This window comes from Garra rufa, chromosome 14, assembly GCF_049309525.1.
Source record: "Garra rufa chromosome 14, GarRuf1.0, whole genome shotgun sequence".
In the NCBI taxonomy this organism is placed as follows: Eukaryota; Metazoa; Chordata; class Actinopteri; order Cypriniformes; family Cyprinidae; genus Garra; species Garra rufa.
The window spans coordinates 9392565-9464653 of NC_133374.1; the positions used below are offsets into that span (position 1 = coordinate 9392565).

At 36.7% G+C, this 72089-nt stretch overlaps 4 protein-coding genes and 1 pseudogene across 4 annotated transcripts; 3 read left to right on the top strand and 2 right to left on the bottom strand.

The window, feature by feature from the left end:
- Positions 1-20161: 20161 nt before the first annotated feature.
- On the top strand, positions 20162-22167 carry LOC141285309 (heat shock cognate 71 kDa protein-like; annotated as a pseudogene).
- Positions 22168-23040: 873 nt separating this feature from the next.
- Positions 23041-27623, top strand: LOC141285310 (chymotrypsin-like protease CTRL-1). Its single transcript, XM_073818336.1, has 8 exons — positions 23041-23086; positions 26009-26116; positions 26177-26211; positions 26333-26412; positions 26560-26641; positions 26842-27022; positions 27165-27295; positions 27462-27623. Exons 1-8 carry the CDS (start codon positions 23041-23043, stop codon positions 27621-27623), a joined length of 825 nt encoding a protein of 274 aa, XP_073674437.1.
- Positions 27624-33311: 5688 nt separating this feature from the next.
- LOC141285461 (sialic acid-binding Ig-like lectin 14) lies at positions 33312-37020 on the bottom strand. The gene is made up of 7 exons (XM_073818471.1): positions 36939-37020; positions 35780-35839; positions 35244-35624; positions 34846-35142; positions 34659-34758; positions 34494-34532; positions 33312-33883 (listed from the first exon to the last, which is right to left on the bottom strand). The coding sequence occupies exons 2-6, from the start codon at positions 35817-35819 to the stop codon at positions 34511-34513; spliced, it is 840 nt and encodes a 279-aa protein (XP_073674572.1). The 5' UTR covers positions 35820-35839; positions 36939-37020; the 3' UTR covers positions 33312-33883; positions 34494-34510.
- Positions 37021-42219: 5199 nt separating this feature from the next.
- On the top strand, positions 42220-45988 carry LOC141285346 (sialic acid-binding Ig-like lectin 14). The gene is made up of 7 exons (XM_073818366.1): positions 42220-42305; positions 43023-43075; positions 43231-43611; positions 43774-44070; positions 44157-44256; positions 44473-44511; positions 44741-45988. Exons 2-7 carry the CDS (start codon positions 43036-43038, stop codon positions 44850-44852), a joined length of 969 nt encoding a protein of 322 aa, XP_073674467.1. The 5' UTR covers positions 42220-42305; positions 43023-43035; the 3' UTR covers positions 44853-45988.
- Positions 45989-69512: 23524 nt separating this feature from the next.
- LOC141285313 (sialoadhesin-like) lies at positions 69513-72052 on the bottom strand. The gene is made up of 9 exons (XM_073818338.1): positions 72019-72052; positions 71560-71943; positions 71191-71478; positions 70828-71121; positions 70445-70738; positions 70235-70343; positions 69976-70038; positions 69834-69852; positions 69513-69707 (listed from the first exon to the last, which is right to left on the bottom strand). The coding sequence occupies exons 1-9, from the start codon at positions 72050-72052 to the stop codon at positions 69645-69647; spliced, it is 1548 nt and encodes a 515-aa protein (XP_073674439.1). The 3' UTR covers positions 69513-69644.
- Between the last annotated feature and the right edge of the window lie 37 nt (positions 72053-72089).

The window sequence follows — 72089 nt, forward strand, 5'->3', positions numbered from 1 at the left end:
AGATGAGGATATCGTCAATGTAGACAATTACTGACCGATGGAGAAACTCCCGGAGGACTTCATGCATGAAGTTTTGGAATACGGAAGGGGCGTTGACCAGGCCATAGGGCATGACGCAATACTCATAGTGGCCTGTAGGGGTCACGAAGGCCGTCTTCCACTCATCCCCCTTCCGTATTCTCACCAGATTGTAAGCGCTGCGGAGGTCCAATTTCGTGAAGATGGTGGCTGACCGGAGTTGTTCGAGGGCCGCTGGGACGAGAGGAAGGGGATATTTGAACTTGACTGTGGCTTGATTCAGGATGCGGTAGTCAATACACGGCCGCAGCCCTCCATCCTTTTTCGCCACGAAAAAGAAGCTGGATGCAGCGGGAGAAGTGGAGGGACGAATGTATCCTTGCTGGAGAGCCTCGTGAATATACTCCTCCATGGCCTTAGTCTCCGGAAGTGACAACGGGTAGATCCTTCCTCTGGGCAAAGGAGCATCAGGAATCAGGTCTATGGCGCAGTCCCATGGCCGATGGGGAGGTAGCTGGGAAGCTCTCTTGGGGCAGAAGACGTCCTGGAAAGAGGAGTAGGTATCCGGAACCTCGGTGGATCGTTGCTCCAAAGGGCTCTCGATGGATGTGGCGCAGACAGGAATGGGTCTTGGTATAGGGCGTGGAGCTTCTGGAAAGCACTCTGGAAAACAGTCATGACCCCACCGGATTACCTCTCCATTGCCCCAAGAGATGATGGGATTGTGCTTCACCAGCCACGGGCGCCCCAAGATGATGTCCATGGTGGCCCCCTCCAGAACCAGAAGTTGGATGAGTTCTTGGTGAAGAGCTCCTATCTGAAGGTGGATGGGTTGGCATTTACGATGGATACGGGGTCGTGCTGTGATGGAACGTGTTATGGGCTGAATCTGGTAGACGCTCGACGAAGCTTCGGTTCGGAGCTGTAACTGGCGACAGAGGCTCCCCGAGATGAAGTTCCCCGCTGACCCGGAGTCGATGAGAGCGTGGGCTATGACAGAAGATGTGGAGGTGGTTAACTGAACACATGTAGACAGAGGATACATCTTTTCAACTTCGGATTGGATGACACTCACCGCGGTAGGAACAGGACGAAGGGGGCATTTCATCCGAACATGCCCACTGGCTCCACAATAGAGACACAGACCCCGGGTCAGCCTTCTCTGTCGCTCAGCGGATGATAGTCTACCAGATTCAAGTATCATCGGCTCTGGTTCTGGAGGGCTGGCGGTCTCCACTGGGCGGAGGAGTGCATTAGGAGAGACATCGGAGAGAGTATGATATGATTGCATGCGGTCAGAACATCTGATGGATTGCTGTATGAAACGCTCCAGACCCATAGCGTCATCCAACGCAGCTAGTTGGAGGCGAAGACGGGGTTCGAGCCCGAGACGATAGGTGGTCAGCAACGACCGCTCGTTCCATCCACTGGCAGCGGCTAGGGTTCGAAACCGTAAAGCATACTCATGAGTGGACATCGATCCTTGTGATAAGTGATAGAGCTGCTCACCCGCTGATACTTCCCCGTCTGTACGGTTGAACACCTCTTTGAAGTGATTGATGAATGCCTGGATGGAACGAGTGGTCGGCCCGCTTTGCTGCCACATCGATTCGGCCCACTTCAAAGCTGGTCCTGTGAGAAGAGAGGTGATAAACGCTATTTTAGACTGGTCTGTAGGATAGAGCGCTGGTTGCATAGTAAAGACAAGAGAACATTGCAGTAGAAATCCATTGCACTCCTCCGCCCCGCCAGCGTAGGGCGCTGGTCGGGCCATGGGACTGGATGGTGGTTCCGAAGAAGTGCATGGAGGTATGGGTGCCGGTGGTGCGGAAGGGGTGACAGATGGGGATGACAACAAAACCTTCCGCAGATTATCCACCAGTTCCTGGAATGGATCCTGAGCACTCATGCTGCTTACTGTTATGGGTCCGGGCTTCTGTTATGAAGCAGACGGGACAAGAAGGTAAGTGTTATACAAATGGTGTTTTATTTATACAAGCAGCAGTGCCGGAGGTGAATGGTGAGTTCGTGAAGGTGAGCAAGACTTGAAGTGATGAATACTGAGCTGGATGGTAACGTGAAGAGAGTAACAGGTCCTTTCCGTTTTAGGTGGCGAGACTGGAGGATTCCAAGAACGAAAGCCAGAGGGGTTCAGAGAGTTCGTGGATCCACCACCCTCCGCTGACGCGGAAGTCAGCTTACGGCCACACACCGCTAATGACAGGATACTGAGAAGACACAGAGGACTGGCGCTTGGAAGACTGGAACGAGACAGAGATAAGGTAAGTACAATTGGGTAAGTAATCTCGATAGTGATACTCGCCAAGAGTTACTGGAAGTCCGCTTTCTCTGGAACGAGCCCGGACAATGAGTGGTGTGTGGAGAGTGTCTTTTATGTGTTGGTGATGATTACGTGCAGGTGTTCATTAATCAATACTCAGGTGACGGTGATCTGGGAGTGATTGTGGGTGCAGAACCTGACCAATCCGTGACACTTCCTGTTGGTCGTAGCTAATGGGTATAAATTTTTTGCAAAAAAAATCTGGTGATCAAAAATGATTAGGCTGTAGTTAAGAACTGTTAGTTTTATGGACAGTTAGAATGTTTTGTATATGCAGACAAGGGCTTTATGATGGGCCTGATTTGAATTTAGAAAAATGTTTTATTTCTTAAACATGTTTGAAGTTCTTAATAGATTTCACTGTTGCACATTTAGTCTTTTTATTTTTTTACAGTAATGTACATTTTGCAGTTTGTTTACATGGTGTACATTGGATGCACATATTTATGACTTCTTGTTACAGTATTCATTTAAAATAAAAGTTGTTTAAAATAAACAACTGTGTGCACCCTATTATTAATGTAGATGTGTATTTCAGTAATACACTTAAGTAGGGGAGTTTTAAGTTACCAGCATTTATATCAAAATATGGATCCCATGTCTGCAAAACTAACATTTTAAATGAAATATTGATAGCTAATCGATATCGAATCGAATTGAATCGAAACCATAAAAATAAGAATCGAATCGAATTGCTAAATTGGTCACAATACCCAGCCCTAATTCACATCCTAATGAATAAACAACCAAGAGTTTAAATATTCCCTTCTATCTCCTCCTCTCTGACTCTCTCTTTCCACCCATCCCCCCTCCCCACTCTCACCCTAACACTCAACAAACACACACCCACTTACCACGCACACACATAAGTGCAGAGCAGAGAGGGATCAGATTTGTTTTTTAATTTTCATTAATTCATAGATCTTTGTATAATTATGAAATGAACGGTGTCTGATCAGAATGACTAGTAGTCTGTATGAAAAAAGTTTCAAAGACTTTGGATGCTGCACTTTAAAGATATAATAAAATTACGGCTATCTTTTTTTACTCCGATTTCAATCAATCACCACATCAACACCGTTCAAGATATCCTAAATCTGCTCGCAATTTAGCATCTTCAGAATGTTGGCATCATGTCAAAAAAGTTTGGTGTGAATTGGTTGGTTTTCCCGAGAGAAGTATATAAAATTCCACAGCCTGATTTTTCCAAATATCCACATTCAAATCAAAATAGCTGACTTCCTGTCGATCGTAGCTAATGGGTGTAAATTAGAAATGTTTCTGGCTTGATGAGATCAATATATGTACCGAGTTTGGTGACTGTAGGACAAACTAAACCCCCAACTTTTGTCAAAAGGTGGCGCTATGGAGCGCCTGCTCCACACCCATTTATGGGCTTTTATCAGTGTCTAAATATCATTAATACAGATGTGTGTGTGAAGTTTCATGAAATTCTGAGTATTTTAAGTGGCTCCAAAACACAAAAAGCTAAAGTTAAAGTTTGATACGTTGCCATGGCAACATGATAAAAGTTATCGATAATGCAATTCACAGATTCTCATTGGCCATGTTTCAACATTATTGAGATGAAGTTTGAAGCAAATTGAGTAAAATTAAGAGGTTGATTTAAAAGCATTTAGAAAATGTTGCGCTTTGTGCTGCCAGTTGGTGGCGCTATAACTTTGACTCCTAATAGTCACATCTCTGTGATCGGCATCATAAGATGAACAAACTGCTGAAGTTTGGTCAAAATCAGACAAAGTGTGTTAAAGTTATTAGACACTTCCTGTTTCTCATTTCTCGCCATAACTTTGTCGCCCCGCCACGGCCAAACCGTTCGAGATATCAAAAATCCCCTGGCAATTTTGCGTCCCCAATGTCTTGAGATCATGCTGACCGAGTTTGGTGGCCATCGGTGGAAAGGTCTAGGAGGAGTATTTCAAATTCCATTGCATGCGCTTTTTAGACATCCCTGAATAGCTGACTTCCTGTAGGGTGAAGCACTGACTTTGAGCATGAAAGTTTTTCAGCCCGATGAGGTCTATATGTGTATGAATTTTGATAACTGTAGGTCAACCGGTGTGCGCTCCAGAGTCCCTCAAATGTATTTTTTTTTCATGCTGTGCCACGCCCCCCCCAGGTGACCCCCCCATGTCAAAGTTGGTCCGGCCCTGATGGCCGCAGGTTCCAATGTGTGTGCAAAGTTTCAAGAGTTTTCGTGTATGTTAAGGGCCCCGAAATTACCCAAAACATTGATGAAATAATAATAATAATTAAAGCTGCAAGCAGCGTTGACCGGGCCCTCGCCGTCTGGCAGTCGCCATCCCGATAGCATCAGGAAAACGGTGCCCAGTTGGCACATGCATTCACAGTAACCCTTTGGACTAACCCTAACTGTCTCTCCTCCTGTCTGACTCTTTCTCTTGCCACCCATCCCCCCTCCTTACACTCAGCCACTTACCACACAAACACACACATAGAGTGCAGAGCAGAGTGAGATCAGATATTTTTTTTAATTTTCTTTCAATCGTGGAGTTTTGTATAATTATGAAATGAACTGTGTTTGATCAGAATGAATAGTTATTTGTATGAAAAAAGTTTCAAAGAGTTAGGATGCTGCACTTTAAATATATAATAAATCATTGAAAACTGAAAATGGAAAATGAAATTCTAGGCACGCTATCTGCCTCAAAAACACAGGAAACAAATATTTGAATTTTTTATTTTTATTTATTTGCCATGGAAACAGCATTTGATGCATCAGGGACGCCTTTACAGACTCTCATCGGCCGTGTTATTACATCATTCTGATGAAGTTTGAAGAAAATCGAGTACAAATATATTGTCCGTTGTTCGTTCGTGTTTGTTAGTTCATTAACCATTGTTAACAAAAGAGACCCTATTTTAAATAGTTACCATGTTTTATGATCTACAACCATTTTTAAATATTATTTTAATGATCTATAAGCATCTGTGAAATAATTATAAACAAATATATTAAAAATAAATACATATTAACTTAGTTGATGTATTTGTTTCTCATTCTAATTAAGTGAACTGAGCAGTATAGTGTCATACTTATAAGATTTTTCATTCTATCAGTGAGATTGTGTATCTGTATATAAATCATATAATTTTTCCTTAAAAGATTAAAAAAAGATTTTAATGCTCTTTAAGCACCTATACAAAATAATTATGTAAAAGTACACTGACAGTACAGTATATATCAACTGATTCTATGGATTATTTTCATTCTTATACACTGAGAATGAGCCAAATAGCATTATAGTTCAAACGATTCCTTATCTTATGAGGACCTCTAGTGTTCATCCCTGGTACTAGAGCTTTAATCTGACAAATTTATATGACACTTTTAATGTTTTTGGGGCCTCTGAGCATGATAACATTTTGAAACTACACATATTTCCTAAGAATTTCTTGTTCTTTATATGTAAAAAGTTTTGATGAGTTAGAATAATGCAATTTAAAGATATATGGAAATAACTCTCCATCTTTTTTACTGTTACTTTCATAAATCACCACATCAACACCGTTCAAGATATCCCAAAGCCGTTCACATTTTAACATCCTCAGTATCTTGGCATCATGTTGACAAAGTTTGGTGTGCACTGTCTGATTCTGCTATGAGTGATATGAATTTATTCACAGCTATATTTTTCCAAAAATCCACATTCAAATCAAAATAGCTGACTTCCTGTTGGTCGTAGCTAATGGGTGTAAATTTTTTGCAAAAAAAATCTGGCGATCAAAAATGATTAGGCTGTAGTTAAGAACTGTTAGTTTTATGGACAGTTAGAATGTTATGTATATGCAGACAAGGGCTTTATGATGGGCCTGATTTGAATTTAGAAAAATGTTTTATTTCTTAAACATGTTTGAAGTTCTTAATAGATTTCACTGTTGCACATTTAGTCTTTTTATTTTTTTTACAGTAATGTGCATTTTGCAGTTTGTTTACATGGTGTACATTGGATGCACATATTTATGACTTCTTGTTACAGTATTCATTTAAAATAAAAGTTGTTGTCGAATTGCCAAATTGGTCACAATACCCAACCCTAATTCACATCCTAATGAATAAACAACACAGAGTTTAAATATTCCCTTCTATCTCCTCCTCTCTGACTCTCTCTTTCCACCCATCCCCCCTCCCCACTCTCACCCTAACACTCAAAAAACACACACCCACTTACCACGCACACACATAAGTGCAGAGCAGAGAGGGATCAGATTTGTTTTTTAATTTTCATTAATTCATAGATCTTTGTATAATTATGAAATGAACGGTGTCTGATCAGAATGACTAGTAGTCTGTATGAAAAAAGTTTCAAAGACTTTGGATGGTGCACTTTAAAGATATAATAAAATTACGGCTATCTTTTTTTACTCCGATTTCAATCAATTACCACATCAACACCGTTCAAGATATCCTAAATCTGCTCGCAATTTAGCATCTTCAGAATGTTGGCATCATGTCAAACAAGTTTGGTGTGAATTGGTTGGTTTTCCCGAGAGAAGTATATAAAATTCCACAGCCTGATTTTTCCAAATATCCACATTCAAATCAAAATAGCCGACTTCCTGTCGACCGTAGCTAATGGGTGTAAATTAGAAATGTTTCTGGCTTGATGAGATCAATATATGTACCGAGTTTGGTGACTGTAGGACAAACTAAACCCCCAACTTTTGTCAAAAGGTGGCGCTATGGAGCGCCTGCTCCACGCCCATATATGGGCTTTTATCAGTGTCTAAATATCATTAATACAGATGTGTGTGTGAAGTTTCATGAAATTCTGAGTATTTTAAGTGGCTCCAAAACACAAAAAGCTAAAGTTAAAGTTTGACACGTTGCCATGGCAACATGATAAAAGTTGTCGATAATGCAATTCACAGATTCTCATTGGCCATGTTTCAACATTATTGAGATGAAGTTTGAAGCAAATTGAGTAAAATTAAGAGGTTGATTTAAAAGCATTTAGAAAACGTTGCGCTTTGTGCTGCCAGTTGGTGGCGCTATAACTTTGACTCATAATAGTCACATATCTGTGATCGGCATCATAAGATGAACAAACTGCTGAAGTTTGGTCAAAATCAGACAAAGTGTGTTAAAGTTATTAGACACTTCCTGTTTCTCATTTCTCGCCATAAATTTGTCGCCCCGCCACGGCCAAACCGTTCGAGATATCAAAAATCCCCTGGCAATTTTGCGTCCCCAATGTCTTGAGGTCATGCTGACCGAGTTTGGTGGCAATCGGTGGAAAGGCTTAGGAGGAGTATTTCAAATTCCATTGTATGCGCTTTTTAGACATCCCTGAATAGCTGACTTCCTGTTGGGCGAAGCACTGACTTTGAGCATGAAAGTTGTTCGGCCCGATGAGGTCTATATGTGTATGAATTTTGATAAATGTAGGTCAACCGGTGTGTGCTCCACAGTCCCTCAAAAGTAAATTTTTTTAACGCTGTGCCACGCCCCCCCCAGGTGACCCCCCCATGTCAAAGTCTGTCCGGCCCTGATGGCCGCAGGTTCCAATGTGTGTGCAAAGTTTCAAGAGTTTTCGTGTATGTTAAGGGCCCCAAAATCCCCCAAAACATTGAAAGAATAATAAAAAGAATTAAAGCTGCAAGCAGCGATGAACGGGCCCTCGCACCCGGGCTCACCGCCGACCGGTGGCTTTAGGAAAACAGCAAACGGTGGGCATTATGCTTTTAAAACAGTAAATGTAGGAAAAATAGATCAAAGTCACTTAAATGTGCCAAACCTCCTGCTGCCAGCTGGTGGCGCTATGCCTGTAACTGATTATTGACATGTAGATGTGTTCAGGCCAGCACTTTCATCAAACATATGAAGTTTGGTGCAGATTGACCTTGGTATGTTTAAGTTAGTGCAAGATATGATATATCCTGCTGTCAATAGGTGGCGCTATGATAATATCTGAATATTGGCCTTAAGATGTCTTCAGGCCAGGACTCTTATCAAACATGTGAAGTTTGAGGCAGATTGGACATTTTATGGCTGAGTTATAACAACTTCTATGTCCATGACCAAACATCAAACTTTGTCAGGCCACCACGGACATGCCCTTCAACGAAAACTCAAGATCTTCGCAATTTAACATCACTAAAGCCTTTTTATTAGACTGACCGATTTTAGTGTTGATCTGTATAAATCTCTTGGAGGAGTTTGTTGTAGAGTACAGCATGACACTTCCTGTTGCCAGCAGGTGGCGCTATGACTATAACTGAATATGGGCATGTAGATGTCTTCAGGTCAGGAGTGTTATCACACATGTGAAGTTTGGGACAGATCGGACATTGTATGCCTGAGTTATAGAAACTTCCTTTTTCATGGCGAAACATCGAAATTTGCGAGACCGCTATGGACACGCCCTCCAATGAAAACTCTAGATCTTTGCAATTTAACGTCACAAAGTGCTTTAGATTACACTCAGCAAATTTGGCGTTAATCCGGATAAATCTCTAGGAGGAGTTCGTTCAAGTACGAGGCCTGAAAATGGCAAAAATGACAAAATTTGCTGAGAAAATTAAAAATAACCGACTTCCTGTTGGGTGTCAAATTTTGCTCCAAGAGGCTTTTTTGTAGGTATTGGACCCTATTTTAAATAGTTACCATGTTTTATGGTCTACAAGCATTTTTAAATATTATTTTAATAGTCTATAAGCATCTGTGAAATAATTATAAACAAATATATTGAAAATAAATACATATTAACTTAGTTGACTTTTTGGCCTTTTTGTATTTGTTTCTCATTCTAATTAAGTGAACTGAGCAGTATAGTGTCATACTTATAAGATACTTTGTTCTATCAGTCAGAGTGTATATATGTATTTAAATCACATAATTTTTCCTTAAAAGATAAAAAAAAATATTTTAATGCTCTTTAAGCACCTATACAAAATAATTATGTAAAATTACACTGACAGTACAGTACATATCAACTGATTCTATGGATTATTGTCATTCTTATACACTGACAATGAGCTAAATAGCATTAGAGGTCAAACGATTCCTTATCTTATGAGGACCTCTAGTGTTCATCCCTGGTATTAGAGCTTTAATCTGACGAATTTATTTGACACTTTTAATGTTTTTGGGGCCTCTGAGCATGATAACATTTTGAAACTACACGTATTTCCTAAGAATTTCTTGTTCTTTATATGTAAAAAGTTTTGATGAGTAAGAATAATGCAATTTAAAGATATATGAAAATAACTCTTCATCTTTTTTATTGTTACTTTCATAAATCACCACATCAACACCGTTCAAGATATCCCAAAGCCGTTCACAATATAGGGAACATTTTCCCTATATTCTGATGATGATGATGATAAGAACATGTAATTCATGATGATAACAAAATGTTATTATTGCTTGTTTTACGTCCACCACTTCTGTTTAAATGTCATTGTTACCTATCTGTTCCATTTGTGTGTGGATATTGTTTTGCAGGTGACTCCTGTTATAAGACATCACTCTTAAGCGCTACATAACTAAGAATCAATTAGGAAAACGGTGCCCAGTTGGCACATGCATTCACAGTAACCCTCTGCCAGTTTGGATTTAAAGTTTACAGAAATGAAAGGGTTACATTTTTAAATCAACACACAGACAAATACACACTAAACATACAACTTTACCATCCAGTTTCATTTGTTAACATTGTTAACATGAACAATAATAAATAGCATTTATTAATGTTAATTAATATTAACCTAAAAAAGTACTCATATATTGTTTAAAGGTAAATTAGTATCTTTTAACATAGTGTATGTACTGTGAATTAACATGAACATGAACACAGTTCATGTGGGTATACAACAATAAACAATAAAGTGCTCAATAAACGCTTCATTCTTTCAAAATATCTTTAAAAATCAAGTTGGGTATTGTAATGGGGCGATATATAAATATAACTCATCTTAAAATGGTACAATTTTCAGATGTTTTGAACAGATAACAGCAAAGTTTGTTTTGTTGTCAAAGTTTGTCTTGAAATTGTTAGTGTTTTTTTTTTTTTTATTGAATCAAAAATTTTAATTATGAAAATAAATGTCTATCAATGAAGATAAATCGCTCATGCTAAAAAGCTGTATTTTTCTTAATCTTTTGCTATGTGACTGAATAGGACAAGTTCATGGTACAGTTCAGTAAAAAATTAATAAAAAACAACAACTGCAATATACAAAGAATGAAAGAGTTCGTGACCCTTTATATTTTCTCAAAGATCAGACTCTCAAAGTTCAGACTTATTTATGCAGATTAAACTACAGCAATGTGCAATGTGCAAATTGCATCTTCCTCAAAGATGGTCTTAAGCAAAACAACATGTTCCACTGGTCTCTCTCCCTTTCACCCCTCCCCCCTTCAGTCACTCTTAGTGTCAACACAGACTGTCAGCCCAGTGACAACAGTTTACTGATTTCTTTTTTTAATTTTCTTTAATTCATAGAAGCTTGAATAACTATGATATTACCAGCACTTGCTCATAATGATTAGATCTCTGTGTGAAAAAAGTTTTAAAGAGTTTGGATGCTGCACTTTAAAGATATAAAAAATTAGGGTTATGTTTTTTAAAAAATCACCACGTCAACACCGTTCAAGATATCCCAAATCCGCTCGCAATTTAACATCTTCAGAATCTTCTCTTCATGTTAAAAAAGTTTGGTGTGAATACCTTGTTATTCTTAGAAGGAGTGTGAATTTGTTTACAGCCTGATTTTTCCAAAAATCCACATTCAAATCAAAATAGCCGGCTTCCTGTTGGTCTTAGCTAATGAGTTTGATTTAGAAAGTTGTCCAGATTGATGAGAACAATATATGTACAGAGTTTGGTGACTGTAGGAAAAACTAACCCCCCAACTTTTGTCAAAAGATGGCGCTATAGAGTGCCTGCTCCACGCCCATTTATGACCTTTTGCCAGTGTCTAACTATCATTAATATTGATGTGTGTGTTGAGTTTCATGAAATTCTAAACATGTTATCTGCTTCGAAAAGACAGGAATCTAATTTTAAAGTTTAACACGTTGCCATGGCAACAGCATTTGATTTATCATCGTACCCTTTACATATTCTTATCGGCCGTGTTTTGACATTATTTTGATGAAGTTTGAAGAAAATCAAGTAAAATTAAGAGGCTGATTTCAACGCATTTTGAAAATGACACGCTTCCTGCTACCAGTTGGTGGCGCTATAACTTTGACTCATAATAGTCACATTTATGGAATCGCCATCATACAACGAACAATCTGGTGAAGTTTCATCAGAATCAGGCAATGTGTGCAACAGTTATTAGACACTTCCTGTTTCTCATTTCTCGCCATAACTTTGTCGCCTTGCCACGGCCAAACCGTTCGAGATATCAAAAATCCCCTCGCAATTTAGCGTCCCCAATGTCTTGAGATCATGCTGACCGAGTTTGGTGACAATCGTATGGAAATCCTGGGAGGAGTACGTTAAATTCCAGAGCATGCGCTTTTTAAACAGCCCTAAATATCTCACTTCCTGTTGCGTTAAGAAAATGACATAGAGTACAAAAGTTGTTCAGCTCAATGAGTTCTATATGTGTACCGAGTTTCATATGTGTACGTTCAAGTATGTGTGCTATATGGCCCTAAAAATTCCAGGGGGCGCTGTAGAGTCCCCTTGCCACGCCCCGGTACCAGCCTCTGTGACGTCCTGATGGCCGCAGATTCCGACATGTGTGCAAATTTTCAAGAGTTTTTGAGCATGTTAAGACCCCCTTAAGTGCCCGGAAGGTTAACAAAAAAAAAAAAAAAAAAAATAAGAATCCTTAGGAAAACAAGAGGGCCTTCGCCCATTCTGGGCTCGGGCCCTAATAATCCTTAGAAAAACAATAGGGCCTTCGCCCTTTTGGGCTCGGGCCCTAATAATCCTTAGAAAAACAATAGGGCCTTCGCCCATTCTGGGCTCGGGCCCTAAATATGTGATGATAATATTGATCGAGCAATTGATGTAAGGTAAATGAAAATATATGAGCAGAATTGAGAAAATAGTATTAATGGAGATAAATTGTAGCCTATCACATCTAGGCAAACGTGTGAAATTCACGGTGCATTTTATGCAAACAACTCTAATCGTAGTTGTATATCTATATTTACAGTAGGCATAATTGTCATTGCGTATGCAGCATGAGTCACAATCTTCTGTTCGTGAACAGTTGTATTTCATTCATTATCTGACTATGCATCCGTGCATTTAATTGCCATTGGCTCGTGTGATAGTAATATGGATCTTAGTAGCATTTTTAGTGATACTAGACAATAATAATTGATACCCGCTAGACGGTGTAATTTACTTCCGGGTAAAGATATGATCAGTCAAATGAAATACAATAAATGTACAAATAAATATTACAAATTAAAAAACGATCGGAAATGCGTCCAATTTTCTATTACTATTATTTGATGACAAAAATACATTTGGAAAACAAAATACAGCCATTTCTGCTTTTTTTCTTTTAAACAAAAAACCAAGCTGCACCCTTTTTTAAATTTCATCTTTCATTCCGAAATTGAATAATGAATGAACGAAAAAGTACACGGACCGAACATGGTGGTGCTCACTGATATACTGTTCCCCTATTCATATCTAATCAAAAGTAGCATTGCCATTAAAATGTGATTTTATCCATAATACAAATACCATTCACATATATGACTAATCAACATTATATTACTAGCATTAATGTTGTTATTGTTACAACTTAAAAGATCACAGCTGACCTTGCTAGCTAGCTAACCTATTGCAATTTTGTACATTCCACTATTGCGCAGTGTTGCCATTTGGCAACACATACATTTGATCGATTTACAAAAAACTAATTTCATAAAAACTTTTTTGAGTGGTGAATGTCATCATTACTTCCTGGAGGTGATGTCTCTGATTTTTTTGTGAATGTGACACGAGTTGATCCTTTGTTTTTATTGACGTTTTCGTTTGCATTCAGCAACTACTCACAATAGACGTCAGTCTGTCAGAAATCGCGCTACACTGTTGCCAGATCGGGTTGACGATTTCCAGCCCAAAAGCTCACCAAAACCTGCCCACTTCGACAAAAATCAGCCCAAATTTTAACTGCCAAAATAATGAGAATTTTATTGCCATGTCAAGGTTGATAAGGACAATTTTTATCTCTTTGAAAAAAGAATAATGACAGAATAAAATAAAGATTTCACAGGAATCAATTTCACAGGAATATGGATCAAAACAGTCCAAAAATATGCGTAAAATGTCCAAAAATCTTTTCAAAGTGGAAATTAACCGATGACTTTAACCCTTGGAAAAACACATGCATCATTTTCAATGTCCACAGTAAAAATATGCTAATTTCTGTGCAAAAAGTGCACAATAAAGTGATGAGAAACAAATGTAATGTAGCTGGCATTTACGTTCATGCACACACCCACGTTTTCTTATTTCAGTTACAATTATATTTTGAAGTCTTCTATTCATCTCTCACCATGTGTAATCCACGTTGTGAGATTTGAGTCACTTAGACTTTTTATTGTGTAACTTATATTTAGGCCAATTTGCCATCGCAATTACTTAAAATGAATAAATGAATAAGCTGCTTGTTCAAAATCTTGCCCGTTATAGCGCCAAAACCCGTCACTCACAAGTCATCACATCTCACTAACGTTAAAGACGTAAATTGATTGACAGGTCTCTGTTAAACTAAACCAGTAAAGGTTGCATTAAGCAAAAATGAGTTGATGACTGCACTACACATTATATTACTGTGATACTTTGAGCTCGAAGGTATTAAAATAACGATGACTAATGATAAAAGCGAAGAAAAAAGCAGCTGATTGGGCGGCTTTTATTTTTTTAAAGCAGCCCAAATTTTGTCTACCCGCCCAATGCGTTATTCTCCGGTCCAAGCCGATCAAAAGAAGCCCAATTGGGCGGAAACCCGCCCAATCTGGCAACACTGGCTACAGAAAAACACTGCAGTCATGTGACTTAACCAAAGCACATCATTGGCTAAACTAAGGTCTTCTCTTTCCAGCAAAAAAAAAATAAAACGTTTGTCTTAAAGAGACAGTGGCAGGGAAATGAACATAAAGAGCATGTTGCCATATGGCAACACCGTGCGGTAGAGGGTTAAATAAAATTGGGCTAAACACGCTTCCTTATGGGGTCCCATTCAGGATACCATATGATGCTGATGTTTCTTCACCTATTCTTACCTGTAATGTACAATTAAACAAAAAATCTAATATCCAGTTATACATTCTCCCTCCTACACCAATTCTATTTAACTTAATTAACAGTCCTTCCCTCCATAGAGTGTCATACGCTTTTTCAATATCAAAGAAAACTGCAACAAGAAACTCCTTCATTATTAGTGCCTTCCTAGTCTCACGTAGGTCTGGAATTCATGGCAGCTTTGATTGGCCAAGGCCCGCCCATAAGGCCTTTGACCGACATGTCAAACAACCAATCACAGTTCGTTTCGTTCAGCGTCACGTTTTTGGTGCGTGGAAATGCCCCCACAACAACAGACGGGCATGCAACAGTCAGTCACTGAAATAACCAGCATTGAAAATTAAACAAGAAGAGGGAGAACAAACAGTAAGTCAGTAATTTGTTCGCGAACGTCGTAAATGTGTATAACAACAATGGCATCTGCATAAGCACATTTTAGCAAAACACAGAGTAAATCAGTCGGCGCTTTGTTTCCCGGCGGACCGCAAATAAATGCAACACTCGCATCTCCCGGACATCCGATCAAATTCAACTAATCAGATGACGACTTCGACATTCCTGAAGTGTTTCCAGTTAAGTGTACCATATGCATCAGACGTTTAGCCAACGTTCTGTGGGCGTGACGTCTGAGGCTGAGACTAGTGCCTTCCTAACCTCATTTTCAAACAATAAAAGAGCATCCACTGTTTATCTCTTCTTCCTAAAACCACACTGAACTGGTATTAATATTTCTTTCTTTTCCAGAAAATAATTTAACCTTCTTACTAACATTTTCTCCATTACTTTGCATAATGTAGATGTAAGAGCGATTGGCCCGTAGCTATTAGATTTTGTTGCATCCTTACCTGGTTTCACTACTGGTATTACTATTGCACTTTTCCAATCTTTGGGTAAATAACCTTCATTCCATATATGATTATATAAATCCAACATTGTTTTAATTGCTACCTCTGGTAAGTTTTTTTACATACTATAAGTAATCATGTCTTTCCCTGGTGTTGTATTCTTTTAGTTGTTAATAGCTATTTTTTAACTCAAAAACATTAAAATCCTCATCCATACTATTATCAGCTCCTTGTTTTTTCACACGAACATTCTCATATATTCTGCTTAATTCCTGTCTTCTATTTAAAAATTTGTCACTTAAATTGTCAATACTATGGACTTTAGAAAAAGTTTTAGCTAAGACTTCTGTCTTCTCTTTATTTGTTATGGCCACTTTCCCTTCCTCTTCAATTACAGGAATCTGCTTACAACTATTAACACCATTCATTTTCCTAATCATTCTCCAAACCACATTCATTCCAGTTTCTCTCCCAATTGTATTACAAAATTCCTGCCAAGCCTTTCTCTTTGCGCTTTTAATTACCTTCCTTGCAGTAGCCCTTTTTTCTGATATTCTATTACGGTATCTTGAGTTATTACTCTTTTTAAAATCCTGAATAGCTTATTCCTCTCTCTCACTGCCACTGAGCACTCTTCAGACCACCATGGCACATTTTTCTTTTTCTTTCCATTACCTCTTATTAATAGTATAGTCTGATTTGCTGCAGAAATTATTCCTCTTACTACCTTATTGTATTTCTCTTCAATATTTCCTTCCAGCTTAATATTTTTGAAATTTTCTTCACACAACATATTAAATTCCTCCCAATTTGCATGCCTAAATCCCCATCTTGCAGATTGACCCATATTTTCCTTTTGAACGGTACTCTGGATCTCACATATTACAGGCCAATGATCGCTGCCCAAGTTATCTTCAAGTACACTCCAGGTACACTTACCAGCTAAAGCTGCTGACATTATTGTAAGATCCAAACATGACATGCCACCTTTTACTATATCCATTCTTGTTGGTTTCCCATCATTCAAGCACACAAGTGAGTTTTCTTCCATAAATTCTTCTATGATTACCCGTTATCTGTATTTACTACCCCACAGACCATTATGTGCATTAAAATCCCCACATACGATAAATTTGCCCTGTATATTACCCATCATTTCTTTTAATATAGCATTACTTATTTCTTTACATGGATTGTAGGAATTTGTAATTCTGATTCCTTCATGTTTTCCCAATACTTCTATGGTTACACATTCTAAACTATGTGTGAATGTTCTTTTATATGCTATGCTCTCTTTAATAAATGTTGCACACCCTCCACCTCTTCCAGCTTCTCTGTCTTTCCTTTCCACTACATATCCATCGATCTTAAAATCCAAGGAGCTATTTAACCATGTCTCCTGAATACACATGATGTCTGGCAATTTTTCCATTTCTATGATATGTTTTTTTAAAACCTTGCCCATTTGATATTAAGCTCCTGGCGTTCCAATGTAGTAGTAGGAAAGACATTATATACCTAAGTATTATTCTGAGTCATATCCAAAGCAGCATTTCCTTCCTTAGCTTTCAAAATCTCATGGACCTCCTCTGCTGTAACACCTGTTAACTTCAGAAATTTATTGGCACACCCAACAATAATCTTTAACTTGTCTGATTTCCTTTCCACTTGCGAGGTACCATTAACCACCGCACAAATAAAAGCCACAAAATAAATTTTGTTCATCACAATATGTTGATCTGGTTTATTTCTCACAGAATTTACATCTTTCTGAGGAAAGGATTCTGCCATAATTCCTTGCACATTAGTTATTTTTGTTTCAGCTGCCCCTTTCACCTTACGAGTTGCTTCGGCATATGTTAAATGTTGTACTGTTCTTATTTTTTGTACTTCACGGGCTTCTTGTTGTACCGGGCATCCTGCATATGCTGCACTGTGTCTTCCTCCGCAATTGCAACATTTTATCTCTGCACCCTCCTCACACTTGCCATAATCGTGTTCTCCTCCGCATTTTGCACAACGCATTTTGCCTTTACAGATACTAGCAGTATGTCCCATGCGTTGGCATTTGAAACACCTTAAAGGCAGAGGTACGTACTCTCGCACTGAGAAGCTTACGAATCCTAGCTTTACTCTTATCGGCAGATTATTCCCTTCAAACTGTATCATCACGCTCATGCTTTCACATTTTTTTATTTTTTAGCAAAAATGACTGTGCCTCCACTCAGACTACCTTTGATATCATCCATACTTACATTAAGAGGTACTCCCGAAATGACACCTCGAACTTTATTGCCTATTTCTGTGCACGTTATCCGTGCCCCTGCTAGCATTTTCATTGTCATTATTTTTTCCTTCTGCTTCTGATCCATGCATTTAATCATTATTCTTCCATTGCTAAGACAAGATACAGCTTTCACTACTCCTATCTCTTTCTCGATTATTTTCGAAAGTTTGACAGGGTGGGCTTGCTGTTCTGTCTGCTTAGTAAACGTAATAATCACTTTGATTTCTTTTCCTGACATCTTTTTAATAGCTTCATTTCTCGTGTGTCTTGTTTGTTCACAATCAGATCCATCACCCAAACTGCTCTTTTTTTTCCTTTTATTGTATCTTACTTCCTGATACTCCATATCTTGACCATTATCGTCATCCGAGGTGTCTCCCCACGCCGCTCCTCCTTCCGCCATCTTTTTCCACCAGTCCCACACCTGCTGTTCTAACTCTTTGCCTACCTATGTACTCCTCCAAACCCACACTCCACCCAGTGGTCAAAAAACAGCATTACAGCAAACATAATGGCTCTTACATCAGTTAATAAGCTTAAATAGTAATAGGAATATAAGTCATCATTATATAAATAATTGATTCATATTGTGTATGGAAAGAAAGCATTAAAATCATACTGTGAAGCCAGTAGAGAAGAACTCCTGCCCTTACAGCCATGCTGGACTGGACTCTAGAAACTGAAGAGGCAAAAACACAGCAAATGATAAAGAAAATGTGTTTTATGCTTTTGCACATACAACAATGTAAAGGGCACTGCATAGGCTTCAATAGGGTTCATATATTAAAATGAGAGTTCTCAGAAGATGAAAATTGGAAGCAAAACCTAATAGGCTAATTTACTAATCACACTGATGTAAGTGAAATCAACAGATCAATGAGAAACAAGATTGTGAAACTTTCACAAATCAGGCTCCATATCTGGACTACAAAACCAGTCTTAAGTACATGAAGCAAGGGTATATTTGTAGCACAAACCAAAAATACATTGTATGGGTCAAATTTATAGATTTTTCTTTTATGCCAAAAATCATTAGGATATTAAAGATCATGTTCCATGTAGATGTTTTGTAAATTTTATACCGTAAATTTATCAAAACCTAACTTTTGATTAGTAACATGCATTGCTAAGAACTTTATTGGGACAAATTTAAAGGTGATTTTCTCAATATTTTGATTTTTTGGCACCCTCTTATTCCTGATTTAAAATAGTTGTATCTCGGCCAAATATAGGCCTATCCTAACAAACCATACATCAACGGAAATCTTATTTACTCAGCTTACAGATGGTGTATACATCTCATATAAACACACATAATATAATCACATATAATGTATTATAAGGTATTACTAGCATTTGAAACCACTGCATCTAAATAGGCTTGTTTTCCACTGTTTAATAAAGTACAGCTAGAAATAAATAATGCATTCACTTTTGGTTTGCCGAAGTGCATGGTGAAAAAACATAGATATGTGGATTTATTATGGCAACTGTTAAGTTAAAGGAATCAGGAAGTAGCACAGAAACTTTTATTAAGACACTCTGCTCATAGATTGAATAGTATTACATGGTGTGTAACAGAGGGTTTGCACTTATGTCACAATTTGGTCAGTTACCCGGATGCGCCGCCATACTAGCGATACTCAAATGCATGCATGGATTGCATGTTTAATGTACTACTGAATATGTTGTTCTGCTAATTTATGCTGTCTAAACCACATGGGGGAAAAATGCGTGGAAGCTGCTGAATCATATAGAGAAGGACTTAGTAAGCAGGAAAGGGCTTACTAAGAAAATATTTTGACAAACTAAGTTAGGTGGTAAATATACCTAAGCAGTATTACCCTAATATTTACCTACCTGACCAGAAATGATAAGAGCAAAAACAAATGTTGTCAAGATTCTTGCTCTGGAAATCCTGGTTCAGTTTGGCCAACCACAAACTCATTATATTCCTTAGCTTTTTGCACTCTTCTCCTTGATTTGTTGTAACGTTTGGCAGTCTGTAATACTTCAAATGATTTTCCCGGGCTGACCGATTAATACAGCCCAAAACATGACAATGATTGACCATTTTCAGCAATGATTATCAGCAAAACATAGTTTTGTTCGGTTCAAAGGTATTGTTTAATTTCAGTGCCATCAATATGGCTGATGCATCGTGAAAACACTCAGTGAATATAGAAAAGTCATCAGTAAGTGGTGCAAATGTCACCTCTCCGTACTCCTATATCTCACTTCATGTGGAATTCGTACTGCCATTTCCAGCATGGCAGGCAGGCGCACTAACAAGGATACTAAAGACTACAGCCTCTAGCTAGCATCAGTCGCTAGTGTGAGTCTTCAGATCAGGGGAGTGAGGTTTAACACCAGCTAGCCTCCATTACACATAGAAGCTAGAATGTGTGATGCTGTGAATTTAATTACGCTTTTTTTCTCTGGTTAATATGCAAATGTGTTGAGTTTAATAGTTTTTTTGTAAATATTTAATTTTTTGTAATGTTTTCTAACATTTGTCAAAACAATATCAAATTGCAGTTGCAATGCAGCTTTAAAGGGCTCTACACAATCCCAGCCAAGGAATAAGTGTCTTATCTAGCCAATGTTGTCCTCAAAAACCTTAATTTCTTTTCGACTGAAGAAAGAAAGACATGAACATCTTGGATGACATGGGGGGGAGTAAATTATCAGGAAATTTTTATTCTCAAAGTGAACTAATCCTTTTAATGATCCTGTTTTTCTTATCTTTAGGTATACGAGGGTGAGAGAGCCATGACAAAGGACAACAACCTTCTAGGCAAATTGAGTTGACTGGCATCCCTCCTGCTCCTCGTGGAGTGCCACAAATTGAAGTTAGCTTTGACATTGATGCCATTGGTATTCTCAATATGTCTGCAGTGGACAAAAGTACTGGCAAAGAGAACAAGATCACTATCAATAATGACAAAGGTAAAATATCTTGCCCTTGACCTTGAGTTGACTTTATACGTATTGACTTTTTGATTCTGGAGTTCAAAAATGGTGTCTGGTTTTCACAGTGAGTTTCTCACTAATCTTTTCTTTCAGGTCGTTTGAGCAAGCAAGAAACTGAACGTATGGTACAAGAAGCCGACCAATAATCTGGCCTTTAACATGAAAAGCACTGTGGAGGATGACAAGCTGAAGGACAAAATCAGTGCAGTAGACAAAAAAAACTATTATTGACAAATGCAATGAGGTCATAGCCTGGTTGGACAGGAACCAGATAGGTAACACCCGAAAAACTGCACAACTTGCATGCTAATTTACAGGTTAGCTTACACTTGTTTCACGAGTTCGCTTTTGCATATAATAAACAGCGTAAAAGTTAAGCGTGTTTGGCATGCTGTCCGGGAGAGGGCTCCGAGCTCGGTAGTCATTCCCGAGCCCGGGGCACTCCCCCTGCCCAGGGAGAGGGGTCCGAGCTCGGCATTTGGCCCTAACCCAATAGCGCTCCCCCTAGCTGGAGGTGAAGAGAAAATAAAAAGGGGGGGTGGGGGGGTGGGAGGGATGCTGAAATCAGAGATAACTTAAGGTAGGACTGCTTGGTTATTTAAAGGAACTGTAGTAATTGGACAGGGAGAGTGATTGGATAGGGAGTGATTGCTGATGATGAATTGGCCGTGTTAATTATCTGCGCGAGCTCCTCCTGAAACTTGTTAATGAAACATCACTTATGGAATTAAGGCTATGCCTTTCAGTTATGATTATGTCACTGAAGGAACTTTATTCAATATTCTTACCTTGAGGAAGTCAAACCTGTTTAAGTAGCCACCCAGATTGTTTTACCCAATAACAAAGAGATAATTAAGCCAGTGTTTTCCAACCCTGTTCCTGGAGGAACACCAACAGTACAAATTTGGCCTATCTCTTTCATCTGACACATCTATTTCTCTACTAATAAGCCGAGTTGAATCAGATGTTTAATTAGGAAAAGTTTGAAAATATGTACTGTTAGTGTGCCTCCATCACTGTAAAAAAATTTTTTTTCAAAAAGTTGTTTCAGCTTAAAATTATTTGTTATCTCGCTGACTTAGAATGTTTAGTTCAGTCAACTTGAAATGTTAAGTTACTAAATGTTAATTTAAGTAACAACTGGAATATTTTAGTTGACTAAACTAAAAATTTTAAGTCGGCGGTGTAACAAATTATTTTGAGTTAAAACAACAAAAAAAATTTTTACAGTGCAGGAAAAGGTTTGGAACACACTTTATTAAGCAACGAGCCACGTCACAGAATAAAGAGCATCTTCTGAATCACCTTTTCTTATGTCTTGTGCCACAGACCACAGAAAGGGATGAGTATGAGCACCAACAGAAGGAGCTGGAAAAGGGGTGCTGGGCAAGAAGTACTTTTTCCTCTTGTCCTACCATTGAGGAAGTGGACTAAACTTGACGCAAGAACATCTAGGTTCACACACTGATAAAAATCAACACAACATTTGATTTACGTCAATTTGCTGCATCTCAAACAGGCTTCTTATCAACTCACATCGATTAGGTTTGCCAGATGAGACCAACTTATAACTTGTGACCAAAGCCATATGGCAGCATTAGCATATTAACTTATCTTAGCATCATGTTTCCAAATCTGTAATTCTGTCGGTAAGCTATTATTTAATAGTTAGGTTGCTATAATTGCATGCTATAATTAAAAACAAAATGTGTTGAAATTATGTGTTGTAAGAAACAGGTGTTGTAAACTGAAAGGAGGCCTTGTAACTTGTTCAGTTAGCTGTTATACTCATTATTCATAATTATTCCACAGGGAGGCTTTTTATTACACCTTTGCTTTACAGTTCATTCATTCAAATTTTTCTGTATGACTCATGTAAATATCTTCTCTAATGTTTTCTCATGTCTCATCTCATTCTAGAAGGAATTTAAAGGTCTATTAGAAGGAATTTAAAGGTCTATTAGACGTTTTCAAAACATTTTTAGAAAGGCCTGCTTTATATGCAACACTCTCATTTCTAATTGAATGCATTCATAGAGAAAGAAATGTAATTAGAATATAAGTTTGTTTTCCACCTTTGTTTTTGTTTGGCTGATCCACCTATTACAGTTAGTGGCATGAGGAAAATAATAATTAAAATTTTTATTGTTCTTTTCCTCATGTGACAAATACAAACATTTCTGAGCTCCTCCTAACTGCATGGAACACCTATATGCATTGCGAAATTTAACAGATGCTAAAGAGAATATAAAGCAGGGGAGAGACCTTATGGGAACAACAGCTACACATTAAGTGCTTGACTACAACATGATCTGGATCATTGGCTTCTTGGCTTTGGTGGCTTCCACTCTGGGTGAGTGTTTTTTGAGCATAAAAGATGACATACATACACACACACACACACACACACACACACACACACACACACATTGACCGGAACATGTTTTTTTACCTTTCTATCAAAGACATTATCAATATGATTTTGTTCTGACAGTTTAACTTTGGTTGTCTTGAGTTCTTGTAATATTTAAATTTTTGTATATATATATATATATATATATATATATATATATATATATATATATATATATATTAGTGGTGGGCCGTTATCGGCGTTAACATGCTGCGTTAACGTGAGACTCTTATCGGGCGACAAAAAAAATATCGACGTTAATCTATTCTCAAATTTGGGTTGGGAGCTGGGTCTATACTACGCAAGCTATATGATGACTTTCACCTTGATAGTTTAGCGTGGATGTATACCTAGCCGAATTGCACTGTAGCTGGTGAGAACAAGTCTTCAACCTGTGTGTATGGCTACTGTGAAATTACCACATCAAACGTGACGTGCAAACATGGATGCAGCTATGAAGCCGCCGGGTTTATTTTAGGGCAGGGGCTTTGCTAGACCCTTTTTACTGGGGCACATGCCCAATTTAATTTACTTTGATAAACCCGAAATAAACACATTAAACTATATGCAACAACTAAATTGACGTTTCTAAAAGCAACGCAGTTTAACCGAAGACTATGCACGCAGATATCCATGCCCGTGCGCGTCTGTGTATTCAACTGCAACCGTGCAACGCGCACGACGCGCAGCCTTTTATGCAGAAGTACATGCAGTGTAGGAATAGTTGGTTACACAAGTTTGTATAGTTAATTGTGTTGTAAATGCAATTGTCAAGCAGTTTGTGATACATTTTGGAAACAGGAGATGAGCCCCTGGTCTAATGCAAAACCTGGCTTGAGAAACCGATCTCAAAGACTTACTTTTAGTCATTATTATTTGGGTAGCACACATATTCTGAATGCCTTCGGCAGAATTCAAATTAGCCATTTTAATCTAGATTAAAAAAAGATTACAGTGAGATTAATCTGGATTAAAAACAAAAATCTATGCCCATCACTAATATATATATATATATATATATATATATATATATATGTATATATATATATATATATATATATATATATATATACAGGTCAGGCATAACATTATGACCACTGAGGCCAAGGCTCATTGATGCACATCTGGCCTGTGTGGTACAATCTAACAGACAAGCTACGATAGCTCAGATTGCTCATGAAGTTAATGCTGGTTCTGATGGAAAGGTGTATTTGATGCGTATGGGGCTACATAGCCAAAGATTAGTCAGGGTGCCCATGCTGACCCATGTCCACTGCCGAAAGCACCAAAAATGGGCACATGAGTGTCGGAAGTGGTCCACGGAGCAATGGGAGATGGATCATGATGGATCATGGATCTGATGAATCATGTTTTCTTTTACATCACGTGGATGGCTGGATGTGTCTGTGTCGCTTATCTGCGGAACACATGGCACCAGAAGCAGCGTGATGCTTTGGGCAATGTTCTTCTGGAAAACCTTGGGTCCTTAGCCTAGAATCTAGACGCGCCCCTAGCGGCAGCAAATTACATTTGCTTCCAAGGGCAGTCTAGTTACTCTCCGTTCACTTGAGATTTCTAAAAATCCAAAATCGACCGGGCCAATCACGAGTCGGTGGGCGGGTTTAACATGACGACGACTGACGTGAGACCATAAATTCCGTCAGATATTCTCTGGTTCTGTGAATTATGCGTGAGAAATAGAGCGATGGCTCTATTGAGGATGAATGGATGAATAATACGTTGTTTATATTTATTGAGTTTAAACGTGAAAATGTCTAGTATTATTGTATTAGTGTACTGTGATTAAAGAGGATCACAATGCTGAAAAAGCATGTTTGGATTTTAAATCAAAGTAACGGATAAATGTTGTGTTTGTGGTAAAGAGCCGCGGATCAGTTACGGACGCTGTGTGAAAGCAAAACGAGTCCGTGCTGCTTTTGCACCACATACATAACGCACACGGACTGCAGACGCACTGTAGACGGAGTATGTGTGAAACAGGCGTCAGACATTCTCTGGTTCCGTGAATTACGCGTGAGAGATAGAGCGATGGCTGCCGCTAGCGAACAACTTTCTTTCGAATCGACTTTGGCCGCCACTCTGAAAGACTTCAAGTTAAGCTTTTCCACAACACACATGCAAGGAACTCGCTTTTCCGTCGCTCTGACTACGTAGTACGTCACCTTCTTCGTTGCTCTGATTGGTTGTAGCGCTATCCTATTGCGTGGAGAGGGAGTTTGAAAGACAACCGTTTATCCCACCCCTCTGGTTGAGCTCTGTCTATGGAGAGTGCCCAGACCCTACATTTATGTGGGTCTGGCTTGTCAGGCTATTGGGTCCTGCCATCCACGTGGCTTTTACTTTGACATGTACCACCTACCTAAGCATTGTTGCAGACCATGTACACCCTTTCATGGAAACGGTATGTCCTGGTGGCTGTGGTTTCTTTCATATGCACCCTGCCACAAGGCAAAAATGGTTCAGGAATGATTTAAGGAGTACAACAATGTGTTTGAGGTGTTGACTTGGCCTCCAAATTCCCCAGATCTCAATCCATTCAAGCATCTGTGGGATGTGCTGAATAAACGAGTCCATTTAATTGAGGCTCCACCTCACAACTTACAGGACTTAAAAGATCTGCTGCTGACATCTTGGTGCCAGATACCACAGCACACTTTCAGGAGTCTAGTGGTGTCCATGCCTTGAGGGTCTGGGCTGTTTTTGCAGCAAAAGTGGGACCAACACAAGGAAGGTTAGAAAGGTGGTCATAATGTTATGCCTGATTGGTGTATAGTCTTTATAGGTCTACAACCATGACATGTTATTGTGATACTTTTCTCATTTGTTTCTTTATGGTAATAGGATGCGGGGTACGTCAAGCTATTGTGCATTACCCAGAACATTCAATTGCCAAAAGATATATAAGTCTTGATGAGAAAGATCTGTCAGAAGATCTACTAGAACATCTGGGAAAAAAAATCAAACCAATAGAGAATCATCCATCTATTGTTGGAGGACATCCTGTACATTATAGTTATGTATGGCCCTGGCAGGTCTCCATCCAGGTAATGTTATAAGTTTAAAGACACAAACTTTGTTTATACAAGTGGATTAATTTCTCAGAATATCCTAGTGGTGGTGGGCCTCATTCTCGCCAAATTGATATACTCTTTATATTTGATCTAGACATCAAGTGGTGAGCTCATCTGTGGGGGTTCCCTGATCGACAAAAACTGGGTCCTCACTGCTGCCCACTGTTTAGTAGAGTAAGACTATCTATCTATCTATCTATCTATCTATCTATCTATCTATCTATCTATCTATCTATCTATCTATCTATCTATCTATCTATCTATCTATCTATCTATCTAGGAATTTTTGACAAATGCTTTTCTCTGTTGCTGTCTTTCTAGGCCTACACATCACTATGTTGTCCTTGGACAGAATGACCGTGCCTCTAATAATGGATTTGTTCAAGTCAAAAACATTTCAAAGGTATCATCTTTAATGCGATTATTACAATGTGCATTTAAAACATAGATTTTAGGCTTTAAATTACATGAACATTCAAGGCTGCATTTATGCTTAGCTTTTTATGATTCTTTTACAATTAAAAGTATAAGTATCTTTTCACTTTTGATCAGTTTAATGTGTCTTAGCTGAACGAATGTATTAATTTCTTTCTATACTTTCAGGTCATCACCCATCCTGACTTCAACGAACAGACCATGCGTAACGATATTGCACTACTGAAATTGTCCAGTCCAGTACAGATGACGTCCCGTATCTCTCCTATATGTCTGCCTAGCTTCTTCACTGTCATCTACCCTTGGAAATCCTGTGTCATCACTGGCTGGGGCGTAACTAAAACTGAATGTAAGTCAATTCTTATCACCTATGTACAACAGAACATTTTCAATAGTACCTTTAACTCTTGTGTATATACTAGATGAACAGTAATTGGTCCTTTCTCAACCATTTAGACACTCATTGTCTCACATTACTATTTTGCTTTTAGGGATTTCTCAAATCCTGCAGGAGGCCACTGTGCCAATAGTGAGTCAAACTCGGTGTAGGCGGGTTTGGGGTATGAACAATATCACAGATGCCATGATCTGTGCTGGAGCCTCTGGAGCCTCATCTTGTCAGGTATAAATACAGATGCATGAACATACATTACACGCAAGCTAATAATAATAATAATTTTAAAAAATCATACTAAATTATTTAAAAAATGTGAAATAGCAGCTCACATTCCGTATAAAATGGTCCTGAATTACAATGTTAATCACTGATTTCTGTGTGTTGACTGTAGGGTGATTCTGGTGGTCCTCTGATGTGTGAAAGGTCAGGTGTTTGGTACCAAGTCGGCATCGTTTCTTGGGGTGATGCAGACTGCGTCAAGGACAGACCAGTCATCTACACCCGTGTCTCTTACTTTCAAAATTGGATCAGTGAAATTATTACATCTGAATAGAGCACAAGCTTGAGTCTCATGCCTCACAGTTTTGGTTCTTCTGTGTCTGAATATTTATTCATTAGTCCAGTGATTACACTGATATGCTACTGCAGTGATAAATACCTTATGACATAATGGCAGTAGATTTTTTTAAACTTATGTATCAATGTATCTCTTTTAATTTTAATTAACTTGCTTATGCTGAACTAATGTATGCATACATACTTATGTCTCAATAAATATTAAATAAAGCATTTTGGGTTTTCCTGGGATGCCTTGACTATTTGTTAGCACAAGCACACTAATTTGGGTGCAGTGGAAGTAATCCAACTAAGTGGCATCTGCAACAATTGGTGCTGGAACTTCCACCATTTTGGAAAGCTTTAATTTTTTTTTTAACTACACTTATAACATCAGTTCCCTAATCATGTGCTAGGTTTGATATTAAAATTATATAGTGCCTTAAATGAATGAAAAGGGAGAAGAGGGAAAAGTGAATAAATAAATGGGAAGACTTAAAATAATAACTCTAAATATAAATGGTTTAAACAATCCAATAAAAAGAAAGAGGATACCCCAGAAACTTAAGAGAGATAAGGGGGAAATCATTTTCTTGCAAGAAACACACTTAAATAAAGAAGAACATGAAAAATTAGAGAAGTTGGTTGGGGCTCAAGTATTTGCATCATCATTTACATCAGTAAAAAGAGGAGTAGCAATATTGATTAAGGAATACTTGAATTTTAAAAGTGATTTTATAAAAAATAGATAAGGAGGGGAGATATGTATTAGTGAGAGGAGAATTAGAAGGACAAAAAATAACTTTAATTAATGTATATAATCCTCCAGGTGAAAATGTAAATTTTCTAAAAAATATGTTAATGCTATTAATCATGGAAGTTAAAGGAATAATGATTATGGCAGGAGATTTTAACTTAGTTATGGATGAACAATTAGATACTCAGAGTACAAGAAAGCACAAGTCAGTAAAAGGGGCCACACTCTTGAACCAAGCAGGTGTGGAGCTGGGATTGATAGATGTGTGGCGCTTTATGCATCCACAGAGTAAAGAGTTCACTCATTATTCAGAGGTTCATCATATCTATTCAAGATTAGATTATATATTCATGTTTAAAAATGATGTGTCAATGATAAAGAGATGTGAAATTTCACCAATAACTGTAGTAGATCATGCAGTTGTGATAATGGAAATGGATCTGGGGAATGTACAAGGAACTTCAATATGGAGGTTTAATAATTCTCTTCTTAGAGATACAACTTTTAAGGATAAAATAATAAACTGTTTTAGAAATTATATACAGAGTAACTATAACGGAGAAGTGACACCAGTCATATTGTGGGAAGCTGCTAAAGCCACAATGAGAGGGGAAATAATAGCATATGCATCATGGAAAAAGAAACTAAGTCAGATAGAGAAGTTTCACCTACAAAATAAATTAAAGACTTTGCAAGAAAAGCATAAAAAATACAAATAAGGACGTTTATGAAGAGTTAAAGAATGTAAAGAAGGAATTAGATAAAATAGCATTTGAGGAAATTGAGAAGAATTTAATGTATACTAGACGGAAATATCATGATAATAGTGCAAAGTCTTTAAGAATGTTAGCATTTAAAGTAAAAAAACAAAAAGAAAAATCTACAATAATGTGTATACGGGATGAGGGGTCAATTGAAAGAAAGGAAAAGTTGGAAATAGTTTCGTGTTTTAGAAATTATTATCAGTCTCTCTATAAACCAGAACTTGAATACTTGGAAACAAGTCAAGTTAAAAAACTATTTGAATTCTTTAAATCTTCCTACAATAACAAGTCAACAAAATAAAATGTTATCCTCTCCGATAACGGAAGAAGAGATTTTAAGAGCCATCATGAAAACTAAAACAGAAAAATGTCGTGGTAGTGATGGATTTACAAATGAATTTTATAAAGAATTTAATATATTGTTGTCACCAATATTGTGTGAGGTTTTTAATTGGATTTTTGAACAAGAAGAGTGGCCACAGACATGGAATTCATCTATTATAACGGTAATTCTAAAGGAAGGGAAAGACCCTACACATTACTGATTTTGTAACCAAAACAGAGAAGCAAATGTTAGTGATGACATTAGACGCTGAAAAAGCCTTCGATAGGGTTCTGTGGCAATTAATTTTTGAAACTTGTGAAGTTTATGGTTTTAACTCAAAGTTTACTAAACTAGTTAAACAAATATATAATCAACCAAATGCAAGAGTTAGAGCCAATGGAGTTCTTTCAGAGAAATTTGCACTAATGAGGTGGACAAGACAAGGGGATCCTTTTTTCACCTCAGATATTTGCACAGAGTATACGAGGAAAATCTTCAATAAAAGGCATTAGAATTAAAGATGAGGAACATAAACTTGCATTATATGCAGACAATGTGATTTTGTTTTTAACAGATGTAGAAACATCGTTACCCTCAGTGTTAAATGAGATAGAGTTGTATGGAGCTATGTCAGGATACAAATTAAATTTTAATAAGACAGAAGTTATGGAAATTGGGGGTAAATTACAAGAAAGTTTTAAAGAGAAATATGATTTTAAATGGAATCAAATAGAGATAATGTACTTGGGTGTGAAAGTTCCAATCAAAGTAGAGAATTTATATAAGTGTAACTATGATCATCTAGAAACTAGTATAAAAAATGATTTTAAATTGTGGAAAATAATATTATCTTTGATTGAAAAAATAAGTACTATTAAAATGAGTATACTTCCGAGATTTCTATTTCTGTTTCAGAATCTTCCTGCTTGTATACACCCTAGTAGCTTTAAAAAGTGGCATAATATTTTTAGAAGATTTATCTGGGATGAGGGAAAACCAAGAGTAAAACTTAAGGTTTTACAAAATAGTAAGGAAATGGGGGGTTTATCATTGCCAAATTTGGAGTACTACTACTATGCAGCCCAGATTAAGTCTATTTTGATTTGGATGCAAGACGAAAATATATCAAAGTGGAAAAGTATGGAAATTGGGTCACTTGACACAATTAGTACGTTGATATTTTGTGGGAGAAAGAAAAAGATAAATAATAGTTATTATTATTATTATAATATAAACCTTTTAAATGCTGGAGAAGAATTTGTAAAGTGATGAATATTAGTGATGGAGACATGGTTTGTTTAAGAGAAATAGCAAGAGATCCAGATTTTAAACCAAATAAATTTGATGATGTATTTAAGTTATGGGCTAGCAAAGGACCTAAAAGATTGTATTAAATGTATGGAGATAATGAGATGGAGACTTTTGAGAACATAGAGAAAAAATATGTATTATCGGAGAAATTATTTTATAAATATCTGCAAATAAGAAGTTATTTAAAAGATGAGCTTAAAATAAAAACCTAAGACGATATTCACCCTCTGATGCGTTTTATGATCAAAGTTAGTAAAATTAATAAATTAGTTAACATAATAGGACAAATAAATAAAAATTTTCAAGAACTTAAGGAGGGGGGTTTATGTAATATTAAGGTAAAGTGCGAAACGGAATTGGGTTATAAAATAACAGAAGAAGATTGGAAACAAAATTTAAAAGAAAATATAAGGATCACGCAATCACCATATTGGCAAGAATATGCCAATATACGATATTTACGATATACGATATACGATATTTTATAACATCAGAAATATCTTCTAAATGTAATCATTTATCTTCAGGATGCTGGAGAAGCCGTGGTGAATCTAAAGCCCACTATCTGCATATATTCAATACTTGTAAAATAATAAAATAAATATTGGACAGAAGTAACTCGGGTAATAGAAGAAAAGTTTAATAAATTACATATAATAAAAATACAAAATATAGTTTTGGGTATAGAACCTGTGTCATTTAGTAAAGATGAGTTATATCTATTTAGAATTTTGAGAATCACAGCTCTTAAAGTAATAACTAAATTTAGGAGAAGGCGAGAATCCCCAACAATAAGTGATTGGTTAGACATAGTGTCTAAAGTGTACTCTATGGAAAAGATAACATCTGAAATTAAAAATAAAAATGTATATTTTGAAAGATATGGGCCCACCTAAAATTAAAGTATTTATTATAAATAAAATATATTATAATAATTGCTTTCTACATATGCCTCCCTCTCTCTTAATTTTATTGTTTATTACTTTATGGGATTAAATATTATTATTAGTTGATGCTTAAAGAAACAGAAAAAAGGGAAAGAAAAAGGGAAGAAGGGAGGGAAAGAAAAAAAAAACATTATTGAAATGAATTGAAGATTACAAGGACTTTTATATGAATATGTGATTTTGTATTTACTTGTGTATGTTTTTTTTTTCTTTTTTTTCTCTTCTATGTATGTAAATGTAGTTTGATATTTTACTAATAATTTTGTGAATGTGTGGGTGGTGGGTATTATCACAAAGGGAAAAATGGATGAGAAATTAGAAGAAAAAAATGAAGAATAACTTAAAAAATGTACGTCTTTAAAGAAAAATTAATGTTTGTAAAAATGTATTGAATATGTTTTCTTTCTTTTTTTTTACTTAAAAGACATAATAAAGTATAAATGAATTTCTCGTTCATCGGGAAACATAATGGGAACATTTGTCAAGCTGAACGCAGAAAAAACACAAAAAGACCTTGCAAAGCGAACATATGCAATGGATTTATATCAACGAGTACAGCTGTGCACAGCAATGTGTAGCAAACGTCGTTAAAAAAACAAACGCCCTTTTTTCCAGGAACGGTAATATTTGGAAAATTTATTTTATGGGTTATTTCAAATATGTCTACACGGCTTCCTCTGAAGTAGCAAACTGTCAGAAAATATGACCGAAAGGCATCTTGCCGAGTGGAGGTTTTTCATTTCGCGATACCTTAGGGGTCCACTGCGCTCAGTCGGTCTCTATGGAAATCAAAACCGAAACTAATTGTATCGAAGACGAACGTATCTAAAAATGTATGTAAAAATATGTTGTTTGTGTGGTGGGGGAAAAATTACCTTAAAAGGCATACATGAATAATTATAACTTTTAAGAAAATTTTTGAAAATAATATGGCTGATGAATGAAGGGGTTTAACATTACCTGAGTAAAACTGGATGAAAAGATTATGTTTGTGCCTTTCCATATGATGACGTCTCTGCAATAAATACTAATAATGTAAAAGTGAGCATTGGCCCTGACGACTGATAAAAACTGATTTCTTGACCAGTAGGTGACGCTATCCGTCTCTCAGGAGTACTCTCAGGATTATGACAACATGCACACAATTTAGTTTTTTAAGATACAGCCTCACTTGCTGTTTGGAAGGTACCTGTGCTGTATCTGGTAAATAAAGACTCCAATAGGAATGAATGAGGATGAACACAAGTGAGGGAGCTACTGCATAGAGCCTGATCATCTCCCATTTAACTCTAATATTATTTTTCAAAAGCATTAATAGTCACATCTTTCATACTTTTTACACTTGTAATGAGCTTATTTGCTTTCCCCAACTGCCTGAACTTTAGCCAAGCTGAGAACATTTCTGGTTTCATAAAACTGTATTCATAAAATACTTGTTTGAGTGTGATACATATAACATGAATCAGATATATAGAAGTACTGTAAGACGTTTTTAAGTAAGGATAAGTAAAAAAACAAACAAACAGCCGTTGACTATTTGAATTTGTTCAATTTAATGAAAAAAATATTTTCAGCTGTATCTGCAGAGTTGTGTACAAACAGGACAAAAAGATTACAAACATTTATATTGTGATTATAATACAGTGAAATTTATCTTAAAAAGTATTGTATTGATTTTCTAAGAATGCACAACATTAAACATTATGCTATTACTTTTGAAAGTTATGACATACAGTAGCCTACATATTATATTTTATTTATTTATATTCAGTAAGGTCAGAGACTGAGTTTAATAGTTTTTTTGTAAATACATAATTTTATGTAATGTTTCCTATAATATTTGTCAAAACACTATGAAAAACGACAAAACAAAATGGCTGATGTTCACCATATAAAAAAATATCTTATTTGTCTATATTGACAATTAATATTTGATTATTTTTTATATATGTCTGGTGGCGCTGATCTATATATAGAGGGATGACAATACTACACTTATAATTCCTGCTTAAGTCTTAAAATATATCTATACCACGAATATAATCATTTCATAGATTCAGCATATTTCTACGGATCGGTTTTGTCCTGGTTTGTTACAGAAGAACACATTGGAAGCTGTTGTGTACTTGCCTCTGCTCTTTGCCACCTGGACCACTGCTAGTCACACACACACACACACACACACACACACACACACACACACACACACACACACACACACACACACACACACACACACACACACACAAGAAAGTTAATTTTGTTTCATATTTAATTTAGTTAAAATTCATTTATAACTTGCGTTAAACAAATCAAAGTGGAGACATGTTTCATAGTCGATTCCATATTATAAAAAACAACATCTGAGATTATCATTCTCATTAAAACATATGACTTTTACTTAAACTATAATTAACTTTACTTACTTTTACTTACTAAATAAATTATTATATAAATGACCGATAAACAATTGACATTCAGATTTGGTGGACTTTACAATATATTGGAAATCTGTGTGCTTTCATCAAGTGTAAGCATATTTAAACACAATGTACTTCCCCTCTCTATCCAAAATAACACATAATCTTTTACAGTTTGACTTGTATGATGTCTTGTCTTTTTATAACAGAAAAATAATTTTGCATTCTGTATTTTTAAGGGTAAAGATTATTAAAGACATATTCATTTTTTTTTTTTTTTTTTTTTTTAGTTACTTTAATGCCCTCAGGTCGTTTTAAAACTGCTAAACTAAATTATGACTTACCCATTGTCATTTCTGGATTAGACAGCTGCATTGTGCTTCCTGGGAAAGATATGAGTGATTTAAAACAAAATAATACTAATTAATTGCAGATACAGTGCAAACTATTTTCAAGTCTTATTCAACATTAGATAGTGATTTTTATGTTGAACTCAGTTCCAGACTCACTTGTATCTCTTGACAATGAAGATGCACAGTAATCCAACCAAAAGAGCAGCTCCAAGACAAGAGATGACTGGTATGAGAATATGGCTGAAAGTTGCTTCTTCTGGTAAATCAACAAAATCATTTAATTACTTAAAATGATCACTATTACTTAAAACACTTTAAACACATAACAGTTTTATTGTTATACCTTTCACAAAGATAGGGTGAGTCGCTGTCATTTCACCCTTGGCATTCCCGTGGTACTTGACTGTGCATGTGACAGAGGAGTGATCATCCTCTTTGGTTGGGGTAAAGGTCAGGAGAGACTCTGCATCCCAGTTTCCATGACCAATGTCCTTGTAGCTCGTGATGATTTTTCCAGTGTGGCTCCAGGTGAGAGTGGGCTGGTAGGATGGACAGGTGTGCCGGACAGAGCATTTGAAGACTGCAGGTTGACCCTCCTGCACAAACTGCTCAGCCTGCAGCTCTGGTTTTGATGCTTGTTCTGTAGATACATTTGGAATGATTCCCATTTAGGCTGTTGTCTCATTTTGTACCCTATTTAGTTGATGTAATCACAGGCAAAGAGTTCAAAAGCACACTTACCGATCATTTTAATTGACAAACAGTTATCCACAAAGGAGTACTTGTCTTTTGGAGATGTCTCTAATTCAACCCGGAAACAATACGGGCCGTTGTCATGGTTTCTGACTTCATCAATCTCCAAGGAGCAGTTTAAAGAACCCAGTGAACCAACCAGTTTTGTACGACCCTTAAAACTGTCTTGAACCTTTGTATGGTCTTTATGAAAAATGATTTTATCCCAGTTGTCTTTCATGTGCCAAATAGCTCTAATACGATCGGAGGGCTGTTGTTGAGCCGGGTATTTGAATGAACAGGGCAACACGACACAAGACGAGACCAGAGCCGCAATTTCAGACTCTACATGTACCTTCCAAACATCTGCAAACACGCCTGAGCAAATAACTGCAAAACAATAATGATAAATTCAGTTAATAACCTTAAATAGTAATAACTTACATTTGAAGAAGTCATCATTATATAAATAACTTATTAAATAAATAACTTTAAATAAATAACGTATTCATAATGTGTATGGAAAGAAAGCTTTAAAATCATACTGTGAAGACAGTAGAGAAGAACTCCTGCCCTTACAGCCATGCTGGACTGGACTCTAGAAACTGAAGAAGCAAAAACACACCAAATGATAAAGACATTTTTTAAATGCTTTTGCGCATACAACAATCTTTGTCTAAGGTACTGCATTGGCTTTGAAAGGGTTCATATAGTAACCTGAGAGTTCTCAGAAGATGAAAATTGGAAGCAAAACTTAATAGGCTAATTTACTAATCACATTGATGTAAGTGAAATCAACAGACTACAAAACCAGCCTAAGTACATGTAAGGGTATATTTGTAGCAAAAGCCAAAAATACATTATATGGGTCAAATTTATCGATAATTCTTTTATGCCAAAAATCATTAGGATATTAAAGATCATGTTCCATGTAGATGTTTTGTAAATTTTCTACCATAAATATATCAAAACTTAATTTTTGAATAGTAATATACATTGCTAAGAACTTCATTGGGACAAATTTAAAGGCTTTTTTCTCAATATTTAGATTTTTTGCATTCTATTATTCCAGATTTTTAAATAGTTGTATCTCGGCCAAATATTGGCTTATCCTAACAAACCATACATCAACAAAAATCTTATTTACTCAGCTTACAGATATATATATATATATATATATATATATATATATATATATATATATATATATCTGTAAGCTGAGTAAATAAGATTTCTGTTGATCATGTTTCATTTATTTAACAAATAATTAAGCTATATGTGTATATAAGCTTAATTATTTGTTAAATAAATGAAACATGATGAAACATTCATTTGAGTTTAAATTGTTATAGCTTACTTTTAGAGATTGTAGTAAAACATGACCCCAGTTTTCACTTTCTACTTTCAATTTCTGCCGGGGTATATCCGCTACGCCACTGATTATCACAGTTCTTGGAAAAGAAGGCATTTGTTTTTTACTACACTTAAGATTACAGCTACCTAGGCTTCCGATTTCTTACCGACCAACTTTTTGAGCTAGGCTATAGCCTCCACATTTTTCTATAACAACTGCGCACTTCGGATTTATAGCCGAACGAAATTTAAATTTCAAACCGCACACTATCTTTACTGCAGTCATTCAGTTTAGGCATTAAAAAATACGCCTATCTTGCTGTATGCGAGATTATATCATTTTTTACTCACCTTTATGTCGTTCCAAGATGGTTATAGGCTACGTATGCCTACGTCCACAGTAGATCAGTTTAGCAGTTTACAGGACGACTTGTTCATCGGGAAACAAATAATGGGAACATTGTCAAGTTGAATGCAGAAAACACACAAATATACCTTATATAATATAATATATATATATATATATATAATATATCACAAGACCTTACAAAGCGAACATATAAGCAATTAATATGTGCTTACATTGGCGTTGAATAAAATGCACAAGGAGTAGCTGTAATCTTAAGTGTAGTAAAAAACAAATGCCTTCTTTTCCAAGAGCTGTGATAATCAGTGGCGTAGCGGATAAACCACGGCAGAAAGTGAAAGTAGAAGGTAAAAACTGGGGTCATGTATTACTGCAATCTCTAAAAGTAAGCTAAAATAATTTAAACTCAAATGAATGTTTCATCATGTTTCATTTATTTAACAAATAATTGTTTTTCATTTATTTTTTTTATTCGAAATAGATTCTAAATTAATTTCTCAAATATGCGTATTTTTAGATTATGTTAGCTGATCTATAATAGCGTTGGGCAAAGCTGTCTAATAGTATAATCTATTAACTTCGGACCCATCTTTTTACATGTACCCATAGCACATTTTTTTAAATACGGCTGACTTTGAATTTTATGGAAATTTATGGAAAAACAAGACAGAAAACAACATTAAACCTTAAAAAGAAGAGGAAAAGACAAGAAAAATTCAAAATGGAATGTCTGTATTTACCTTGGCATAGTTGAATAATAACAGTTCTGCACATGGACATACTCTCAAACACCATCGTTTCCTCCTTCTTACATAAATCTAGTTCTTGCAAAAGACCACTGAAAAATAGGCTAATCCTAACATAACACAGACTATAGTCATGATCATTAATAGTCACGCCCCCAACATTTGCATAGCCAAATCAACAGAAATTCTGCAGCTAGGCTACTGAGAAAAAACAAAGCTAAGACAATAGCGAAAATGGCAGATCACAGGAATAAATGTTATGTTCCAGGTTGTGTAGGGGATGTTAAGTGCAGGGATGGGTTGGTGTCTGTACTCAGAAAGGCAAGGAAAACAAATAAGGCATTCTAATAAAATAAGGCGAGCCACTCAAGGGACACGGTTAGCTTCTTGCGAGCAGTAGCCTGTTACATCTCAGTACATAAGATTTCACTTACCACATAAACAGAGTAAGGAGAAATTACTGCGTGGACAATGGCAAATTATTTACAGATCCTGAGCATCACTAACAAGCATCTAAACTTGTAAAATATGTGGCAGGTGGCTGTAGTGTAACGTTACACAGAGCAGGTGCAATTGCAAATCTCAAAAGTGAAAGTAAAATGATCGTGCATTCAAAACGGTAGTTTCAATGACCCGCATATTAATAGCGGCTAGGGCTCCGTGATTAAATATATATTTTTTTCCATGTGTGAGCTACTGAAATGAGCCGCTCTGTGAAACAGCCAATTGGAGCAGAGCTCATCATTATTATTCGTGAACCTTCCAAATAAGGTAATAACAGACCATTTCATTCTAGGGACAAATCCTATGGTTGTAAATGGACCTGTAAAACTGTTGGAGAAACTTTGCCGTTTCCTATGCCATATACTTTTTATGTAGATATTAGAGAACAATTTAATATTCATGCATTCTATGGCATCTTTAAGTAAAAAAGCATTATTATGTTTGAATTTTCAATGTGAACACTTAATATGCATGACAAACGTTTTGTTATTATTAATGAAGTTTAACATGGTTAATCTTTTTAAAAATCACTATTGAGCCCATTTTGGTTTGATGTTTTTTTTCATCAGATATTTCCATATACGTTGAGTTCATCCATGTTGGTGTATTCAGCTTCATAATCACGATCCTTAATAGAATATTTTAAAAGAGAACAGAGCCAGACATCAGACACAAATTTCTCATAGGATCTGAGTATGTTTTCCACAGCGTATACAGATAATATACTCACAGAGCGGGACTTTGGATCACTAAGATGCATGGGGGGAAAAATGACGGAAAATGTTATGGTTATTACATTGAAACACTAAAAATATATTTTCATTTAAAAAAAAATTGACTTATGTGGGTTCAGTTCTGCTGTACCTCTTTGGTGACGGCATTCGAGGTTTAGAGAATGGCTTGTTTCCTGACACTGCATCTTTTGATCTGGGAACAGAAGTCATGTGTATAAAAGGCAAAGTGATGCTCTGAGTTTTACTAACTTTCCCCCCCTTTTGTTTGATTTCTACTTAGTTTATTTTATTTTCTATTTGATTTGGCCTCCAGTTGAATGGTTTTCACTGCTGACAGCTCCGCATTCCCATGTTTTCTGCATGTTGACAAAAAGTGGTAAACATCGCTGCAGCATATCTCAAAGATATCTAAATCTATATTAAATTATAACCTTTAAAAGAGTACAGAAAATCAGATGATTAAAGATGCAAAGCAGAATGATTCATTTTCAAAAAATGTTTTTTTAATCTAATTACTTTGGCCAAGTCGTGCAGCCCTGTATATGCTGTAGAAATAATTGTAAAGTAAAAATAATAAAAATACAACACTAATTATAAATATAAATATGATATGAATATAATCTATATATACAGTCAAGCCCGAAATTATTCATGACCCTGGCAAATTCTGACTTAAAGTTACTTTTATTCAACCAGCAAGTTTTTTTTAATTTTTATTTTTTTATTAGAAATGACACAGACATCTCCCAGAAGATAATAAGACGATATACAAGAGGCATCATTTTGGAAAAAAAAACTATTACTCATCTTTTATTTACATTTGAACAAAAAGTGGCATGTCATGGCATAATTTTTTAATAATACATTGCACTGTTGCCACTGGAACTTCAAAACATTTAGATATGGTCTTATACCCCTTTCCTGACTTGTGAGCAGCCACAATGCGCAGCCGCAGGTCCTCAGTGAGCTCTTTTGTCTTAGCCATGACTGTCCACAAACCAACAGAGAGCTTCTGTTTTTCACCTGTTGCGTTGATTAAAACAGATGTTCCCAATTAATCAGGGTAATTGGGATGCTTTAGAACAGCTTGGACTATTTGGAATGGTATAGAACTTTGGATTTTCCCATAGACTGTGACAGTTTGCAAAGAGTATGAATAATATTGGACATGCCACTTTTTGTTCAAATGTAAATAAAAGCTGAGAAATATATATATTTTTTTTCACAATGATGCCTCTTGTACATCGTCTCATTATCTTTTGGGAGAAGCCTGTGACATTTCTGGTCACAAAAAAAAAAAAAAAAAAAACCTTACTGGTTGAAAAAAAAGAATTTCGGTCAGAAAAGTAACTTTAAGTCAGAATTTGCCAGGGGTATGAATAATTTCAGGCTTGACTGTATATATATATATATATATATATATATATATATATATATATTGGTTTACCATCATGCCATGTGACCAATAACCAACATTACAAAATCATGAACATGCACTTGAATTGTCAAACTCAAAATCTCACAGGGTAAAAAATATACCTCTAAGGAGCTCAACTGACAAAAACGTTCAGAAATGCCTGGCCTAGAAACATACACAAAAAGTTACCTATGTAGCTTCTTGTATATGATGACTCCAGCAACTATGCAGGCGAGGAGGAACACAAGTGAGGGCGTTAGGATGTAAAGACCAATAGTCTTCAGTTCAGTGAACATTGGGTCTGCTTCATTACGGACAAGGGCTGAAAGGATTAATCATTATCATTAGCAAACTGATCACAACTGATCTAAAAGGCAAGGCAATGATGAAAGTATGAGCTAAATAGGGAAAAACAAAGCACATCCCAGGTAAAAAAGTAATGTACTTTAGTGTATTATAAATATGAACGAAGTACATGAAGTATAAAACAAGTATGCTTCTACTTATTGTGCTTTATTTAAAGAGTATTTAATATGTACTTTTTAAAAGTATACTTCAAAAAATATGTAATTAAGTTCAACTTAAGAGTCCAAAAAGTAAGTATACTAATTTACCAGTAATCAAATTATTTTTTAAATGTACTTTTTGTTAATGTATTTTAAATTGTCTAGAAGTTTATTTTTTTTTTAAGTGTATTAAATTTGACATAGAGTGCCAATTTACTGTACTTATGGAAAGTATATTTTTTGGAAATTAATTGTTAGTATACTTTTTTAAACTGTACTATGATCTCACTTCATTAGAAGTGTGACTTCTGTACACTTACAGTACACTCTTAAATAAGTGTATGAAGCACTAAATATAGTTAGGAAGTGCATTTGAAGATCACTTGAAATATTACAGAGGCATACTAAATTAACAGTTTATAGTAATTAGAAGATAATGATAATGATAGAAGTATGCACAAACTACTTAAACACAACTATATTTGCGCTGCAATGCCTTTTTAAGTGTATTTCCATTAGAATGGCGATACAATGCAATTGTACTGTAAATGTGCTTAATTGCTCATGAATCTTGATTTTCATTAGTGTATTTTAGTGCGCTTGAAGTCTAAAAAAAGTTGTTCCATTTTAGTATACTATTTACACTAGAAGTGTAGTCAAGTAGATGTTAAGTTGAAGTTAATACATAATTGAATACACTTAACTATACTTGGATTTGACGAAAATAGTACACAATGTAGAAAATATACTTTAGTACACATTAATAAAGTAAATTTTTAATATAATTCTTTTTCACCTGGGAATATATTCTGTTTCTGTAAACATTTGTCACCTTTATGTCGTTCCAGGTCCACAGTAAAACCAGCTTCATTGGGAAAGAAATAATGAGAACATTTGTCAAGTTGAATGTACGAAACACACAAATAGTAAATACTTAAAGGCAAACAGAAGCAATGCCTATTGGCATAGGGCTATGTGCGGAATGGCGCGTCATGTGTGCTTAGCCTACTGCGTTTACCGTAAAATGCATTTTTATATGTTAATTTTAATATAGAACATTTTTTTTTTCTTTTTGAGTAGCTGGGATGGTGTCACCTGGGAGTTGGTGCCCTACGCAAACTGCATATAGGGAGCACCGGTACTGATCACAACATTTTCCCTCATTTATTTTCCTCATGCACTTCAGTGATTCAAGTCCCGTTAGTTTTCGATAAAATCAGTTTTGGTTTCTGTTTTGATTTCCATAGACAGTAGATCCTCAAGGTATCAATCAGTAGACCAGATGTCTTTCGATCATTACTGAAAGAGTTTTGAACTACAGAGGGAGCTGTGTAGACGTATTTGAAATGACCCCCATAATATGTTTTCCAAATGCCATTCCAGTTCCTGGAAAATAAGGCGTTTTTTACGACACTTAAGTTTCAAGCCTTGCAAGGTCTTACGAGTAAGTATATTTGTGTTTTCTGGTTTTCTGCGTTCAGCTTGACAAAATAATGTTCTCTATATGTGTTTCCCGATTAACAAGTCGTCCTGTAAATGTGTAACTGATCTACTGTGGACGTGTAGGCGTACATAGCCTCCAACAATCTTGGAACGACAGAAAGTGAATGATGATAGAATCGCATTCAGCAAGATAGACGTAACTTGTAATGCCGAAACTGCATGACTGCAGTAAAGATAGTGTGCGTTTTGACATTTAGATTTCGTTTGGCTAAAAAACCGCAGTGTGCTGTCGTAGACAATAGACATGTAAATAATATTGTTATAGAAAAAGTGTGTATAGCTCAAAAAGTGTTATCTTGATCGGCAAGAGTTGTGATTTTGAAGTTTAGCTGAACCACAAAACCAGTCATAAGGGTCGGACAGGATAGGACAATGTTTGGCCGAGATACAACTATTTAAAAATCTGGAATCTGAGGGTGCAAAAAAAAATAAAAAATAAAATAAAATAAAAAATAAATACACGCCCTTAGAGTTGTCCCAGTTAAGTTCTTAGCAATGCATATTGTTTTGATATATTTACGGTAGTAAATTTACAAAACATCTCTATGAAACATGATCTTTACTTAATATCCTAATGATTTTTCGCATAAAAGAAAAATCGATGCCAAGACATCAATAACATTTGTCTTTATCATTTGGTGTGTTTTTGCCTTTTCAGTTTAGAGTCCAGTATGGCTGTAGAGGCAGGAGTTCTTCTCTACTGGCTTCACAGTATGATTTTAAAGATTTCTTTCCACAATATGAATAAATTATTTACATAATAATGACTAATTTAAAATGTTTTTTTTTTTATTAAAATGAAACTGTTTCAAATGCAAGTTACTTTTTAAGGTTAATTAACTGATTTTATCATTATTGTTTTGCAGTTATTTGCTCAGGTGTGTTTGCAGATGTTTGGAAGGTACATGTAGAGTCTGAAATGGAGGCTCTGGTCTCATCTTGTGTCGTGTTGCCCTGTTCATTCAAATACCCGGCTCAACAACAGCCCTCCGATCGTATTAGAGCTATGTGGCACATGAAAGACAACTGGGATGATATCATTTTTCATAAAGACCATACAAGGGTTAAAGACAGTTTCAAGGGTCGCACAAAACTCCTTGGTTCACTGGGTGGTTCCAACTGCTCCTTGGAGATTGATGAAGTTAGAAACCATGATAACGGCCCGTATTGTTTCCGGGTTGAATTAGAGACATCTCAAAAAGACAAGTACTCCTTTGTGGATAACTGTGTGTCAGTTAAAATGATCGGTAAGTGTTTTGAATTTTCAAACTGTGATTACAACTTCATGTTCAAATAAAATGGCCTAAAATAAGCCCAAATAATGTTTTTTTATGACTAAATAAGTGAGTTCATTTATACTTTTATATACTATGTGAAAAATGTGTTTTGTCATTAAAAATTTCTTATAGAACAAGCAACAAAACCAGAGCTGCAGGCTGAGCAGTCTGTGCAGGAGGGTCAACCTGCAGTCTTCAAATGCTCTGTCCGGCACACCTGTCCATCCTACCAGCCCACTCTCACCTGGAGCCACTCTGGAAAAATCATCACCAGCTACAAGGACATTGGTCATGGAAACTGGGAAGCAGAGTCTCTTCTGACCTTCACTCCAACAAAAGAGGATGATCACTCCTCTGTCACATGCACAGTCAAGCACCATGGGAATGTCAAGGGAGAAAAAACAGCGACTCATGCTATCTTTGTGAACGGTATAACAAAATAACTGTTCTGTGTTTATTAAGTGATAGTTCTCCTTTAAGTAATTAAGTGGTTTTTTTGTTGTTGTTGTTGACAGAACAAGCAAATCACAGCCACATTTTCATACCAATCATCTCTGGTCTTGGAGGTGCTCTTTTCGTTGGATTACTGTGTTCCTTCATTGTTATCAGATACAGGTCTGGAACTGACTTCAACATAAATATCATTGACTAATATTAGAGAACACATGCCTGAAAATAGTTTACACTGTAATTGTGATAAATTACAATGAATTGATGTGACGCCAAATAATTTTTTTCTTTTAAAATATTGCACTTAAGTTACATGTAATAATGTGACATTCCAGTATCTTTTATTACTACTTGATTTTAAATGACTCATATCTTTCCTAGGAAGCGCATAGCAGATCTCCAATCCAGAAATGACATTGTGTAAGTCACAAGTCAGCATTTAGTCTAGCAGTTTTAAATCTACCTGAGAACATGATTGTTTAGACATTTGATTATTCTATTCAACTCTATACTTTTAATTGCACTCATTCATTCCAATGTTGTTTAGATTCTTCATCAGTTATTAATGAACTTGAAGTAAAATAAAAATTAAACAAAATAATACTAACAACAAACTAAATATTAAACTTTGTGTGTGTGTGATCACCAGGTTTCGTTCAGGTGTTGGCAGCAGTGGTCCAGGTGACAGAGAGGAGAGGCAAGTACACGACAGCTTCAAATGCGTTATTATGCAACAGACCAGTACAAAACAGATCCTCTAAAGGAAATATACTGAATCTGGCATGTTTTGGTTTATATTCATGCTGTAGAATTATTTTGTAACTTAAGGAGGAATTAAAGTATTAGGATTGTCCTTCCAGGGCAAATATGGTATTTACGTATGGTATACAGTAGTTGTTTTTTCAATATTGTTTTGATGCAAATATTAAGAAACATGACATCAAATTATATATTTACAAAAACTATTAAACTCAGAAGAGTCTGTGTGACCTTACTGAATTCCTAGCATATATTTGTACTTTAAAATTTGAGGTTGTAATTTTTTAACTTAAAGCACTTAAAGGGGTAATCGGGTGCAAAACTTTTACATGTTGTTTGAACATTAATGTGTGTTGGTAGTTTGTGTGCACAACCACCCTACAATGATAAAAATCCACCCAGTGGATTTTTTTAATCTTTAAAAGTAATATCCCCTTTTTAAAATAAGTTCATTCTTAGCTTTTGATTGACATTAGCGTCTTACCTTAGACCCGCCCTCACCGAGCTGAAACAGTCCAAATACGCTCCTCACTGTGTTGACAGGTGCAGAGAAAGACTCTAATTGTTGGAAAGCAGTAGTCATTTACTCCCGACATCTGAGCCGCTGAAGACGCAGAGGATTAACGTTACTTTAGTTTTTAAATGGAAAGTGCCAATCCCGGTCTACATAAGCATCTATCTTCGTGTAAATCATTATACGTTTTTTTTTTTTTTAATTTATCTTTGCAAATGGCCTTTCTTAATAATGTGCTTGTTGGCAAGTTTCGCTGATAAACGCAGCTAAAGTAAACATAATCCCAGAGAGGGGCAGGACGAGCAGAGCTCCATGGCATTTAAAGGGGCCATGTCTTAAAATGAGCTGAAATTTTGGATAGCTGTTTTTGACAAGGTAAAAGGGTGTTTGTTTACACTACTATTGAGAATTTTTAACCAAAGTATATTACAGACTTTTCATTAAGACCCTACAGAATCATATGAACTTGTGGAAAATGGGCATCCTATGACCCCTTTAAAGTTTTATTTTGTGTCTATTGCTTGTAGAATCACTAGATTTTTATTTTTTATTTCACTGAATTATAAACACAGTATTCATGTTTGTAATCTTTTTTGTGCTTTTGTGTTTTTTGTAAAAGCTGTAAATTCAAATATATTGGTATCATTAAATTTGATTAAACAGCCAAAGCTGTTGTTACATATCCTTATTTAAGTACTGTTTACTAGGGGTGGCACGGTACATGAAAAAAAAAAGAAACGTTCGGTTTGCTCGTCTTGGTTCGGAGCGTGTGTGCCTCACACGGTTCAACGCATGCGCAATGTAGCCTCTTGTACGTAGTGAGTGTCCTTTTTGTGCGAAATAAGAGGTGTGTGTGGACATACAGACAATAAAAGTGGAGCGCTGCAGGTTACGTCACGTGTAGAAATGGCAATTGGGAGAGATAAGGAAGGCTGCCCGGAGTTGGAGGATGCGCCAGCGTCCTATAAGGGGCCGTTCACATGTAGCGTCATTTGCGCACTCAAGTTTGTTATTTCAAATGTGGATGCGCGGTATATGCGCGCTCATAATGGAAGTGACACACTCGTTTTTTCCATCTCAACTTTTCAGAATGCCGCAAGTGCACCGCAGGTCATATGAACCAACCAATCACTTGTTTAAAAGACAGAGCTTAAAGAGTTCCTCTATTTTTCTTTTAAAAGATACTATTTTTGTAAGAGCTACACAGAAGTTGGCTCTTTGATATATGCAAGTTAATTCTTCAGTTCAATCTTTATGTGCAAAAAAGGCACATAAATTCCTGAAGAGATAGCAATACACATTCTCCTGTTATTGCCAAATAAATGAAAAGCATGTCATCAATGTCTTCTCTCTTACTGTATCAAAATCTCACCTAGCTTTCCTCAGAGATGGTCCCAATAATGTGCTTAAAGTCAAGTCAAATTCAGTTTATGCACGATGACATGAATATAACTTTTTTAATACTGTATCCTAAATTGTGGATAATTAAGCTGTATATCATATGCTGAAGTACATTTCTGGAGTGTTAAAGTGATACAAACCGAACCGTGGGTTTTGTGAACCGTGCCACCCCTACTGTTTACACACACACACACACACACACACACACACACTGCAGCTGTGCACTGTGGCGCCTCACAAGTCAGGAAAGAGCTGTAAGACCATATCTAAATGTTTTGAAGTTCCATTGGCTACAGTGCAAAGTATTATTAAAAAATACAAGACGTTCTGCACTGTGAAAAATCTCAGAGGACATTGTCGGAAGCCAAAAGTGACACCTGTGCTGGCCAGGAGGATAGTGAGAGAGGTAAAAAAAAAAAGAAAAAAATGGTCACCACCAAGGCCATCCTGATAAATCTGCTCTGCTGGTGGCAACATCTCGAGGCAGACAGTCAAGCGGACACTGCACGCCGCTGGGTTCCAAGGACACAGACCAAGGAGGGCACCACTTCTCCAGATAAGGCACACAAAAGCCTGCTTGGCCTTTGCAAATGCTCATCTGGACAAAGAAGAAGACTTCCTGTCTTCTGTTTTATAGTCAGATGAAACAAAAATTTTATTGTTTGGCCACAATGATGTAGCCTTCATTTGGCGTAAAGAAGGAGAAGCCTTCAACCCTAAGAACACCATCCCCACTGTCAAACATGGTGGTGGGATCCTAATGTTTTGGGGGTGTTTTTTCAACAACATCAGTTTTTCTGCAGAAAAACTTGGCCTTGGGCACCAGTGGACATTTCAGTACGACAACGACCCAAAACACACAGCAAAAGTAGTGAAGAAATGGTTAGCAGACAAAACATTAACGTTTTTCAGTGGCCCAGACAGAGTCCTGACTTAAATCCAATTGAGAATCTGTGGTGGGAGCTAAAGATCAGGGTGATGGCAAGGAGACCCTCCAACCTGAAAGAGTTGGAGCTCATCGCTAAAGATGTATGGGCAAAAATACCAGTGGAGACATGCAAAAAGCTGGTCAGCAATTATAGGAAGCATTTGAAAGCTAATATTCTTTTTCCACAATGATGCCTCTTGTACATCGTTTTATTATCTTCTTGGAGACGTCTGTGTCATTTCTAATAAAAAAAAATAGCTGGTTGAATAAAAGTAACTTTAAGTCAGAATTTGCCAGGGGTATGAATAATTTCAGGCTTGACTTTATATAAGAAACAGGTTGATGCATTTCCGCCAGTGCCCCAGCTCTTATTATTCCTCCTCTGCCAAAGCTAAAAGTTTCCTTTCTCTGCCCTTTTGGCAAGGTCTCTTACGGCCTTTCCAGAAAGCGGCTGGTTAATTGGGCAACAAAGCAACAGCAGCCTATCTCCACTGGGTAAGTTGTTGCTCTCCATCCTCTTCCTGGCATTCCACTACCAGGTTGGCGTACCATTAACTCTAAGCCCACTTCCAACTTTGAAGTCTAATTAAAGCAAGGACAAATCATATTTTATGCTAGTCATTTTTACTAATCCAGTGATTTGTTAATTAGCTGACATTTTTATTGCATACTAATCACATTTGGCAATGTTGAGTTAGCCACACTTATGTGCATGTTGTCTCAAGGTGTCTCATGCAAAGACACCCAAAAACTTTGGTGCTTTGGGACCTTTCAGAAATTAACACATTTCTGCAATTTACAGTCATTTCTTTAAGTACATTGATATTATGTTAAATAAGAGATATATGTATTATTTTTGTGTATGAACAAATAGTACTTTGTCATTTTATATATAATTTCTTTAAACGGAAAGGTGAGTTTTATTGGCTTGTGCACAAATCTAGTCTCAGTGTCAAGCCAATAGTCTTAGCAAAAGATGGACTGCTGAAGAATTAAGCATGTGAATGTCTCTAGGTTACGTATGTAACCATGGTTCCCTGAGAAGGGAACGAGACACCGCGTCCCCTAGGGGTCGCTATTGGGGAATGCTGCAGCGTGACTGAAGAATGCCTATAGAAAAATGACATGAAATGGCCGGCGACAGCGTATGACGTCACTGCGGCGCGCACGTCGCTGCTGGTGCGTCACTTTCGGGCGACACAGTATAAAGAGTCGCCGATGTAAACACACATCCGCTTCATTGTCTGAAGCTTCTCGTCCGAAGCATGGTAGGAAGCGTAGGGGACGCGGTGTCTCGTTCCCTTCTCAGGGAACCATGGTTACATACGTAACCTAGAGACGTTCCCTTCCGAGGGAACTCTCACCGCGTCCCCTAGGGGTCGCTATTGGGGAACGGTTATACCCATGTCTCCATGCTGAAGGGAGTGCATAGTAGCGAGCACTTAGTGTAAATTCTGTGAAGAATTATCCCTATAGGACGAGGTGACAGCTGTCAGAACGTATCCTCCCCGGCCAAAGCCTGAACTGTTACTCACTTACCTGAATGGGTCAAAGGACCCAGAGCACAGCTCAGGTTGGAATAGGAGATTCCTTCGGAGGAAAGGCTAAGTTAATACTTAGACTTAACTAGAACAGGAACTGCTAGTACTACCGAGTCTAGTTCCCTCAGTGAACTGACTCAGAGATAGCAACTAACAGGCCTGTCCTAAGACAGAGACCGTTCTAGCAGGGGTTACCGTCAGATAACACGCCCTGGATAACAGATGGTCAGGAGATATCTAAGGTGATATCGAGTGGAGTTGGACCCAGGGAGACCGGGGTTTTAAGACCAACTCAAAAAATGGGAACGAAGGACTGCATAACCCATACCATATAGGATTTTAGAAAAGAACCCAGAAACTTGGTGGGAACTTACCACTTATGTGGATTTTAGGAAGTGCACAGGGATTGCGTGCGCACTTACCACTATTGTGGATTTCAGAAAGTGCCCAGGGTTTAGCGTGGGACACTACCATATTAAATGGGATTTAGAGACTGTGTTTCCCCCCTTTTTGGGGGTTTCACAGTTAAAGCTCCAGGCTTGTCAGAGATGACAAGCATTTAGATAGGGGAGGAACCCTCTCTGTTTTAGAGAGGGGAGTAATGCTATTTTCAAAGCAATCACAGATGTTTTCACACTGCATGACTATCTGGGGTAGCATTCCGTCGCTGCTGTGTTCACACTGCACGATGGAGCGGCGACAGGGGGTTTCACACTGCATGACTTCACAATAAGAAAAATCGCCGACAGGTCCTGATATTTAGCATGCCAAATATCTCACGGGTGTCTGCGACACGCCGTCGATTCTCTCAGATCGCGTCTTTGATAGTTCACACTGTGTGATTGCCACTCACGTGAACGAGCACCGATTTGCCTGTGATTTCGGGCAATTGTCGGCGATTTCTCAAAACCTGTTGGCGAGTCAAAATCGGGGCTATAATCATGCAGTCTGAACTCGGCATAACAAGAAGCTAGATTATCAAAAACTACAAGTCGACGTCACTTCCCTGGTTTGGAAAAAGCACATAAAAGTCCTCCTACAAGTTGACATGCACAGAGATGTAGTAGGAGGACTTTTACGTGCTTTTCCCAAACCAGGGAAGTGACGTCGACTTGTAGTTTTTGAGACTAGTAGTTCTCGGGTAAAACGTGTTTTTAAAACACTCATGGTGGACTTACAAATGTTCCGATGCAGTGTTTTGTGAGTACATACATTTACACTACTGTAGAAGTTTGGTAAGATTACTTGCACGTTTAGTGGTGCAATTTGCGAGATACATCAGGGGCCTCATGTACAAAGACTTGCGTTGAATTAATACTAAAACATTGCGTACGGACAAAGCTGTAAATGTGCGTACGCAGTAAAAAAATCAGATGTACGAAACACTGCGTACGCGGAATTCCACGCATAATCTCTTTGTACATCCGAATTAACGTGAATTTGAGCGCACATGCACGAGCGCAAAACCCCTCCCTGCCTCCTCCCCCATATTAATATGGTAATGACTCCACTTTGGCAAAACCAAACGAAAAAGCAAGCAAGAGAAACTTAACAGAATGTGAATTGAAGGTGCTCCTACCCGAGGTAGACCGGAGAAAAACTGTTATTTGCAAGCTTGTAAAAAAAAAAAAAAGATAAAATAGAGTGGGAGAGTTTAGCTAATGCGGTTAACGCAGGGGGGTCTGAACATCGCACTGTGAACGAATTAAAAAAGAAATGGTCCGATGTAAAGGTGCAGGTAAGAGGAGAACAGCGGCGACTTACGTTTCAGCACATCAGTCAGAGTCATAGAGCGGAAGCAGATGAACGTCTTTGTCTTGTAATGGTAAAATATATTGTTGTTTGAATAAGTGCAACGTTGTCTTAAAGTAGGACTATGTCTATAAAGGTTCATATAATGCATCACCACACGGTGTGATGTTGACATAATGTGATTTAGTTTGACACAAAGCAACCGAGTGATCCTTGTCAGCTAGGTAAAATATATTATAAGAAATTTCTATTTTGATTTTATGGCTATCTGCTGAATTTGCTGATACTTGTAAATTACATGATGTAATTTATTAACATTTCATCATATTATATAGCCTATATAGCCATTGAGAGGGACATCCCAGTGGATCACAGTGTTGTTTTAATTAGTTTACATAAGATATATATATATACATAAGATATTTAAATAAGATCCCATCTATATGTATGTATTATCTGTATAAAAGTTATTAATACTTATTAAATATAATATAAGAATATTATTGTGTGTTTTTTTTAGTGGTGGAGGGGTTGGGGGGTGCCCTTTTTTCAGTTTCAGCACATGCCCCTCAAAAGGTCTGTGCCAGCGGAATTTCAGCTGCCCAATCGCCCGCTACAAGTGCGAGAATAGGCATCATTGTATCTGCGCTCTTGGTCAGTTTGTGGGTTGTTGAGGGGGTTAACAGCCATGTCTTTAATGGATAACCGCGGTCTCCTGATAAATAATTACGCTCAATAAAATAAAAAAAAGTAAAACTTAGCTCTTTCCGATTCACGTATCCAAATTGGTCTTCAGATGGCGCCTTTATATAGCAATGTGCGTGCAGTCGATCGCTTAATTAGGAAAACCGGTGATCGCTGCAAATTGCGCTTTGTTTGGCTGGTCAACTGCATGGTATGGAAATCTTATATAGGCTACCTGCTAGACATGCGGATGATCCTGTCCCATACATCTGGCATTGCACGGCTCTTCTCTTTGGAAAGAACCATTTGCCAGGAAACCGAGCGTTATCAGCACCTGTAAGGGAACGGGTAATGTGTGGTCCCTCGCTGTCTCCAAATTTGGACCCAACTCAGCAAAGAGCTCCAAGAGGATAGCTCTTGGAAATCTGAAACGGCTAATAAGCCAGTCATCATCGTGGGTCAGAAAATCACTGTGATCCCTAAAAACGCGTTCCCTTCGGATTTGGCCATTGACAATGTCCTCCAATAAGGCCAACACTGCCATTGCCATAGACTAAGGGATGTATACATTTGCAAATGTTTTTATATGTTCTAAATCACATAATTGGTAGAAAAATATGGTCTCAATTAACCCATTTTATCAATGATAAATTAATAGCAATGTTTTTCACATGTGTTGGTGCGATACATTGTAGTGTGCAATTTAAAATAATTGCCTCTAGGAGTCGCCAAGGGAAATAAAACAAACACACGCACAAAAAATACACGTACGCCAGACATGAAGTTGGCGTGGATCAACGCACATTCTCACGTTAATTTCATCGTTAGTAAATCCAAACGTGAGCGTGAAATCTGGCGCACGCAAAGTTTTTGTGCGTACGCAGCGTTGATACATGAGGCCCCAGATGTTCCATTCACTGCTGTAGCAAGCCATTCGAAAAACTCTGATATCTCCATAAATGTTCGACTAAGGTAAAAAAAACTTTGGATGGGGTATTTATATGGGCTTCGGAGTGCATAGCAATGAAGTCAAATCTACTCCGAACCATCCCTTTAAATGCTCTCAATGGAGCTCTGAGTCCACCAAAGGAAATTGAAACTGTCTTCTGCTAAATCAGATGTTTTTTAAAGACAGTAGTTTTAATCCTGGTCTTGGGGATTCATTGGGGAATATAAATTTATTTCTCTTTGCTTTTTTTATATTATAAATATAATAAGTTAAAAATGAACACCTACACCATGTACTGCAAAATGTAAGAAACAGTGAGCCAAAGTAAAAAAAAAAACGTAACCTACTTTAGTTACAGGATAAAGCTCATATAAGAAGTGCTAATTATCAACTCACTCTTCTTGAACCAAACTGCTGTGTTCTTACTCTGCCATGATCTTACTCTTTCTTACTCCAGCTAATTTGTAGCTCCACTTTTATATAAAATATATTGAAGTATTTAATCATATAGATTTTTGTCTGCAAACAGCACATCCGTACATATTTAGGCTATATAATATTTTCATTCAGCAGGCACCTGGCTTCCGTGCATTAAATCGCCCCTAAATATATCATGCTCGTCCGAATTAATATAGGTTAGGATAAAACGAAAAGTCCAATACCTTGATAAAGTTGGCTTGCCGGTTGACGCTGGTCATTAGGCATATATTCAGCCGAGAAAAACGTAAATTGCTCCTGAAACAATACAAAATGGATTTTTCAAGCAGCAAGGATGATTCTGTTGTCCACTTTCTTCTTAAAAAGAGAAAAAGATATAGAAAGGAATGAGAGAATACTTTTTATGCGCACCCCCTTAATGAGCTGCGGGGTGCTTGAGCACATGCCCTTTTGGCCCCTAGTGATCAAAGTGCCCTTTTGTTAAGATTTTTTTTTGTAACAATATAAAAATAAAAAATATATAAAAAATAATGAATTTGCGAGAGCCTGCCTAAATAAAACAGTTTTAGCCGTAAATAGAATGACCCTCATGATGACCTTTCACGTGGAAACCCCACCCGGAAGTTCAGGATGATCCGAACATGTTTATAACACCAAGTATAGCCAGGTTCGTGGCTGCTGGTAAGTGGTGTTTTCACCAGATTTAACGGTACTTATTATTATAAGAATGATGTGAAGAAAAGAGATTATGCACGAGTATTTATACTTTTGTATAGCTTGTGCATGTGTAGTCTGCTCTGAAATAGCTGCCGATAATGTTAATGTCCTCATGTAAACAAAAGTGCATTTTCACTTCGTGAATCGTTCTTGCATTTTGGGGGAGAAAATGCCGTCATGGGCATCTTGGGTCTGGTCTTTTTTTGTTTATGTAACGTAGGGCTCGCAAAATCGCTTGCCCGACGTCCCAGGGCTGTTGTTTTTTTCAGTCAGACTACCAAAATAGTTAACGTTAACTGGCCTATCGTAAAGTAAAGGGCTCCTGCAGGTCCTTAAAAACTCCTCAATTAGGTTGTATCAAATTTAAGGCCATAAAAAGTTTATATATATATATATATATATATATATATATATATATATATATATATATATATATAAGTATATATGTTAAATAGTATAAGAAAATACTTAATTTTAATTTAGGAGGTCTTACATTTGGGGACAGAAAGACGAGAATCGAGATAGGGCTGGATTAAGCTTCAAAAGGCAATGATGTCATTGAATAAATTTGCACGCTGCACATTTCAAAGTCAAAATGTGGCACGGTTGTCTTATATGAATGTATCTGAAGGGAACTGACTGTCCTCAGGAACTTATCAGGTTATCAACTCATCAGGTTGTAGTTTCCTTCCTGCTCATCACTCGACTTATTGTGACTAAATTCAAGATGGCGGCGGATGCTAAATTTCTTGCAGTTACTGTCTGTATAAATCTTCTCGTAAATAAACTACCGGTGCTTTTTCTGAGTTCTCAATGTCTCGTTTTAAATGTCAGGGCCCTTGGAAGTCTACCAATGAAGTGTGGAGCTACTTTGTGCCTCGTAAATGGCATAAAACAGCGATTTATTTACATGGCTACTCCGATGCCCTATTCACTCTCATTGACAACCTGTTGTGAGCATCGGCTAACTGACCCCAGATTTCGGACTGCAGGACACAAACCGAGATGAGATATGCAAGGTACGTTCACACTCGGTATCATGATTCAATACACTTTAGGTCAATATCACACCGGAGTTCTCCTTTAAGGACATAAACATTGTTAACAATACATTTGTACATTCTTTAACACAGATATTTTGGATAAACAGATCATTTGTGTGTAAAAATAGTACATACATCAAGTCTTTTTCTTTTTCTTTTTTTTTACCCTAATAAAAATGATGGGAGCGTTAAATAGCTCAAAATCGTTCTAAGGCCCAGCATATTAGCGTTAGCCGCTTATGCTAACGATTAACTACATTCCAATGCGACATTCAAATTAAAATATGCAATAATGTTCATAACAGAAGCTCTAAATATGAAATTAAATTAAAACATACCTTACTTGAACTCTTTACTTGATCCCACGAGTCAGTCTTCACTGTGTTTTGTTCAGTGTGATGCATTTCCTCCTTTTGAGAGAACCTAGACGACTTCCTTTTCAAATAATTTTTTTTAAAGATCTATGATGTTCGCCGCCTTAAGCCGAAAATCCAAAATTTTTGGAGCATGCCTGGCTCTTCCTTGTCAACAAGTGGATTCAGAGCGACCACATCAGCAGCAGCACTGGTGCTTTAACCCTTTAGCACGTACGATCACACCCGTGTGATTTGACTTGGCTGGTCCCTGAAGCGTACGATCACACCGGTGTGATTCGAACGTTCTCCGCATCACGTCATCAGCTGCTGAATTCAAATCGGTTTTGGCGCTTTGGCTGGCGCTGAGCCAGATCGGACGCGCTGAGTGCTTGTCATATTATCACAACTATTCAGTGTTTTCAACCATATAATGCTTATTTTAGGTTTCAGACATTTAAATACACATAAGTACTAGCAAAACCATACATTTATAGTTTGTCAAATACACACTGATGTCTATGGAAGCGGCAATAATGATCCTACAAATATATTCTGACAACATATTTTATTGATATCATATACAGATTATGCAGGTAACTATAAAGTTCACTCTCCTCTTCTCCCAGCTCACCAGAGACTTACTTTAATGTCTTTCGGGAGAAGATGATGAATTTGCGTGTTGTATGCCACAGCTCGGATTCAGCGCGAACAAACATGGCGGCGCCCATCAACCGGTATAGATCAACTAACGCGGTCATTATAAAAGTGTTTGAACTTTGAAATACATTTACTTGCACATATTTCGAAATCGGAATATCAGATATTTCATAATATAGTGAGCATGCTTGTGAATATTAATAATAAAAAAGGAAAAACGAAATAAAAGCGATCCATGTGTCTTACAGTGCTGTTGTGGCTGAGGTGTGTCACATGACGCGTCACCATGGAAACAGTAATGCGAAACATTCTAAGAATAACGGTCGCCTAAAAAAACTCACTCTTTGGGGTTAGATAGAATATTTTAAACTCACGTGTGAAAAGGTTAATGATTGCGCACCTTTTAGGACCGGGTCGACCGGGTAGTCGGCCTTTTGACAACACTAGACCAGAGAATCTCGTTTTTCACAGTCTGAGGGTCCTTTAAGAGTTTTTTTTTAATACAAATTCCAAGTGGAGATTGGCCACACCGCCATAAAGCCCAAATGTGTGGAGTGTTGCAGTTTTGTTTGTCTTTCTGTAGGTTTCTTTTATCTCCACATATGATCATGGAGCTCAACTAGAGTGACCATCACCACTCTAACCAAAGCCTATCTCCATCAGCTCTAGGAAGTGTCCTGGTTGTTTCAAACTTCTTTGCTTGATGCAATCCTGTTTCTGAGCTGTACAGCCTCTGGGCTTGTTTTTTGCTCTGATATGGATTTTTAACCTTTTATTAAGACATGTGTGTCTTTCCAAATCATACCCATTAAATTGAATTTGACACAGGTTGAGTTCACTCAAAGTATAGTAACATCTACAAGCGACATGAATGCTCTTGAACTAAATTTTAAGTGTCCAGATTTATTCTTATGCAATGGAAAAGTTTTTTATTTTTATTTTTAAAACATTAGCAGAGATGTTCAAAACTATTTATTTATTTTTTTTTATTTTTTTTTGCTCTGCCATTATGGTGTATGGAGTGTAGACCGATGTAGTAATTTAAAAGCAGAAACAAAAAAGAAAAAAAACGAAGGGGTATGAATACTTTCGCAAGGCACTGTAACTATAAATAAGCACATACACATATCCAGCCATAAAACTATATTTTGTTTTCCACTCTGGAAAGTTTTTGGACAGTCCAAATCACAAACCGAGCAGGAGGGTTTTGAAGAGTCCATTTCCAGGGGTGGCCTTTGTATATGGTAATAAGGCACACCTTGAATGGAAGTTATTTTACACTGTTTTATATAATGTATATGTGTTTGTATAGTATCTATACATTCAGTATTTGCTAACTTTCTTTTTAAAGAGTAAAGCATTTGGATGGAATAACCTAGTATTTATGCTTTTGGTTTTGTATTTCAAAGATGACCCCTATCCTAAATCAACACTCAGGAATGTACTTTATTGTGGGAGCTGCTGGACTTTCCCTGTGGGCAGGGTCAAAATGAAACTGTTCCCAGTGTCCAGAATATGTGAAACTAAACTTCCTACACTTTTATATCCTACACTTTTTAAGTTTTGTTTAGATTTTTTTGTTTTAGCTTTGTACTCAATTTATACTATGTTTATCTTTTAAACAACAAAAATGCTAAAAACTTTAATTTTTAACTGTAAAATTACTGTTCACAATAGGATACATACAGTCACACCATATGACACATTTATTTGTAAAGTACATATACAGTAAATAATGTTTCACAAAGCTAAGTAGCGCAATGTCTGGTGTTGATTGTTATTTTCTTTTTTTTAATTCAAAGGACAATAACGCACAACACATCATCAAGAAACAACATTAAAAATAAGAAAAGAAAAAAGATAATATTCTATATAATTACCGTCATGTATTTTATATGGGATATGGGAGTGTGGTGGTGCAAGCCACTCAATACCTGAGCCTTACAGCATTTTTTCTGAAGACTATCCTACTGTTATAAATTATTTCATGTCACAGATTTTTTTAAATGTTAGTGCAACATAAGAAAAACTGTTATCATTAATATACCTCATGCATCTGATATCATTGAAATGTCTCAGTGTGACCGTTACAGAAGTTTCAACCCAAGCAAAGTAAACCAAAAGGTAATACAGATTGTAGGAGTTTTTAAATATTTTGCTTACTGTGGAGGGTGTGCCCTTTTCCAGTGTTTTCCTGGAAATTTCCTTTCAGGAAACTCAGTAATATTTATGTTGAACTCATTTTCAGTCAAGGCGTGTTCAGAGGGCAAGGGGTGGGCAGAGGCATTTACTCAAAAGAGAGTGGTTGCAAAATGACCAGAATGAGCATGATGCATAAGGTTTAAAAAACCAAAACTTTTCTTCTCTGGAAAGAGGTTTGAGCTTTTTCCCATTTTCTTGGAATACTATCCCAGAGAACTACTGCTAGTCTGCTGCCATGCAGAAATCTCTTTTACTATAAGAAGAAAAGACAAATTCAAATTCTTAAACTACAATACATATACAATACATAAATGTTAATTGTGATGCTACTGAGATGCTTGTAGCCATGCCTGAAAACTAAACCCATTCAGAGGACATGCACAACTTCTCCTGTGAAAGAATTAGTCAGTCAAATTAATCAAATGTAATGTAATGTATTGAAAATCACTTAACAACCCCAAACATTTTCATACTCAAAAAGATTCTCAAAAGTATGCACTTAATGACATCTCAGCTCATAAACAAAAGGAAATGTCTAATTCCATATTTTAGTCACAAAAATCTTCAGAATGAGCAATGATCTGACCCATGCTTTCAATATGTGCTTGCAGTTCATTTAATGTTAAAAAAAAATGTGACCCTGGACTACAAAACCAGTCTTAAGTCGCTGGGGGTATGTTTGTAGCAATAGCCAAAAATACATTGCATAGGTCAAAATTATTGATTTTTCTTTTATGCCAAAAATCATTAGGAAATTAAGTAAAGATCATGTTCCATGAAGATTTTTTGGAAAATTCCTACTGTAAATGTATCAAAATGTAATTTTTGATTAGTAATATGCATTGTTAAGAACCTAATTTGGACAACTTTAAAGGTGATTTTCTCAGGATTTTGATTTTTTTGCACCCTCAGAATCCAGATTTTCAAATAGATGTATCTCGGCCAAATATTGTCCTATCTTAACAAACTATACATCAATAGAAAGCTTATTTACTGAGCTTTCATATTATATATACATATCAGTTTTGTAAAATTTAACCTTATGACTGGTTTTGTGGTCCAGGGTCACAAATGTATAACTGGGTCCCAGTTTGGCTTGTTGCTGTACACATGCTAGGACTGCTGTAGTCACAGGGCCAAACCAAAGGTTTACCTTTAAATAAGATTAGCGAGATGATAACCATTCATTCTAAACAAGTTGCTCAGGAGGTCCTCCAGAGACCGGTAATAAAAGTGTTTTTTATGTATTATAATAACCTTGATATTGTATATAATATTATATTACAATAGCCAACCATGGCTTTTAGTCTCATGATGATTCAACATTGGTTTAGAAGAGGAAAGTAAGTTGTCGAAGAATAAGAGTAATAATCACAATGTAGAAAGAGGGTATATGTGTGAAAGAAGTTGGAAGCACTATTAATGTTTGGAAAAGAGATCAACAGAAGGTGGTTAAAAGCAAGAACTGAAATTAAAATCAAAGGAAGAATGATCAAACTAATAAGAACTTCTTTATCTTCTATCTGTGCAAAAACTTTCAATGAGAAAATGTAACATGCACAAAATATACCAACTTAAATAATCGACCTGATGCAATTTCTTGAATAGGCCAGGTCCACCTAAGACCATACAATCTTTTAAATTAGATTTCGCTGACCTGACCAGTAACAGGGTAAGGTACAAAATTTGTCTTTTTCCTTGCAACAAAACATGGTGGTGCAAGTGTTAGCAAACTAAACCATCCCTCTCTAGGAGCGCTAGCCCATACTTAATCTGATCAGAGTTATGTGATTTAAAGTCGCGTATAATGTTAAAATCGGGCAGAGATTCACAAATCGTTACAGACTGCAGGGATGGAAATGGTCAATGTATGAATAGCATACATTGAAAATGCTAATTGCTAAGCTAAAAGTACAACAACAAAACTGGGAAAATAATGTCCCAATAATGTTACCAGAATCTGTTTTGTCCTGGTTTGTAGCAGTTATGAACTCCTCATGAAATCAAAGTCCAGGAACTCTCACAAAAACAGATTCCATGCAACAAAAACATAAACTTAAAATAAGTATCCTTTAACCCACCCCAAGCCTCCTTCCTTCCCTGGTGTGTCCCGGCCTTAAGACACGAAACAATTGGTTTTTGAGAAAAACTGAACAGTATTTATATAATTTTTACCTTCGATACACAGCCACGTTCATCTATCCGGAGCACAAGCTTTTCATCCGGCTCCTTACACGTTTACGCGCTCTGACGTAGTATAGGCAAACGCCGTAAGGGGAAATCTGTGAAAAGTCCCGGATGAGTTTGCACAAGCAAACAAAATCTTTTAGCTTTAAATCGGTTTGAACAATCAGGATAAACGCAAGTAATTACCATTCTGAATAGCCGCTATACCTGTCACAATATTGCAGGTAGATGAGTGGATATGAGAAGGCTGGAACCGGAGTAGAATCAAACACTAATATTTATTGTAAAGTAAACCAAAAAAAAAACAAAGAACATGGAGCGAAACTGACAGAAGTAACAATACATCGACGGACAAAAGGGAGTGAGCAAACACAGACTTAAATACACAGAAATGGGGGCGTGGTAACAAACAAGGATAACGAGGGGGAAATACAAATATGGGCATGAACAAACCAAATGGAAACAAAACTAGAGGGGAAGACAAGGACTAAACCATTTACATATGAAACATGGGGGAAAAACACTTGGAAAACAGAACAGAACAGGACAAAACACAAACATATTCCTGACATTACCCCCCCCTCCCCCGAAGGCGCGTCTCGTGCCTAATAACATCCATAGCGGAGGGAGGGTGGGCGCCCTGGAGAACGCTAGGTAGGGACACAGGGGACACAGGATACAGGGGTGGTCTTCAGGGCGGATCAGGGAGTTCAGGAGGCCATGGCGGATCTGGGGGCTCAGGGGGCTCAGGGGGCCATGGCCGGATAAACAGTCCAGGAGGCCATGGTGGATCTGGGGGCTCAGGAAACCATGGCCGTGTAAACAGGCCAGGAGGCCATGGTGGATCTGGGGGCTCAGGAGGCCATGGCTGTGTAAACAGTCCAGGAGGCCATGGCGGATCTGGGGGCTCAGGAAGCCATGGCCGAGTAAACAGTCCAGGGGGCCATGGCGGGTCAACGGGCTCATGAGGCCATGGTCGGGCAGACAGTTCAGGAAGGGGGTAGCCATCCCCCAAAATTTTCTTGGGGGAACCTAGGGCATAACCCGCCCAGGAGAGCTCAGATGGGCGTGCTGGAGGCCCGCTCCTCTAGAGCGCCATCCAGAGCCCTGGAGGGCGCGCAGGAGAGAGCTCCGGCTCTGGAGGGCGCACAGACTCTGGAAGGCGAGCAGGAGGGCGCGCTGGAGGAGGTGTTGGCTCTGGATGGCGCTCTTGAGGAGTGGGCTCTGGACGGCGCTCTAGAGGAGCGGGCTCTGGACGGCACTCGGGGGTGCGCGGGCTCTGGAGGACTGGACGACCCCAGCAGAGACTCTGGAGGGCCTCTTTGGGAGAGCAGGCTCTGGGCGAGTGGTCACTGGAGGTTGAAACTTGACAGCCCCAAAAATGCCACAAAAGCAGAATTCATCTTCCATAATTTCTTTATACTTTGTTTTTCACCGTGAAACAGAACGCACGCCAAGAAAGCCAGCTGACAACGTCGATTGTCTTCTATTTGTTTTTCTTCTCTAGTCACATTTGATCTCGCGAATCTTCGTGAGATTTCGTGTCACAGTGAAATCGTTCCTACAGTCAACAAGTGTGTGGTCTCGCGGTCTGGTCGAGTCGTCTAGTGTGCGCGTTATAAGGCAAAAAATCGTCTGAAACTATTCATGTCTGTGGTCTTCCATGGTTTTAAAATCAGTTAAGATGTCTAGTGTGTAGCCAGCTTTAGTTTGGATCACATCCCATTAGATTACATGGAGAGGGCGGTGTTTATGACCTATACTGCAGCCGGCCACCGGGGGGGGCGATCGAAACGTTTTGGCTTCACTTTTCGGGATTCATGCTGCACACTTTTGATACAGGCGCACACATAAAGCCACATGCATCATTCAAATTATCACTGAACTTCACACAGTAGCACAGTGTTAGCTTTACCACAGGTTAATTTTTAATTTGGAACAGTAATTCAACACAAACCCTAGTTACACAATTCTCTAAATACTTGCATAAAATGTACAAAATACATATTTATACTTTAATACAAAACAATAATCACTCACCCTGGATTAATGAACACAATCCAGATCTCACAGAGGAGAGGGGCTATTTAGCGCTATATCGCCCCTCTGATGATCAACGAGAAAGGCATTACTGAACTATTATTACACAGCAAATTGTTTTCCCACTGTATGCACAATGTACTTTTCCTAACCTACTGTTATAAAATAATAATAAGCAAATACAACACTTGTGTGAGGATTCATCATTCATTCTATGATTCATCAACTAACTTGAGACACGATCAAAACTCTCCACATGAGCTCGCAATCAATCCTCACCAATTGTTGCAAATCACAAAACAAAAATGACAAAAATTGGAAAATTACTCGAATACAAGTGAATCACCTGTACCCACTTTACCACCTTGTATAGTGCTATTTCACAAAATGCTGTTATCCTTTTAACATTCATGTAGGCTTGTGCCGGTATTCGGTAATGCGATAAATCGCGGTAATGAATATGCACGATATTGTTATCGCGGGCACTTCAAAATACCGTGAAAAATAATAGATCCGAATTTATATTTTTAGAACGCGCATTAGCTTATTTTCCATCAACCGCTTGAAGAAACACTGCGTATATGCTGCGCAGAACTGATGCGCACTCTGATGTAAACAATCCCCACATGTAGAAGCACTGTGTGCACGCAGTGCGCGCCGCCGCTGCCACCGGCGCACTCTAATCCTCACACGAAGAAGCAGCATGGCGGAAGGAGGAACGCTGCCGACAATTTATCCCCCTTCAAAAATGGTAAAGTCAGAGGTTTGGAAATATTTTGGGTTCCAAAAAAATGCAGAGGGATTGCTGATCGAAGACGGTTTCCCTTTGTGTAAAACATGTGGACGGAAAGTGGCTGCTAAACACGGGAACACGTCTAACATGTTCGCTCATATTCGCGACAACCATCCACTGCAATTCAGGGAGATAAAGGTAAGACACTTCATTTCTCATGCTGAATACCACATAAAACAACTATTTGAAAGACAGGATGGCAAAATTACGTTAACTTATTTCCATTTGCTGCATGTTGCTTGCTTCCATGTAACGTTAGTTTAAGTTAGCATGAACTCCACTTGCCACACTTAAGTTTGCGTCTCGTATTTTAACAACAAAATACAATACTCAGCTAAAAGTAAGTTCTGTAATTAATAATGGAAGTTAGGCAGAATGATTTGATTTTAAGTTAAAAAAGGAATGCAACACAATCATACATTTTCACACAGTGCGAGTAAACTTGATGTTTACATGTTTACAAGAGAGTACAAGTAAAGTGCAAAACTTAAGCTCATCGTCGTGTGTTTTCTATTACTAAAATATAGTATGAAATGACAGATGCATTTAGTTGAAAGTTGGAACTTGGGTTATTTTTAATCTAAAAACAAAAAAACGAAAATTTACTTTGCTTGTATTCTCTGTCTGAACAGCATCTTTTATTTAAATTATCAGAGGTATGAAGTAATATTTTTCATTCCTATTTTACAGAGTGGCCATGCATCTAGCAGTGCTGGTTCATCTTCAGCTGAAGCCATCGTTCAGCCAACAGTTCAAGAGGCATTCCAGCGTCAGGCTTCATATGGACCTTCATCTCATCGGGCCAAGGAAATCAATCATGCCATAGCATACTGTATTGCTAAAGCCATGATCCCCATTTACACAGTAGCAAAACCAGGATTTCTGAAACTGATGAAGACAACCCAGAAGAGATACCAGGAATTGGTTGAAAATGTTTATTGTTGATTCTTTAAAAATTGTTTTTTGCTCTTAAATCTATTTAAAAACATAACAAATGTTGTTCTTTTGCAGTTTGCACATTCACTTTGATATAATTGCTCAAGTTTACTTTTATATTGTGTATTGCTTTATTTATATTTATTTGTATTTAAATGTTTGAAGTACTTTTAGTTAATTAAAAAGTTATTAAAGTTACTAAGTTGACGAAACTGAAGTTTTTTGTGTTTTTTTTACCTGTTTCTCTTGTAAAATTACAATATCGTGATAATACCGTATACCGTGATAAAAGCTCAATCAATTAATCGCAGCATGAAAATGTGATACCGGCACATGCCTACATTCATGTTAGAAAATGTCTGTTGAAATATAATATAATATAATATAATATAATATATAGACAAAAAGATTACAAACAATAAATACTGTGATCATAAAACAGTGAAATGTATAAAAGGCATTGGACATTTTAAACATTCAACTTTGGGTGCTATTACTTGAAAGTTACAACATAAAAATTTAAAGCAAAAATATATGTGCTATGAATTCAGTAAGGTCATACAGATGGCTGAATTTTTTTTTTTTTTTTTTTTTTTTGTAAATGTATAATTTTATGTATTTTTCTTTTTACACACTACCAGTCTTCTCTCTTCTGCTCACCAAGCTGGCATTTATTTGATCCAAAGTACAGCAAAAACAGTAAAAATTAGACAATTTTTTACTATTTAAAACTGTTTTCTATTTGAATATATTTTAAAAAGTTATTTATTCCTGTGATCAAAGCTAAATATTCAGCATCATTACTCCAGTCATTAGTGTCACATGATCCTTCAGAAATCATTCTAATATGCACACTTGCTGTTCAAGAAACATTTTTAGAAACAAAATATTTCTATTTCACATAAATACTGTTCTTTTGAACTTTCTTTTCATAAAAAAAAAAAAAAAAATCTACTCAGATGTTTCTATCATCAACAACAATATTAACAATAATAATAATGATACATGTTTTTGAGCAGCAAAACATAATATTACACTGATTTCTGACCGATTATATTACTGGATTAATGATGCTTAATAATTCAGCTTTGAAATCACAGGAATAAATTACTTTTTAAAATATATTAAAATAGAAAACAATTATTTTAAATAGTAAAAAAAAAATCACATTTTTTTAAAAAACATATTATTTCTGTTTTTGCTATACTTTGGATCACATAAATGCAGGCTTGGTGAGCAGAAGACAAAATGGCTGCCATATTTATCCATATTTATAATGAATAATGGACTTTTTTATTACTACAGAATTGCATCAAGGCATGCTAAAATGATTAATCTAAAATTATTCATTGATACATAAGTTGACAAACCATAAAATGACAAATCATATTTTACACAAATTAAGGATAACATAATTATCCAATCCTACAACTTCAATTCCTGCTGAAGTCATAAAATAACCATGAAAGTAATCCAAATTATGCTATGGATTCAGTATGTTTCCACCAGAGGATCTGTTTTGTCTTGGTTTGTTGCAGAAGAATGCATTGCATTAGAATCTGTTTTATACTCACCTCTGCTCTCTGCCACCTGAACAAAACCTGGTGATCACATAAACAACATAAACAAGAAAATCTATTTTGTCGCATATATATATATATATATACTCATATATATATTTTTTTTAACTTAGTTATAGTTCATTTATAACTGATGGAGGTTGATGAATGGGATTCCATATTCTAAAAAACAACACTTGAGATTATCATTCTTATTAAAACAATTATGATGAATTTTTAATTTCAATTATATCATACTTGTGAGTTTATGTTACTTACCCATTGTCATTTCTGGATTAGACAGCTGCATTGCACTTCCTGGTAAAGATGTGAGTGATTAAAAACTAAATAATACTGATATTTTGTGTCGTGTGTCAAACAGTCTGGCATAAAGGTGAGTAAATGATGACAGAATATTATTTTTTGGTTAAACTAGTCCTTAAGATGTATCTCCACATCTGAGTGTTAGGGTTCAAATATTAACCTACTAAGTTACGTTACAGAGCTTATCATGCGGGTGTAACTGTAAGGTGTTAAAACAGTATTTAAAAGGTCAACCTTGCATCATAAAACCAGTCGCTTTATTTACAAAGATTTCCCCATTTCAAACCTCGCTGCAGCCTGCGGTGGACATCCAACCCCGCCCACATCCATGTGTGACGTCAGACACCATGCCCACGTCAATGTGTCATCGTGTGACTCCCCTCCCCATCGGTAGCCTTAAAGCGGTGCATTTCAAAATACTTCACGAAAGTTATCCATGTAAAGTAGCTCTTTCTAAATTCATGGTCATTGATAATACCTGCAGTTTCTGTAACACACATGAGGAAGACATGTGTCATTTGTTTTATAATTGTGAATTGTCTCTGAGTTTTTTGTCTGATGTTAGCACCTTTCTATTTCTGCAAATAAATGTTAATTATATGCTTTCTTTAAACGATGTTATCTGTGTCTTATTCTCATAAAAGTAAAATGATTGAGTGCGTTGTTAACTTTTACATTTTGCAAGGCAAATATTATATTCATAAACATAAATTTGCTAAATGCATACCAAAATTTAATTTATTTTTATCAGAAATAGAAGTTTTTAAAAAGTCTTTAAAACAAATGAATACATTTGTTGTTACATTTCACGGAGAACTTTTTTTTCTGGTTATGCTCCCAAAATATAATTTTTGTATATGTAAGGGAAAAGGAAGAAAATTTGAACTATTGTTTAGTTGTTTCTAGGTTTTAATTTAGTTTTTGTTTATTTATTTACTTTTTATTTATACGTTTATTTATTTATTTTTTCTGTCTATGGTATTAGTTTATTTTTATTTTTTATTATTATTTTCCCCCCTCTTATTACATATTGTATTAGCCTACTGTATACAGATTAAGCTTGTATTTTGTGTATCTGAATTTCTATTTCAATATTTTTGTAATGTCCAATTATTCTTTAATAAAATAATTAAAAAAAGAATCCCGATGTTGTACGCATGTGCAAGTATGGCGGAAGTATATTGTATCGGGGATGTAAACAAAACAGTTTGTATTAAATAATACAAATTAAACCTAGGTCATCTTTCATATGGAACTAATTACATTCAAACAGCCAGTAAAACGCTTGCTTTGGTTGATTAAAGTTAGGAAAATGGTAATTGCTAATAAAACATTTAAACCTTACCCTATTTGTTTGTGTAATGACATAAATTCACGTTAATTATAATCGATTTTGACATAGCTTAGACAAGATCAGATTTAGACGGACAATTAAGTTTTGTTATTGTAAAAGTAATTAGCATATTTTCGTTTTCATCTAATTCTCTAAAGATATGTCCACAAATGTGAACATTGCTAATCATATTATCACTATTTTAATACGTGTTAATACTATTTAATATGTTGGATGTGTGACGTGTTTGAACATGGGCGTGGCGTCTGGCGTCGCACTTGGATGTGGGCGGGGTTGGATGTCCACCGCAGGCTGCAGCGAGACGCTCCTCAACCGCAAACTATCTTTACTACAGTAAATCAGATTCAAGCTATTATGTGCGAGGAGCAAATTAAAAAAAGGTCAACACTCAGATGTGGAGATACATCTTAAGGACTAGTTTAACCAAAAATTAATATTCTGTCATCATTTACTCACCTTTATGCCAGACTGTTTGACACACGTCCACATAAATCCAGCTGGGGTGGCGACTAGTTCACTGGAAAACAAATAATGAGAACATTTGTTGAACGCACAAAACACACAAATGTACTTACAGGTAAGAACTTAAAAGGCAAACATAGTAAGCAATGTTTATCTTACACTGGCGTTGGACAAATACAAAGAAGTTTCGGTGCATGGTAAACTAGGAATAGCTGTGAACATTAGTGTCGTCAAAAACAACGCCTTATTTTTTAGGAACTGGATGTGATATTCCATTATTAGGAAAAGATGCTTCATGGGTCGTTTCAAAAATGTCCACACAGCTCCCTCTGTAGTTCAAACTCTGACAGAAAGTGTCGTCAAATACCGATACCTTGAGAGTCCACTGCACTCAGTCTCTATGGAAATCGAAACTGAAACCAAAACTATTGATTTTTATCGAAATCGTACGTGATTTTCCGTTACGCCATCAAAAGAAAATCCAAATGAAGCCCCCTCACAAAGTACAAAAAACATGAATATGTTTGTGTATGTTAATGCTGCTTGTGGGGGAAGAAAATTAACTAATTAAGAGTGTTTGGTTGTAAAGTTTGGTTTTAATACAATCAGTTCTTCTGTCAAGTTGAACGCACAAAACACAAATACACTTACATGTAAGAATTTAAAAAAGTAAATATAGTAAGCAATGTGTATTGATGTTTTCCACTGGCGTTGTACAAATGCAAAAAAGTTCTGGTGTATGATTAACTAAAGAAATACAGTAGTAAACATAAGTGGCGCCATAAACGCCTTATTTTGCAGGAACTGAGTGTAATATAGGCTACAACTACTAGGTAAAATATGTTTTATAGGTCATTTGAAATATGTCCACACAGCTCCCTCTGTAGTTCAAACTCTGTCCGAAAATATAACCGAAATGCGTGACAGTTGTGAGAGCGAGAACTCGCGATACTTTGAGAGTCCACTGCGCTCAGTCAGTCTCTGGAAATCGAAACCGAAACCAAAACGAATTTTTATCGAAAACGTTCGTGGTTTTTCGTTACGCCATCAAAATGAAATCCAAGAGAGACACACAAGAAAAAAGGGTACAGAATAATGTATGAAGCATACATTCATGTTAAAGTGAATACAAACTACATAGTCAGAAACAAACTTGTATTTATTTACATTTTAAATCGTAAACTTCCAGAATGTAAAATCATTATGCACTTTTTTTCCCGCATACATTTTACATTCTTGTCATTTATATACAGTATATATATTATAACAGCTTTTTTTGGACATTGAAGGGTTTTAACATGAACTGAGTGTAGCTGGATGAAAAACAATATTTGTCTACTTCTGTTCAACTTATGCTTGTGCTCTTTTTATATAATGACATGTCTACTGTAAATAATAATAATTTAAAAATAAGACATGGGCCATAATGACAAAAACAGAAAAAGTAATGGCAGATGTCTTCTTGGCCAGTAAGTGGCGCTGTCCACACAAGTCCTCCAAGGATGCTGACGACATGCACAACATTTTATTTCAAAAACCATTTCTAAGAAACAGCCTCACTTTCAGTTTGGTATGTCACTGTCTGAACGTACAATAACAATATGATATATTTAATAGTTGGGTATAAAAGTAGTAGAAAATTTGTAAAAATCAGCATAATTTACATACAGTATTCAACATTTTAAGTGGATCAAAAACCTTGGCTTGTCTTAGGATAACTTTGATGAACTTGTTTGATTCACTTTAAATGTTGACTACTGTAAAATATATATAACATAAATCAGAGCAGTTGTTTAACCAACCTGAATAGATCTGGAATGCTAAGAAGAGATGCAGATATGCATGACACATGTTTTGTTATTATTAATAAAGCCTAACATTGTTAATCTTAAAAAAAAAACAAAAACACTGCTTTGAGGCCATTTTGCTTTAATTTTGTTTTACAATTTTGTTTTCATTACATATTTCCATAAATGTTGAGTTCATCCATGTTGGTGTATTCAGCTTCATAATCATTACCCTTAATATAATATTTCAAAAGAGAACAGAGAGCCAGACATCAGTCAATAACATATTTCAATAAAAATTCATCACAGAATCTGAGCAAGTTTTCTGCAGTGTAACAGAGAGTAAATAATATACTTACAGAGCAGGATTTTGGATCACTGAAGTGCATTAGGGAAAAATAAAAATGTTGTGGTTATTCCACTACCGAATAAAAATATCTTGTTATTTTTCAAAAATGTAGATTTATATTGGTATTATATTGATATTCAAATGTGCTGTACCTCTTTGGTGACGGCATAGAAGGTTTGGAAAAAGGCTTGTTTCCTGATATTGCATCGTTTGAACTGGGAACAGATGTCATGTTTAAGAAAGGAAGGTGACGTTATGAGTTTAACAATCGGTAACTTTTCCCCCTTTTGTTTGATTTGTACTGCAGCATATGCAAATTCTCAAAGATATCTAAACCTATGTTAACTTTTAAAAGAAGGTACAGAAAATCATATACTAAATCAAGCTGCAAAGGAAAAAAAGAGAGCTTACCTTTGTCGCTTCTTGTATATGATGACTCCAACAAGTATACAAGCGAGGAGAAACACAAGTGAGAGCAGGACGTAAAGACCAATAGTCTCCAGTCCATTGAGCACTGAGTCTGCTTCATTATGGAAAAAGGCTAAAGGGATGAATCATTATTATTAGCACACAACTAATAATATCAGAATTGATGGATGAGACAAGATGCTAATAACTCACGTTGCACATTTAAGACAACAGATGCCGTAATGTCTCTTCCAGAAAATTTAGCGGTACATATCAGTTTCTTCCTGTGATGTTCTTTTGCACCCAGAAAGGTTATGTTGGAATAGGTGACCCGATTTAAACCAAAAAGTGGTTTGTTCCACTTTAACACCTGCATGTTCTCATAGTTCCATGTGATGTTTGGATTTTCATTCTGGCAGGAATGGTAGATGCTACAAATGAAGTTCTTTGCCACACCCTCAGTGATATCTGCCAGCTCAGGCTCAATCGTTATGTTGTGATGAACACCTGAAATTGAAAATTAATTCTTGTAATAGGTCTCAATGTAACATTTAAACTTACAGTGCACAAATCAGTTCAAATTTGTGTTTACTCACATTGTACATGCAAAACAATAGAGGCTGTAATGGTTCCTCCAGAAAGATTTGCAGTGCAAATCAATTTCTTCCCATCATCTTCTTTTGCACCCAACAAGGTTATGTTGGAGTAGGTGACCTGATTTAAACTGGAGAGTTTTTTGTTCCCCTTTGTGATCTGCATGTTCTCATAGTTCCATGTGATGGTTGGATTCTCGTTCTGGCAGGAATGGTAGACGCTACAAATGAAGTTCTTTGCAACGCCTTCTGTGACATCTGCCAGTTCAGGCTCAATCGTTATTTTATGATGAACACCTGAAATTGAACAGAAATCTTAGATGATAGCTAATATCACACAAGCTGTTCATGATTGTGTTTACTCACATTGTGCACTCGTGTTTTTCGTAGCTGTCACTGTTATGCCACCATGATGTGTTACTGAACACTCAATAGTTGAGTTTTCTGCCTTTACGACACCTGTGCGTGTCAGAGTGGTTTTCCACAGGCCGTCTTTAACAGACTCATCCTTTATTTCGTCAGATCCTTCTATGCCACTCAGATTGAACTTTGGTTTGCTGTATGGACATGTGTGGAAAGTTGAACATGCTACTGTGATGTTCTCACCCATCCTTTTACCTCCATTAATACTGATGATGGGTATCTGTGGACTTGCTACAAATAGCAGTTATGTCAATATTAAGAACCTATAGATAGGAAGTCAAACAAATTTCAAAGAGCAAAGTATTTACGTACCATCAACTTGAATTGTAGAGGTGACATCATAAAATTTGTAGGTGCGCCAACTAACATTTTCAGGGTCAATCCATGCATAAATTTTCTCTCCATGGTGGGACGGTTTCAGGTTTTTAATCAACAGACTGCAATCCCCACTTGATGGGTCACCATATAAATCAGTTTTCCATTTGAACTTCTCAATAATATCATTTGGATGCAAAGGATCGTAAACTAGAGGATAACCTTTAGAGACCCACTGATACCACACAACTCTACTTGGGTTTTGGGGTGGGTATGATGTGTAGTTAAAAGAACATGAAATAACCAGACAGGAACCTTTGAGGCCCTGAATGTCTTTCGGCATTCTCACTTCCCATCCCAAAACATCATAAAGCAGAAAACCTGTGGGACAAAAGTTAGAGTCATTAATGGCTGCATCATTTAAGCTGTTTTTTTTTTTTTCATTTGCCCGTTTACTGTTGTTGTCTATTAGTGTAGGACACCACTGCATACTAAGCATATAGTTTAGGTAAGTGTAAGTAGATTCA

What these genes read in the sequence shown, in the direction of transcription:
- LOC141285310 (XM_073818336.1), top strand. Translation starts at nt 23,041, where the DNA reads ATGATCTGGATCATTGGCTTCTTGGCTTTGGTGGCTTCCACTCTGG. An exon ending in AGATCTACTAGAACATCTGG is followed by an intron (nt 26,117 to 26,176) that starts GAAAAAAAATCA and finishes ATCCTGTACATT; the next exon opens with ATAGTTATGTATGGCCCTGG. An exon ending in AAGTCAAAAACATTTCAAAG is followed by an intron (nt 26,642 to 26,841) that starts GTATCATCTTTA and finishes CTATACTTTCAG; the next exon opens with GTCATCACCCATCCTGACTT.
- LOC141285346 (XM_073818366.1), top strand. Translation starts at nt 43,036, where the DNA reads ATGGCTGTAGAGGCAGGAGTTCTTCTCTACTGGCTTCACA. An exon ending in TCTTCTCTACTGGCTTCACA is followed by an intron (nt 43,076 to 43,230) that starts GTATGATTTTAA and finishes ATTGTTTTGCAG; the next exon opens with TTATTTGCTCAGGTGTGTTT. An exon ending in TTCATTGTTATCAGATACAG is followed by an intron (nt 44,257 to 44,472) that starts GTCTGGAACTGA and finishes TATCTTTCCTAG; the next exon opens with GAAGCGCATAGCAGATCTCC.
- LOC141285313 (XM_073818338.1), bottom strand. Translation starts at nt 72,052, where the DNA reads ATGCAGTGGTGTCCTACACTAATAGACAACAACA. An exon ending in TGTTGTCTTAAATGTGCAAC is followed by an intron (nt 70,344 to 70,444) that starts GTGAGTTATTAG and finishes ATAATGAAGCAG; the next exon opens with ACTCAGTGCTCAATGGACTG. An exon ending in ATATACAAGAAGCGACAAAG is followed by an intron (nt 70,039 to 70,234) that starts GTAAGCTCTCTT and finishes ATCTGTTCCCAG; the next exon opens with TTCAAACGATGCAATATCAG.
- LOC141285461 (XM_073818471.1), bottom strand. Translation starts at nt 35,819, where the DNA reads ATGGCTGTAAGGGCAGGAGTTCTTCTCTACTGTCTTCACA. An exon ending in TTTGTCAATTAAAATGATCG is followed by an intron (nt 35,143 to 35,243) that starts GTAAGTGTGCTT and finishes ATGTATCTACAG; the next exon opens with AACAAGCATCAAAACCAGAG. An exon ending in TTCATTGTCAAGAGATACAA is followed by an intron (nt 34,533 to 34,658) that starts GTGAGTCTGGAA and finishes TATCTTTCCCAG; the next exon opens with GAAGCACAATGCAGCTGTCT.